Source organism: Amphiprion ocellaris, chromosome 11, assembly GCF_022539595.1.
Source record: "Amphiprion ocellaris isolate individual 3 ecotype Okinawa chromosome 11, ASM2253959v1, whole genome shotgun sequence".
Lineage (NCBI taxonomy): Eukaryota > Metazoa > Chordata > Actinopteri > Pomacentridae > Amphiprion > Amphiprion ocellaris.
In genome coordinates this window covers 34,125,933-34,188,112 of record NC_072776.1, presented here as the reverse complement: position 1 = coordinate 34,188,112, position 62,180 = coordinate 34,125,933, and the positions used below count along the sequence as shown (strand labels likewise).

Genomic DNA, 62,180 nt, shown 5'->3' with positions numbered 1-62,180 from the left:
AATACTTTCATTTACTGCAAATGAATATCTACTCCAAATGTCTCACTAATAATCATTATCAGCCTTAAAAACCCACAAAACACCCCTCTATACTCCACAACACTTAGTACAGTCCGGTTCCCCCTTCTATAAATCTGCTTGGAATCGTCCACTTCCTGTTTGTCAAAGTGGCCTTCTCCCTGGACAGGTTTTGTTGGAGCTCATGCAGCAAACATTTTGGGTAACTGCACTTTAGTATGGATGGATGACACTGAATTAGAGTCTGTTTTAATGAGACTGAGTTAAGATGTGTAGATCTGTCATTAAATAGTAAATTATTTCTCAGAATTCACAGAGAAAAGTCTGAAATGTTTGCTAGGTTAGCGTCCCACATGTTCTTTGGCTCAGCTAAAGCTAACTCTCTCCAACTTCTGGATCTCTTGAGTTGCTTGTTGTTAAAATATCTTGCTAGAGGTGCTGAAGCTCAGAAAGTCTGAGATGTTTGTTCAAAATAAGCTCATTCTCAAGTCTGATCTGAACTGTCCTCTTTTGTTTGAACTTTCCCTAAACTTAGGAGTTAATGACAGAGCAGCACATCCAGACTCAGTCTCATTTATGTAGAGATTAAACTTCAGTGTCATTCACTGATGTTAAAGTGCAGTTTTTCAAATGTTTGTTGCATATGCTCCCGACCAAAGCAGTCCAGGTGGAAGACGATGTGAAGAGAAAGCTCCAGAGGATGAATATCACACATTTCCGTTGGAAATAAATGTCCTTTAATTTGACATTGTCATGCAAAAGTTGGATTTCCCTTTAATGATGTTCAAATCTTTGTTGAGTGTTTTGTTGATGTTGGTTTCTAAATGTTTTCTGACACTCGGCCCCAAAGATTAAAACCTTTTATGGCTCACAAGCTGCAACAATTCACACATTATCAACTATCTTTCTGACTAAACTAAGAGAAAAAGTGAAAAACTGCCTGATTCCTGCATCATGAATGTAAATCTTTTTGGTTTTTATGACAGTAAACTGAATATATTTGGGTTTGACATTTTATAAAGCAAAACAAGAAATGAATTAGTGGAGAAAACAATCAACAGATTAATGGACAAAGAAAATGTGTTTTACAACTTATATGGCTGAATTACTCCAACATTACAAGATACATACAATTTTAATTCAATTTTGTTTATATAACACCAATTACAGGTCAAATTGTCTCAAGACGCTTTATTTTTATATTTTTTTGTTATATTTAAAATATGACAAGGTAAGAAATTTAAACCTCTTGACTAATCCAATTCATTTTTTGGTTCTTAAGAGACTAATGGACAATTAAAATAAGTTTCTCCACTAAAACTAATAAACATGAGGTCAAATAGAAGGAAGAGTTTTAAATACTGCAGTCCCATGATGACAAGAATAAAGTTTGTCAACAAAAACTAAATCTGCTGGTGGATTCCATTAAAGTCCTAATAAATGATAATAAAGTGTGATACTAAAGGTTTGTGGTGCTAAAAATCTCAAAGATATGAAGTTGAACATCTGGATGGAGGTTGATAAAAGTTGACCTCCCTTCATTTCTCTGGAGTGACTCCATGGATTTTATGGATGGTGGTTAAAGACCTGCTCTTCTAGTGGTCTTCCTTCTAGTCGCTGTAAAAAGTCAGTCCATCCTGGCCGACTTCAACACCTCTTCATGACAACTTGTTCTGCCTCTGACCTGGTGGAAACTCCAGAAACTGGGGAAAACCTGTCGAGACTCGAAGAACTCGTGGAGACTCGAAGAACTCGTGAGGCGGGGGAAGGTGTGGTGGGTGGTGGGGGAAGGTGGGGGAGTAGAGGGGGGAGGCCGCCACCCACCTCCCCGCCTAATCTCCGCCCTGACTCCACCCAGACTCCGCCTTGGCTCCACCCATGCGGTGATGTCAGCAACTACGATGTCAAAGGGACGACGAATTTATTTCTTTGTATCTGATCTGTAGCTCAGTGAGTTAAGGATTTGCCTATGGAGCTGCAGGTCGCTGGTTCAAGACCAGACACTTCTTAAGTTTTCTCAAAATTCTGACAAAGACAAACAAAGAAAACTGCCGGTGGCGGGTCTTGAACCTGCGACCTTCCACTCTGTAGTCCTCTTCTTATCCCCCTGAGCTATTCACTCAGATACTAATTCTTCTTTTTTTTGCGCATTTATCATCTATTTTTTGTCGTTTTCGAGTTTTTTTTTAACTCGAGTCTCAACTCGACCGTTTTTCTCAGGAGGTTGGACTTCAGCCTTTGTGCTGGAGGGTTGAACCCTCAGTTCCAAGACTTTCCAAAGCCTCCACACCTCCCGAGTCCTCAGGACCTGAGCTTTCACACAGTCTGAGGGCTGAAATTTTCTAAGTCCCACAGTAGTTCCCTGTTAGTTTGAACCTTCAGACAGTCTGAGGACTGATATCTTCTAAGTTCCTGAGTAGTTCTCTGTTAGTTTGAACCTTCAGACAGTCTGAGGACTGATATCTTCTAAGTTCCCGAGTAGTTCTCTGTTAGTTTGAACCTTCAGACAGTCTGAGGACTGAAAACCTAAAACTTCTTGAGTAGTTCTCTGTTAGTTTGAACCTTCAGACAGTCTGAGGAATGAAATCTTAAAAGTTTCTCAGTACTTCTCTGTTAGTTTGAACTTTCTGGTTAACAGAAGCCTTAAAACTTGTGACCATGAGTCTTGATTTCACATTTAGACCATCCATCTGAGTTCTTCTCAGACCTTAACCTGTGGGTTTTTTAGAAATCCTCAACAAACTTTGATTCTCTTCACTGAACAGTAGAGTTTGTGGAGATCAGAAGGTAACATTAGTTTGAACAACTACTAGTAGACTTTATCTGGAAAGCAGTTTTCTGAAATGAGTTCTTAGTAAATCTGTCCACAATCAAACCAAGAACATAGAAAGAGGAAATGTTTGAAGAAACAACGTGATGTTTTCATTTCAGACTAGAAAACACTTCAAGACCTTTATCTGTTTTTGCTCTTTTTGATCGTTTTATTGTCTCTTCTGTTTAATTTGATCTCCTAAAGTTTAACTGGTGTCTTTTCAAATGTTTTGTCTTTAGTTTGATTCTTCTTAAATGTTTAGTTTTGCTCTTTTCTCAACTTTTATTCTTTTCTAATGTCTGATTTGATTTTTAAATATTTTATAATATATAATTATAATTATATTTTTTTAAGTTTTATGTTTAAAAATTTTCCTTTTCTTTCCCAATGTTTAATTTTTGTATTAAATATTTAAGATTTTACTTTTTAAAGGTTTTATCATCAGGTTTTTAATATTTAATTTTCTTATTAAATGCTTCATTGTATTTTTATTGTTTAATTTCCTATTTAATGTTTTAATCTCTTTTCTAAGATTTAATTTTCAAATTCAATGTTTAATTTTTGAATTAAATGTTTTGTATTTTTTTAATATTCTGTTTGTATTTTTTAAAGGTTCAATTACCTAAAATCTTTTGTCTTTAATGGTTAATATTCTAATTGTTAATTATTTTTAATTTATTTATTTTGTAATTAAATGCTGTGTATTTTTTAATGTTTAATTATCTAATTAAATATTTCATCTTTAATGTTAGTATTCTTAATTAACTGGATTTTTAATGTTTAATTATTTATTTAGTGTTTAATTTAATTAGTTGTATCGTATTAAATGCTTTGTCTTTATTATATTTAATTGCTTTCTTAATGTAGTTTATTTTTTTAATCTTATTTTTTCTGTCAAGATTTTAACCCCAACCTTAAAAATGAAACAAAACCTTAAATCACAATAAAAAAAACTTCTGTTGAGTCACAATCATGAGTTAATCAATTACTCAGTTTATCAATTCAACTTTATTTGTTTAGCACCTTTTACACAGATGACAAAACTAAACAAGCGTGAGAAAAAACTATGATTAAAACTCAAAAACATATATATATATATATATATATATATATATATATATATATATATATATATATATATATATATATACAAACATATATACATATATATAAATATATAAATATATATAAACATATAATTTAACATGGTAATAAAATATGTTGTGTCCAGGGGATGGAGGGAGTTTATTGAAGTCTTCTTGGGCTCACATGGGAAATCATTTAATATATAAACTTGATATTCAGTCTAAGGGAACTGCAGAGCAACAGAAGAACCAACAATATCTCCTGTTTTCTCCTTTAATGAGTTGACTCTTCTTGTGCTTTCAGACCAAAGAACTACAGACTCTTCACAACCTGCTCAAACTCTTGGTACAGGACCTCACCACACGGGTCAAGAAGGTTTCTGTCTCATTTCTACTCTGAAGCTCACCTTCTCCTGCTCAAACTGCTGACAAATGTTTCTGCTGCTCTAAAGTCTGCTCTCCAGAACTTCCTAAAAACTCTCAAAGTCTCTTCTGCTGCAGGTTGCTTTGTAGAACTGTTCCAGAAAACCTCACTAAACCACATGGAGGAGCCTCAAGATAGTCGTCCAAATGAAACCATACAAAAACCAAACTAGTACAACCCAAACACTAAAGTCTCCTGCAGCCTACCAGAGAACCTCTGAGAACAGAGAATCAGGACAGGAACTCTTACCTTCTGGACAACCAACGCTGGTTCACAAACAAGAATACAGAATGTGTCTGACCAAAACCTCTAAAGACTCACTGCAGCCAAGATAAAGACACAACTCAGCTGCACCAAATCCACTAATCACTGCACACATTAGCACCATGTGCTAACTGTGGCTAAAGAACCACATTTACCAAGACAACTATCCAGTACAAAGCCCTAAAACACACCAAGAAACACACTAAAGACGATTTTACTGCTGGAAGCTGCAAGCCAACGTCTAAAGAACAAACTAAAGCAAAGGAGTCAAACCCAGTTCACTGGTGAAGAGAAGCAGAGGAAATGTTTGTCTGCAGCTAAATAAAGCAGGAAGACACTGAGCTGCTCAGGTGTTCCTGATAACACCAAGCAGCCACCTGGACAGCCAATAGGAACACAGCTTCCTGGAAGTCCAGAGGGCTGGCTTAGTGAAGGAAATTTAGTTTAAAGTTGAAGCAGAAAGTTAACAAAGAAAGTTGAAAACCACCTTCTGATCCCTGAAATCTCTGAGTTTTCACACAAAGAACACCTGAACATGTCAAACTGGTTCCATAGAAGAACCATCACTGTAATAATCTGGGTTCCTCATTCCTCATCACAGAACAAACCAACCAGTTAGATTCACTGACGGACCCATGAACACATCATTCCTGAAAGTTTAAAGCAGTAAACTGCATGTTAACCATCAGCAGGAGGAAAATGTGATGTTCTTCCAAAGGTTTCCACAGCAAACAGCTGAACAGGGACGGCAGGTCAAAGATGGTTTTTTCCAGAAAGAATAATAGTCCAAACCTGCTGCATCCAGTTTTCACTTCCTGGAATAATTAGACGACATTCCCAACAAGCAAAAAGACAGAAACACATCTGAAATGTCAAATGCAGTTTGTAACACGATGTGTTCACATCATCTCCATGGACATGTTGACCTTTAGCTGTCATGTTGGCCTCAAATATCTGAATAGAACTGATGCAAACTGACAAAGATTTCTGTCATTTAGTCTGGACTAAACAAATAAACAGCAGCATAAATCTCAAACATCATTATGAGGAGTCTGGATTGAGGTTTCTCACTTGATAATGATCAAAACATGAAATTTTGGTTGGTTTAAAGGAATATTCCACCTTAAATCTTTGAATGTTGACCTAAAAGGTTGGTTTCAGGAAGTATTCCACCTACAAGGTCCTCACACATCCACTTTAAAGGAACATTCCACCAAAAATCCTTAGACATGCACCTAAAATGTTGCTTTAACTGAGTATTCCATCCAAAATCCTCAGAGACCTGAGGGGCTGGTTAAAAGGAGTATTCCACCTAAAACCTCAAATATAGACCCAAAAGGGTGGTTTAGAAAATATCCTTAAATGTAGACCAAAAAAGTTAGTATGGAGGAATATTCCACCTGAAATGTAGACCTGAGAAGTTGGTTTGGAAGAATATACCATCCTAAACATCCTTAAATGTAGACTAAAAGATGGTCTGGAAGAAAATTCCACCTAAAATCCTCCAATGTAGACCTAAAAGGTGAGTTTAATGGTATATTCCACCTAAAATTCACTACTGTAGACCTTGGAGGTTGGTCTGATGGTATATTCCACCCAACATCCTTGAACATAAACTTAAAAAGTTCTTTCAAAGGAATTTTCCACCTAAAATCCTTCAATGTAGACCAAAAAATCTTGGTGTAAAGGAGTATTCCACCTTAAATGTAGACCTAAAGGATGGTTTGGAGTAATATTCTACTCTATAATCTTCCAGTGTAGACCTAACTATCTGCCAAACCAAAGTTAAAATAAAAACATATGTAAATTAAGAATATTTTTGCAGATTTGAATACCTTAAAATTATAATTTCGACCTGCTTTTTTCTTCTTTTTTTGCAATTACCATGTAAGTGAAAATGTTTTTTCATTTTATTTACTAGCTTTGATTGGCAAAAAATATAATAATAATAATAATAATAATAATAATAATAATAATAATAATAATAATAATAATAATAATAATAATAATAATAATAACAACAACAACAATAATAATATATAAAACTGTATTTTTGTATTTTTGACTGACTACAGTTAACTTTGTCTCTTGGATTTTATTGTGCACATTTTTGCTATTTAAATCATTTTTACAGTAAATTTGCAAGTGAAAATGTGTTTTTTTTCTCTGTGATGTTACTGAATATTATCTGTAATTTAACAATTTCTTTTTTTTTTTTTTTAACCGTTTTCCAGTCCTTAATATACATAATTTCTGTTGATGTTTTTGTCATATTTGTAAAATAAGTATATTTCTTGCGGCTTAAATGCAGTTAAAATGTATTATTTTGTCCATTTGTTTCAGTCAATTTACAAATGAAAATATTTTTCCGCTGTGATTCTACTAATTATATGGAATTTGACAAAATGGGTCAAATCTGGAAAAAAAAAAATTTAAAAATTTAAAAAAAATTTTAATTATTGTAAAGATGTGTAGTCCTTAATTTGCATCCATTTTCTGATGAGTTGAAATAAAACTACATGTAAAATTAAGCATATTTTTACTGATGTAAATAGAGCAAAACAAATGTCTGTAAACTCAGAATATTTATTTAAATGCAGCTAAAATGTGTAATTTTAACTGAACAAAGCAGGTCAAATAACAGCTGAAAATAAAATTATTTACCAGTTTTCCATCCTTAATATCTATAATTTCAGTGAAAACTTCTGTAGATTTTTGAGTATTTAAATGCAGTAAAGCTGTTTTTAATGACTTTTCTGTGTGACTGCGTTATTTATTATCTGTTATTTAACTAAAAAAATCAGTATAATATCAGTAAATGGATCCAGAAATGACAGTTAAACATGGCTAAACCTTATTTTTTTTAAACTTCGAGCTTGTTTTTACTCTCGTCTGGTTTCCTGGTGAGATTCTGTCTCCAAACTCTGAGAGGAAAGAGAGAAAAGTCGCCTCCTTGCTGGAGTTGTGGCTTCAGGCCTCGTCCTCCTGGAGAACAGCGACTGTTTTCAGCTTTAAAACAGAAGTTTCTCTCGGCTGCAGCTAATGAGGCGAACAGGAAGCAGCTTCTCTTTCAACCGTCACTCCTCCAGGTAAAGGTGTGTTTAATGACTGCAGGAAACCCAGAAAGCTCCTCCTGCATCTACTGCTCTGCAGGATGTCAGCGGCTCATTCATGTTTCAACTCTTTAGGCCTTTATTTAGCCTTAGTTTCACTTATTTGGGTCATTTTGGGACTCAGATATTAATGAGACGACCTAAATGTGCAGAAATTTAAAATTCTGAGACACAAATGAGCCAATTAAATACAGGAATTTATAAATAAATGAAATAATATGAACAAGATTCTCCATTTAAAGATGTTACTGATCCTAAATAAATACACAAAAAGGTTAGAAGCTTTATGGAGAATAAAATACTGAAATTTATAGAGATAGATGTGAAATATCCGCTCGAAATATTTTATATTTTTATATTCTTAGCTTGAAATATAAAATCTTTTTATGTTCTTCGACATGAAACATTTTGAAATTTTACTTTGAAGTATTAAATATTTCAAAGATTATTTTATTTGCTTTTGTAAAACTATAAAATAAAGGAAAAATAAAATATTACATTAAATAGCGTTTATTCATAAAAATATATCTATATTTACATATGTAAAACAATGAAAAAAGTAAATACTACTGCTAAAAATAATAGTAATAGTAAAAACAGAGATTTCCATAAATTAAGAATTATTTATGATGCTATTTATTATTTATATTGGTTGGTTATAATTATTATAAAAATAATTCCTATTTTAATTTAATCAATAAATGTCGTTATCACAGCATACATATACAATATGTACGGTATAAAGTAAAAATTAAAATATATATATTTTACTTGCACATTATTTTCTGTATTTTTTGAAATGTACAATGAAAACTATCATATTTGAAAAAACAGACAAAATTTTGTATTAAATTTAGAAATTTTGAAATGAATTAAAAACATGCATCAGAAGTGGAACTAAATGAAGCTGGAAGTTTAGAGTTTCTCAGGATAAATAGTATAATAACTGTATTTATGGGGCATCCTGTAGGTAAATAATAAAATAAAGTTCATGTGGGCTGGAAGTGAAGCTGGTCGAGTGTATTTTTGTGTTTTTTCTGTGGAGGTCGAAGAGGAAAACAGAGAAACTGAGCAGCAGCGAGCTGTCAGAGCTGCTTCACTCCATGAATATTTACAAACTGAAGACTGAAAGCAGCAGAAAACTGGAAGAAAAACATGCAAATTACAGCAGTACAGCATTATAGGTTGAAGAAAAACACAAATATTACATAAAAATGTTTCATTTATTTACTTTTATTGGCTTTATTTTGACTGGTTTTGTCAAAACTATTAAATTACAGAAAATTCTCATAAAGAGACAGGAAATTTCCAAAATTAAAATTCATTTTCTCTCTTTAATTTTACCTGAGATCATGTGTGTTAATAAAAAAAATTGCATATATAAAAACTATGAAAAACACATAAAACTAGGACTAAATTACTGCTAAATAATAATAATAATAATAATAATAATAATAATAATAATAATAATAATAATAATAATAATAATAATAATAATAATAATAATAATAATAATAATAATAATAATAATTTTCTTTCTAAGAACTTTTTAACAAAAAGCCTGATTACTGTTTAAGTTTAAGTAATAAAATTAATAGATTTTTTTACAATTCTTTTTTAAATGTACGAAAAAAATGAAATTAAATAAAATGAACAAGGAAAGAAAAATTAAAAGAAGCTGCAAATTACATTCATTCAAACTGCAGTACTAGATTTGACAAAGAAAGAGACAAATAATTAATAAAAAAATACTTGATTTATTTTTTTTAACTGGATTTAATTTAATTGGTTTCCCTAAAGGCACATATATTAATGATTGATGACTTTTTTTATTTGCGTTTGTAAAAAAAAAACAAACTATAAAATAAAGGAAAATTCTCATAAATATGCATTAAATTCCCAAGATTAAAATTAAAATTCTCACCTTAATATTACACAAGATAATGTATATTAATAAAATGAAAATATACATGTATAAAACAATAAAATAAACCTAAATGCAACTACTGCTGCTGAAAATAATAACAAAAACAAAGGTTTTTATAAATTAATAATTATTTATAACATTAATTATTTACATTGGGCATTTATAATTATTATAAAATAATTACTATTTTAATGTAATAAATCCACAGCATACATCTCCAGTATGTACAGTTTAAAATAAATTAATTATTTAAAATGATTTTACTTACAGATTATTTTCTGTATTTTTAAAATGTACAAAAAACTATAATTTTTTTTTTTTTAAATAATGTTGAAAAACTGTTGAAAGTAAAAAAAAAATCTGGAACTTTTTTTTTTTTTTTTTTTAAATTGTTAAATATTAAAAAGCCCCAAAACATGCTTAATCATATGGAACACTAAGGACAGAACATCTGCATAAATTATGGTTATTTTCTGGTATTTTACAGGGTTTTTTTGCGTCCCAGCTGCACTAATATCACTTTTATTTATGGAAATAAATATATATTTATCATGTTTTCATTTATTTCATGAGCAGAAACATTTCCTGAGTTTTAAACAGTGAGTTTATGATTTAAATAAAGCAGAAAACCCTTCGGAATAAAAGATTCAGAGGGAAAACACTCTGGAGTTGAATTAATTTATTCTTTTGTCGTTTAAACAGCGATGATGTCGGACAACAGATCCTCACGATTAAAAACACAAAAGAGTTGCAGGAAGAATGTAATTAGCAGAGAGGAGAGTTTCTAAAGAATAAAACGAGAAGATTAACGAGAATCTGCAGCTTTGGGCTTCAAGATTTTAAATTCAAGTTAATTAAAGGGAAATATGTGGAATAAAAAGCAGCAGATGGTCAGAATTTAACTTTATTTATTCAGTTATTTTAACAAACAGAAGATGAAGAGAAATAAAAAGATCAAATAAAAAATAAATTAGAAGAACAATAAAAACATTAAGAATAAAAAGAGGAAATCAGCTTTAAAGCAAGGAAAAATTTAATTTTAAATAATTACCTTTTTACAGGAATTTCTCTCTGGTTTGCCTCAGAGTTTTCCAGCATAAAATAAAAATATTTATAAAAATATGTGTAAAATTTTAGCTTCAATGATGAAAAACTTTCAGACTTGTAATTTTTAAAAAATAATTTCCAGTTAATTTCATGTTTAAAGGATAAAATCTCAGATTCCAAAAAGGTCTGTTCAGTTCATTAATGAATTTTTTATTTGCTTTTGTAAAATCTATAAAATTAGAAAAAAAATCTCATAAAAATACAATAATTTTTAAAAATTAAAATAAATTTTCTAACTTTAATATTACACAAGATTGTGTTTATAAATGAAGGATGTTTATTTGTGTAAAAACTATTAAACAACCCATAAAAATAAAAAGATTAATGATAATAATATGAAAAAACAAGGTTTCTATTAATTAATACTGTAAAATTATATTTTTCCAGCTATTTTCCTACATTTACACAATTAATATTTCAGTTTAGTTAATAATATTTTTTCCATTTTATTTCACACACTTTTTGAATAGTTTTAAAAATGCTTGATGAAGAAAAGGAAACAGAAATAGAGGCTGTAAATGTTTAATCTGAAGTGAAACAACATTCAAATCGACAATTTCAAATTAGCATAAAGTTACACAAAATGTTAAAGAAACAAAAAGACTCACAAAGACATTAATTAAAATAAACAATAAAGGTTTTAAAAGCAGTTAAATGAATCCAAATAAATGTAGATAATAATTAATGATATATATTATTTTAATATCCACCACTAATAATCATAATAATCTAGAAATAATAACAATAATTATTATTATTCAACAAACATGTCTATAATATTAATAAGAATAAGAATAATTATTATTATTTAATAAAATGAAAAAATAAAAGTTTTAAAAGCAGTTAAGTGAATACAAATAAATGCAAATAATAATAAATAATATATATTTTTAGTAGTAATCATCTAAAAACATAATTAATATTTTTATTATTAGACAAACGTGTCTATAATATTAATAATAATAATTAATATTATTATTGAATAAAAAGAAAAAAGTTTTAAAAGCAGTTAAATGAATCCAAATAAATGTAAATAATAATTAATAAGATATATTATCTGTTATAATATCCACCCTAAGTAAAGAATAATAATAATAATAATAATAACAATAATAATAATAGTCCATTATTAGTAGTAGTAGTAGTATTAGTAGTGTTATTATACAAATGTATCTATAATATAAATGTGTCTAGAATAATACTACTGCTAATTATTATCATTATTATTATTATGATGTTTATGATTTCCTGATCTGAGGGTGGATCTGGAGATAAACGTGTCCAGCAGCATCGTTTCTCTGGATGAGGATGATTTTCTGGTGGATCTGGAGATAAACGTGTCCAGCAGCATCTTTTCTGTTAATGAGGATGATTTTCTGGTGGATCTGGAGATAAACGTGTCCAGCAGCATCTTTTCTGTTAATGAGGATGATTTTCTGGTGGATCTGGAGATAAACGTGTCCAGCAGCATCTTTTCTCTGGATGAGGATGATTTTCTGGTGGATCTGGAGATAAACGTGTCCAGCAGCATCTTTTCTGTCAATGAGGATGATTTTCTGGTGGATCTGGAGATAAACGTGTCCAGCAGCATCGTTTCTCTGGATGAGGATGATTTTCTGGTGGATCTGGAGATAAACGTGTCCAGCAGCATCTTTTCTGTTAATGAGGATGATTTTCTGGTGGATCTGGAGATAAACGTGTCCAGCAGCATCTTTTCTGTTAATGAGGATGATTTTCTGGTGGATCTGGAGATAAACGTGTCCAGCAGCATCTTTTCTGTTAATGAGGATGATTTTCTGGTGGATCTGGAGATAAACGTGTCCAGCAGCATCTTTTCTCTGGATGAGGATGATTTTCTGGTGGATCTGGAGATAAACGTGTCCAGCAGCATCTTTTCTCTGGATGAGGATGATTTTCTGGTGGATCTGGAGATAAACGTGTCCAGCAGCATCTTTTCTGTCAATGAGGATGATTTTCTGGTGGATCTGGAGATAAACGTGTCCAGCAGCATCGTTTCTCTGGATGAGGATGATTTTCTGGTGGATCTGGAGATAAACGTGTCCAGCAGCATCTTTTCTGTTAATGAGGATGATTTTCTGGTGGATCTGGAGATAAACGTGTCCAGCAGCATCTTTTCTGTTAATGAGGATGATTTTCTGGTGGATCTGGAGATAAACGTGTCCAGCAGCATCTTTTCTGTTAATGAGGATGATTTTCTGGTGGATCTGGAGATAAACGTGTCCAGCAGCATCTTTTCTCTGGATGAGGATGATTTTCTGGTGGATCTGGAGATAAATGTGTCCAGCAGCATCTTTTCTGTTAATGAGGATGATTTTCTGGTGGATCTGGAGATAAACGTGTCCAGCAGCATCTTTTCTCTGGATGAGGATGATTTTCTGGTGGATCTGGAGATAAACGTGTCCAGCAGCATCTTTTCTCTGGATGAGGATGATTTTCTGGTGGATCTGGAGATAAATGTGTCCAGCAGCATCTTTTCTCTGGATGAGGATGATTTTCTGGTGGATCTGGAGATAAACGTGTCCTCATATCACTCAGCAGCTAAAACCTGCAGAAACAAACCAGACCAGCTTCAGGCCGACGGGAGGCTGCCACAGGACGGTTGCCACGGCAACAGGAAGCAGCCGAGCTCATTAGTGTCCACTTGTTCTGGAGGAGGAAGATGTTCTTTATGCTCCACTTCTAACGTTGCTGCAGAACAACAGCCAGGACAGCTGGTCTGGAGTCAGTATTTCAGTATTTCACTGCATCCTACAGTCACATTTAGCTCTTCTACTGCACAGCATTCAGTAGAACACTACAGTCATTTTACAGAAGCATTTTTAAAATAAATTATGAAAAATATTTATTTATTTTACAACAAATGGAGTAAACAAATCCATCTGTCTATCATTAGATAGTATAGTGCAGCATAGTATAGCATAGCATAGCATAGCATAGCATAGCATAGCATAGCATAGCATAGCATAGCATAGTATAGTATAGCATAGCATAGCATAGCATAGCATAGCATAGCATAGCATAGCATAGCATAGTATAGCATAGCATAGCATAGCATAGCATAGCATAGCATAGCATAGTATAGTATAGTGCACCATAGTATAGTGTAGTGTAATGTAGTGTCGCATAGCATAGCGTATCATATCGTATCGTAGCATAGCATAGCATAGCATAGCATAGTATAGTTATTTGTTGGGATAAACAGGTTTTATTGTGAATGAACTGGTGCTGGAGACCCCAAATGAATAAAAGCTATATTCCTTCACTGTGACTAAATGTTTTATGAATTCAATTCAATTCAATTTTATTCATATAGCGCCAATTACAGTCAAATTGTCTCGAGACGCTTTACAGAACCCATATGCCTGAACCCCCAGAGCAGCCCTAAGGAGACAATGGCAGGAAAACACCCTTTTAACAGGGAAAAAAACCTCGAGCAGAACCCGGCTCTAATGTGGGGGATCCATCTGCTGCTGGCCGGGTGGGTTGAGAGGGACAGAAGAGGTAGAGAGGTAGAGATAGAGGGGTAGAGGTAGAGATAGAGGGGTAGAGATAGAGGGGTAGAGGTAGAGGGGAAGAGGTAGAGGGATAGAGATGGAGGGGAAGAGGTAGAGGGTTACAGGTAGAGGGTTACAGTTGGTGGGAGAACAACCACACATCTGAAGCATCCAGCTCTGGGACCAGGGACACTCGGAGAAAGGACACAGAAAGAAACAGAGAGAATGTAATGCAATAATGGTATATATAGTAAATACATAGGAAGTTAGAGAAGGGCTCAGTGCATCCAGAGAGGTCCTCCAGCAGCCTAGGCCTATAGCAGCATAACTAGGGGCAAACTAAAGGGACGTCAAGAGGGGAAGTCAGTTGTGCAAATGAAAACACCAGCTCACCCCGTCAGGGTCCCCCAGTCAGCCCTAACTATAAGATTTGTCAAAAAGGAAGGTTTTAAGCCTGGTCTTAAAAGTAGAGAGGGTGTCCGCCTCCAGAACCCAAACTGGGAGCTGGTTCCACAGGAGAGGAGCTGATAACTGAAGGCTCTGCCTCCCATTCTACTTTTAGAGATTCTAGGAACAACAAGTAAGCCTGCAGTCTGAGAGTGAAGAGTTCTGCTAGGATAATATGGTACTATCAGGTCTTTGAGATATGATGGAGATTGGTTGTTGTTAAGAGCTTTATATGTCAGAAGAAGGATTTTGAATTCTATTCTAGATTTCACAGGAAGCCAATGAAGAGAAACCAGCATAGGAGAAATATGATCTCTCTTGCTAACTCCCGTCAGTACTCTGGCTGCAGCATTTTGGATCAGCTGTAGATGTTTCAGAGAGCTTTTGGGACAACCTGATAATAAGGAATTACAGTAGTCAAGCCTAGAAGTAACAAATGCATGGACTAGTTTTTCTGCATCACTCAGAGACAGGATGTTCCTGATTTTCACAATATTTCTCAGGTGGAAAAAGGAAGTCCTACAGATTTGTTTTATGTGTGAGTTAAAGGACATGTCCTGGTCAAAGATAACACCGAGGTTCCTCACAGTAGTACTGGAGGCCAATGTAATGCCATCCAGAGTAACTATATGCTTTGAAAGCAATTCTCTAAGATGTTTGGGGCCAAATACAATGACTTCAGTCTTGTCTGAATTTAGTAGTAAGAAATTATAGGTCATCCAGGTCTTTATGTCCTTAAGACAATCTTGCAGTCTGGCTAGCTGATTAGTTTCATTTGGCTTCATAGATAAATACAATTGAGTGTCGTCAGCATAACAATGGAAATTAATACAGTGCTTCCTAATAATGTTGCCTAAGGGAAGCATGTATAATGTGAACAGTATTGGTCCTAAGACAGAACCCTGAGGAACTCCATGATTAACCCTAGTATGCTCAGAAGAGTCATTGTTGACATGCACAAACTGGAACCTGTCTGATAAGTAGGATTTAAACCAGTCCAGTGCTGTCCCTTTAATGCCAATAGAATGTTCTAGTCGCTGTAATAAAAGTTTGTGGTCGATTGTATCGAATGCTGCACTAAGGTCCAATAAAATAAGTATAGAGACAGTCCATTATCTGACGCTATGAGAAGGTCATTAGTAACTTTCACCAGAGCTGTTTCTGTGCTATGATGCACTCTGAAGCCTGACTGAAACTCTTCAAACAAGCTATTCCTTTGCAAATATTCACATAATTGATTTGCAACTGTTCTTTCCAGAATTTTAGAGAGAAATGGGAGGTTGGAAATTGGTCTATAGTTGGCTAAAACATCTGGATCTAGAGTGGGCTTTTTAAGTAAAGGTTTGATTACAGCAACCTTAAAAGCCTGTGGTACATAACCTGTTACTAGAGAGAGATTAATCAGATCTAACATTGAGGAATTAATTAAAGGTAAAGCCTCCTTGAACAGTCTAGTTGGGATAGGATCTAAAAGACATGTTGATGGTTTGGATGTAGAAACTATTGAAATGAGTTCAGAGAGATGTATGGGGGTGAAAAATTCTAAATATCCATCTGGTCTTACAGCCAATTCTAGAGTATCTGTACTCGATGATACATCTGTGACATTTGTAGGAAGGGCCAGATTAATTTTTTCTCTAATCGTAATAATTTTATTTGTAAAGAAGCTCATGAAGTTGTTACTGCTCAAAGCTAAAGGAATACAAGGTTCAACAGAGCTCTGACTCTTTGTCAGCCTGGCTACAGTGCTGAAGAGAAACCTGGGGTTGTTCTTGTTTTCCTCTATTAAAGATGAATACTAGGTTGTCCTGGCATTACGAAGAGCTTTTTTTTTTTTTTTTTTTAATAAATTACTAGACTATTTTTCCAAGCTACATAAACTTCCTCTAAATTAGTGGAGTACCACTTCCTTTCCAGCTTTCGGGACGCCTGCTTTAAAGTCCACAGCTGGGAATTATACCAAGGAGTAGGTCCTCTCTGAGATAGAACTTTCTTTTTTTACAGGTGCAACACTATCAAGTGTTGTACGCAGTGAGGCTGCAGCATTATTAACAATATAATCCACTTCTGTGGGGGTAAAATTATAATATTTCCCTTCCATTATATCAGTAAGTGGTGCTGGACTAAATAGAGAGGGTATTATTTCCTTAAATTTAGTCACCGAATTGTGAGACAGACATCTACTGTAATGATATTTATTCTTAACTCCTATACAATCTATTGTTGTAAATTGAAATGTTACCATAAAATGGTCAGAAAGAAGAGGGTTCCGGGGAAATACTGTTAACTGTTTGATTTCTATGCCATAAGTCAGAACGAGGTCAAGGGTATGATTAAAACTATGAGTTGGTTTATTTACATGTTGAGAAAACCCAATTGAGTCTAATATTGAATTAAAAGCAGTCGTAAGGCTGTCACTGTCCACGTCAACATGAATGTTGAAGTCACCCACAATAATGACTTTATCTGAGCTGAGCACTAAATCAGATAAAAAGTCTGAGAATTAAGATAAAAACTCAGAGTAAGGAGCAGGAGGACGATATACAACAACAAATAACACTGGTTTCTGAGGTTTTAAATCTGGATTAGAGAGACTGAGAGTAAGATTTTCAAATGAACTGTAACTAGGTTTAGGTCTCTGGTTCATTTTTAAGCTAGAGAGGTAAATTGCTGCCACTCCTCCTCCTCGGCCCGTGATTGGAGGAACATCACAGTTAGTATGACTAGTAGGAGTTGATTCATTTAGACTAACATATTCTTCCTGCTGCAACCAGGTTTCAGTCAAACAGAACAAATCAATCTGGTTATCAGTTATCAAATCATTTACTAACAGAGATTTAGACGAGAGAGATCTAATATTTAACAGACCACATTTAATTGTCCTGTTTCTTCGCTCAGTTGAAATAGTGGTATTAATTTTAATTAGATTTTTATGGTTACTATGTCTTTTGTTTAGTTTTGATTTGCTTAATTTATTGAATTTTGGTGGTCGGGGGACAGACACAGTCTCAATAAAGCTAAGTGAATTACTGGAGGGTGACAGCTGAGAGGAAACTGCAGAGAGGTGTGGAAGACTACAACTCTGCATCCTGGTCTGAACTCTGGGTTGTCATGCTTTAGGAGTTCTAATAAAATCAGCCATATTTCTAGAAATGAGAGCTGCACCAGCCAAAGTGGGATGGATGCCGTCTCTCCTAATCAGACCAGGTTTTCCCCAGAAAGAGCTCCAATTGTCTATAAAGCCAACGTCGTTTGCAGTACACCACGTAGACGACCAGCGGCGAAACGATGCCATACGGCTAAACATATCATCGCTTGTCAGATCAGGCAGGGGTCCAGAGAAAACTACGGAGTCCGACATGGTTTTGGCAAAGTTACACACCGATGCCACACTAACTTTGGTGACCTCCGATTGGCGTAACCGGGTGTCATTACCGCCGACATGAATAACAATCTTACTGTATTTACGATTATCTTTAGCCAGCAGTTTCAAATTTGCTTCTATGTCGCCCGCTCTGGCTCCTGGGAGGCATTTTACTATGGTCGCTGGTGTCGCTAGCTTCACGTTTCTGACTACGGAGCTGCCAATGATCAGAGTTGGTTTCTCAGCGGGTGTGTCATTGAGTGGGGAAAAACGATTAGAAACGTGAAGCGGTTTGTGGTGTGCCGGGACAGCGGGCTTGAGCTTAGGACTACGTTTCCTACGAACTGTCACCCAGCTACCCTGACTTCCCGGCTGCTCGGGAGCTGCTCGGGGACGGCTAGCAGAAGCTACACTAGCAGCTATGCTATTGCGGTCCGCACCGGCTAAGGGAGCCTGGCTAACAGCTAGCGGGGTGTTTTCCATGGTGCGGAGCCGCGCTTCCAATTCAGAGAGCCTCGCCTCCAAAGCTACAAAGAGACTGCATTTATTACAGGTATCATTATCACTAAAGGAGGCAGAGGAGTAACTAAACATGTGACACACTGAGCAGGAAAGAGAAGGAGAGGAAGAGGGAGAAGCCATGCTAACTGCTAAGTGCTAGGCTAGCGGACAGAGATAACAGATTAACTTAGAATTAAGTACTGAGAGGGTGCGTGAAGAAAACGAGTGTATGTTACGATTCAAATATTACCGCTACACACAGATTTAATGAATATCAAATTAGATGGAGTGGATAAGCTACAACAGTCACAGAACACAACACAGCGCTACAACAGGAAGTGACGCAATACGCTCACCGTAACGTCAGACGTCAGCAGTCGGCCTCTGTCACAAGTTTTGTGACAATAATATGCAAAAACCCAGAACTTCTTTTTTTTGTCTTAGAAAACAATAAAATGTGAGAAGAGCAGCAGAGAAACTGTCCTCTGATCCATAAATGCAAATGAGAGAAGTTTTATGAACATTAAAGGGGAAACGGAGGGAGATCATAATAATAAAGTTTATTAAAACAAAGCGCTGCAACAAACAAGAGGAATAAAAGCTAAAAGCATAAAATAAAACCACAATAAAACATTAAAACAATGGGCCGATTTAAAGTTTAATACGAGCAATAAAAGAATGAAAACAGAACAAAAGCAGATAAAAAAACATCATAAAATGAAATACATACATATACATTCAGTAGTTTTTAATTATTGATTATTTTATAGATCGTAGGCACTGAAGACATCAAAATTATAAAAGAATACAGATGGAATTATGTTGGAAACAAAAAAGGTGTTAATCTTCAGTATTAATCTTGAATGTAGTAAATAATGCAAATAAATATCCAAACTTTTGACTGTTTTTTCCAGTTTTTTATTGTAAATTCTGCAATTCTGCAATTTAATAATTACACACAACGTATATATAGAAATGATCACACAAAACTGCAAAATGAACACAAAGAGAAATAAAATAACCAAAAGGAGACACAAATTCAACACCAAGAGATAAAACTGACCACAAAGAGACACAAAAGGATCAGAAACAGCTCCAAAAAGACCACAAAACTGCAAAAATGTTCACAAAAAGACACTAAAAGACCAAGAAAAGACATGAACTGACTGCCAAGAGACAAAAATGACTACAAATAGCACAATATGATGACAAAAAACTGAAAAAATGACCACAAAAAGTTAAAAAATAACCATGTAGAAATACAAAAGGACCACAAATAGATACAAAATGACCATAAAGAGGTAAAAAATCATCACAAAGAGACAAATGACTACAAAATGACCACAAAAAAATTGTAACGTGACCACAAATAGACTCAAATGACCACAAGGAGACACAAAATAATGACAAAGGAGCACAAAATGGCCAAAAAGAGAAAAAAAATACCACAGAGACACACAAAATGATCACAACAATTGTAAAATGACCAGAAATGGACTCAAATGACCACAAAGAGACACAAAAGGACCAAAAACAGCTCCAAAAGTATCACACAACTGCAAAATGTCCACAAAGAGACATAAAATCACCACCATGAGACAAAAACGACCAAAATATGACTAGAAAAAAAAACTGCAAAATGACCAGAAAGACACAAGAAGACCAAGAAAAGACACAACCTGACCTCCAAGAGACAAAAATGACCACAAAAAGTTAAAAAATAACCACGTACAAACACAAATTGACCAAAAAGAGAGCACTGGGAGCACTGGGATCACTGGGAGCACTGGGAACACTGGGAACACTGGGAGCACTGGGAACACTGGGAGCACTGGGAACACTGGGAGCACTGGGAACACTGGGAGCACTGGGAACACTAGGAGCACTGGGAACACTGGGAGCACTGGGAACACTGGGAACACTGGGAACACTGGGAGCACTGGGAGCACTGGGAACACTGGGAACACTGGGAACACTGGGAACACTGGGAACACTTGGGAGCACTGGGAACACTGGGAGCACTGGGAGCACTGGGAACACTGGGAACACTGGGAGCACTGGGAACACTGGGAACACTGGGAGCACTGGGAACACTGGGAGCACTGGGAACACTGGGAGCGCTGGGAACGCTGGGAACGCTGGGAGCGCTGGGAACGCTGGGAGCGCTGGGAACGCTGGGAGCGCTGGGAACACTGGGAACACTGGGAACACTGGGAACACTGGGAGAACTGGGAGCACTGGGAACACTGGGAGCGCTGGGAGCGCTGGGAACGCTGGGAGCGCTGGGAGCACTGGGAACGCTGGGAGCGCTGAGAGCGCTGGGAGCGCTGGGAACACTGGGAACACTGGGAGCGCTGGGAGCGCTGGGAACGCTGGGAGCGCTGGGAACACTGGGAACACTGGGAACACTGGGAGCACTGGGAGCACTGGGAGCACTGGGAACACTGGGAGCACTGGGAGCACTGGGAACACTGGGAACACTGGGAGCACTGGGAGCACTGGGAACACTGGGAGCACTGGGAACACTGGGAACACTGGGAACACTGGGAGCGCTGGGAGCGCTGGGAACGCTGGGAGCGCTGGGAACACTGGGAACACTGGGAGCACTGGGAACACTGGGAGCACTGGGAGCACTGGGAACACTGGGAGCACTAGGAGCACTAGGAGCACTGGGAGCACTAGGAGCACTGGGAACACTGGGAGCACTAGGAGCACTGGGAACACTGGGAACACTGGGAACACTGGGAGCACTAGGAGCACTAGGAGCACTGGGAGCACTAGGAGCACTGGGAACACTGGGAGCACTAGGAACGCTGGGAGCGCTGGGAACACTGGGAACACTGGGAACACTGGGAGCACTGGGAGCACTGGGAACACTGGGAGCACTGGGAACACTGGGAGCACTGGGAGCACTAGGAGCACTGGGAGCAGAGTCGTGCTGCACAGGAAAGAGGAAACTCTTCCAATGGAAGCAGCTCCATCATGTTTTTATAAATGTAACCACTCCTTGTAGCTCTTTCCTGTTTGTTAAAGCAGCAGCAGAACTTCCACCTCTCCATCCCTCTCTACCTGTTTCACCTCCTGCTGCGTCAGATTCACCTTCAGACCGACTGAAGCCACCTGAGCTCCTCCCTTCACCTGAAACTAGACCTGATTCCAGCCTGCCTGCTGCCTCACAGCGAGGCCAGGAGGTCCAGCCGGATAATTCCAGCTCACAGGGAAGATTAACTCGGCTGCAGCTCGTCAGGCAGGAAACTCTTTGTTCTGCAGGCTGATGCAAAGGGCACTTTGATGTCCGTCACTTTGGAATATCCTGAGGAAAAAGCCGACTGTGAGATGAAACAAAGGGATGGTTGTCATTCATCTCAGGATCTCACTGCGGCTCCAGTGTGAAGATAAGCCCAGCGCCTGGAAGCCACGCTTTCCATGCAACCGTTTGTATCGTCCGGCAGATAAACCGGCAGGTTCAGACTCACCAGCGGCCAGCAGCAGATTCAGCTTCAGCTTTTATCAGCAGCATTCATTAGCAGAACAATCCAGGAAGTCTTGGACCATTCCTCAGACCTGCTGCCAAATCACGTTTCCTCGCCTCTGAGAATACAAACACACAAAACAGAGGACGTCTTTGTTTCAGACAAACGCCGATGGTTTATATTTAAAAGTGTCAAAAAGAGGCGTCAAAATGGAAAAAAAGAAGTAACTCAGAGACACACAAAGATGGAGGAAACTAACCGGAATAGAACAAACACAAAATGACAAAACAGAGAAACAAAATGACCACAAAGAGACACAAAATGACCACAAAGGGACACAAAATGACCACAAATAGACACAAAATAACCACAAAAAGACACAAAATGACCACAAAGAGACAAAAATTCACAACAGAAAGATATAAAATGACCACAAAGAGACACAAAATGACCACAAAGAGACACAAAATGACCACAAAGGGACACAAAATGACCACAAATAGACACAAAATAACCACAAAAAGACACAAAATGACCACAAAGAGACAAAAATTCACAACAGAAAGATATAAAATGACCACAAAGAGACACAAAATATCGACAGAGACACAAAATGACCACAAAGAGACACAAAATGACCACAAAGAGACACAAAATGACCACAAAGGGACACAAAATGACCACAAATAGACACAAAATAACCACAAAAAGACACAAAATGACCACAAAGAGACATAAATTCACAACAGAAAGATATAAAATGACCACAAAGAGACACAAAATATCCACAAAGGGACACAAATTGACCACAAAGAGACACAAAATGACCACAAAGGGACACAAAATGACCACAAAGGGACACAAATTGACCACAAAGAGAAATAAAATTCACAACAAAAAGACACAAAATGACCACAAAGAGACACTAAATGACCACAAAGAGAAATAAAATTCACAACAAAAAGACACAAAATGACCATAAAGAGACAAAAAATGACCATAAAATGAACACAGAGATGCTAAAATAACTACAAAATTCACTACAAAGTTGTCATAATTGAGAAATCATATGCAAACTGCAGCATTTCTTTGTTTCTTTGCTATTTTTCGAGCGTCTGCTGCCGTGTGAGGTTTCAGTGACGTGACCTGACCCAGTTTCCACATATCAATACTGAGCCCACACGGCTCTTCAGACACATAAAATGTTAGTTTGGGGTGAAAGTCGGAGGTCAGATCGATGTGGACGGAGCCTTTCACTCAAATATCACAGCTGAACCGGAGCAGCACATGAAAGAGGCGAGGTGACACTTCATCGATAGGCCCATTATATGAGCTGTCAGGATGTGACGGAGAACTCTCATGGCTGGAAACGCCGTCTGTTGTTGTTGTTGTTTGTTTGTCTGTCGGCTGACGAAGGTTTTCAGTTCAGGGTGGAGTCGCAGGTGTTGTTCTCCCGCTTATTTACAGGAAGCGGCAGCAGCGGGGGTCCGTGCTGAAAAGTCAACATTTTGTTGTGGAAAATGTCACATTAAAATGTCACGATGGGATGATGTTGTCTGACGTTGCCGTGGTTACGGAGGGATGGGTCTGATTTACATTCATTTACAAATGAACCGTGATCGGGTCATGTTTGCTGTGTAGTGCTGGATAAATATCACTGAATTAGATTATTATTATTATTGTATGTTTTCTAGAATATTCATACATCAGACAAAGAGGTAAAATGTTAAAAAAAGACACAAAATGACCACAGAGACAAAAAAGACCAGAAATAAACACAGTGAAACTAAAGAGATGCAAGATGACCGCAAAGAGATCAAAACAACCAAAAAAATACCCACAAAATGACCACAAATAGACCAAAACAACCAAAAATAAACACGCAACATGACCACAGAGACAAAAAATGACCAGAACGTACACAAAACAAACACAAAATCATACAAAATGACCACAAAGAAGCACAAAGTGACCAATTTGCATCTTCTATGATGAAATCATTGAAACACATGAATCTTTGTCACTAAAAAAAATCATGAACTTTGGTTCTTTCATAGATTTATGAAAAGTTTTCTAGAAATCTTGGGTCATAAATAAACAAACAGCAACTTGAATTATCATTTTTGTTGATGTAGAAAGTTGTGTTAATCTAGTTTTCTTAGTTTCGTGACCTCTTAACTTCTCCTGAGTGATTCCAGTCGACTACAGCTGCTGACTCCTCTGAATAAACATATAAATATACAAACAAAAATGTTAATATTTGGTTAAATTTGTCCATTTCCTCCTCAGTTGGGTTCTTCTGGTTTCAACCTTCTGGTTTCTCTTTGACTCCTCTGGACAGAATTGGTTCAGTTCAACTAAACTTGTCTTTCCGTCTCAGACTTGTTTCTTCATCAGTCCACAGGTTCTTGATGGGTTTAAGTCAGGACTTTGGGGAGACCAGTCTAGAACCTTCATTCCAGCCTGATGGAACCATTTCTTTACCACGTCTGATGTGTGTTTGGGCTCATTGTCTGGTTGAAACATCCAACTGTGTCCAAGATCAACCTTCTGCTGATGGTTTTAGGTTTTCCTGAAGAATGTGGAGGTGATCCTCCTTCTTCATTATTCCATTTACTTTGTGTAAAGCTCCAGTTCTACAGAGCAAGATACTGCCACCTCCATGCTTGATGGTAGGTTTGGTGTTCTTGGGGTTAAAGGCCTCAGCTTCAGTTTTTGTTCCATCTGAACCCCAAATTATTTCTCATGGGTTCTATTTAAACTGGATCAGAGGAGTCAGCAGCTGTAGTCAACTGGAATCAGTCAGAAGTTTAGAGGTCATGAAACTAAGAAAAATAGATTAATGGAACTTTCTACATCTACACTGATCATTTAAGTTACTGTATGGATATTTATGACCCAACAGATATTGTCAAATTTCTAGAAATCTGTGAAAGAACAAAAATACATGATTGATGATGACAAATTCAGAGTTCTAGGAGTCATTGGAAACTCCAGATCGTCATGATAAACATGGACTTTAAATGTGGATGGAAACTTTAGTTCACGACTGTATATAGACGTAGAATTTGGAGTGAATGCAGGTTATACATCTTTAACGTTGGTGTGGCAGACAAACACGTACCTTAAAACAGCAGCAGGTGTATTTTTTTCAGCACTGAGCCTTTATTTACTCTATAAATCTGAAATATGAGCTGAAGAGAATTCCAGGACATCGGAACAGGTAGGTAGATAGGTCCAGATGGTACAAACAGTGGACAGTCTGAACAAAGACAAACAGGATTACTTGGTGGCACAGGAGAAACAAACAGCTCAAACAGAAGCATGCGTAACACTAACTGTTGACGTTCTTTGGTCCGGCTCCGAGTAGCGTATGGCGTCTGAATATAAGGAGGAATGAGTGGATGATTAACCCCCGAACACCTGCCTCCCCTCTGGCTCTGCTGATTATCATCACCTGCCGTCTGGCCTCTGTGCAAAACGCACACCTGAAGAAAGAACAGAAACCAGGAACGGGGGAGGAGCTGGCACTGCCTCCACTCAGTCACACAGAGGGGCTTAAAATGACCAGAAAGACACAAAATTACCAAGAATGACGGCAAAATGACTACAATAAGATGTAAAATGACAACAAAAAGACACACAATGACCACAAAAAGATGCAAAATTAACAGTGATACCAAATTACCAAAAAAAAGCCATAAAATGACCACAAAGAGACAGAAAATGACCACAAAACGACCAACAAGAGTCACAAAATGACCACAGAGATGCAAAAATAACTTCAAAATGATGCAAAATTACTTGCAAGAGACACAAAATTACTACTACAAGATGCACAATGACTTTAAGGTGACACAAAAACATTAAAAAATGCAGTGACCAAAAAGAGATGCAAAACAACCACAAACAGCCATAAAATGAGCACAAAGAAAGATAAAATGACCACAAAAAATACATAATTACCTTAAAGAACAGTGTTTCCTCTAGGATTTTTGTCAGCAGCCCCCCCCCCTCCGTCAGACGTTACGAACCAAACCTACCACACACACAGAAAGAGTAGATACTGAGCAAGACAGTTATTTGTAGTTTGTCTTAATACTCGCGAGTAACGGACACAGTGCAGGACTGCTGTGAAGGTGGAGACATGGTGGTGGTGGTGGTGGATTTACGACGATTAAAAAAAAAAAAAAGAAATTTGAAGGAGCAGCGGCTGGGATTCTGCAGTGGCAGGCCGCTGCTGCTAAATGAATGTAGAGGAAACCCTGAAGAGACACAAAACAACCACAAACACATAAAATGACCACAAACAGCCACAAAATAACCACAAAGAGACATCAAATGACCAAAAACAGACGCAAAATGAACAGAACGTGACACTAAATTACCCAAAAAAGACACAAAATTACCACAAAGTGACTTACAAGAGGCACAAAATAACCATTAAAAACACAAAATGACCCAAAAAGAGATGTAAAACAACCACAAACAGCCACAAAATGACCACAAACAGCCACAAAATGACCACAAAAATACATAAAATTACCATAAATTTTAACCACATGCTGAACCATCATAATAGCAGTCGACAGTCCGGCAGTAATGTGAATTATTATTAGTTATTTCAACCACTGCTTGACCTCTTGTGTTTATTTAGTGAGTGAAAACATCTAAATTGCTGTTAATCATCTGTTTTCTATCTGGAGACGCTGGAATCTTCTGTGGGTTTACAGCAGAGCGTCTCCTCCGTTAAAAGCTGATTAGACGGAGATGATTCCAGCTAATGGACATGCAGCGGTGTATTTACAGTAGCACTAAACATCCATTCTCTCCTCCGTCTCGGCGTTGATGCACATTGAGGACATCAGCAGCACTAATATTTACAAAGGGAACGTACAGTGGGGACAATATTTCTGTCGCTGGCGGCTGCTCTCAGTTTCCAGCTCTGCAAATAACCGGCAGAGCGCAGAGAGAGAAAGGTGTTCGCACAAATTTCACACAATAACTCAAGTATCTGGGAGCCATATTCTGCCACACAAACAGGAAGCAGTGCTGCAACGCTGCAACGCTGCAACACTGCAACGCTGCAACACTGCCATCTGCTGAGCACAGAAAAACACACGACAAGGACGGGAAAAGAGGGTTGGGATGAGGTGTTTAATGAACTGTAGTCTGCTCTAATTAATTTACACAAAAAAGTTAACATTAAGACACACAAAGAGACCACAAAGAGGCAGAAATTTATCATAAAGACACACAAAATGACCAAGAAAAGATGCAAAATGACAACAAAGACATACAATGTGACTACAAATGGGCATAAAATAACCACAAACACACAAAAATTATCACAAAAAGACACAAGTGACCAGAAAGTGATGCAAAATGACCACAAAGACAAAAAAAATCAACACAAAGAGGCACAAAATGATCACAAAGACACATAAAATGACAACAAAGAGACGCACAATGATCCAAAAATAGACATAAATTCACCAAGAAAAGACACAAAATGAGCACAAAACCCCCAAATGACCAAGAAAATACGTAACAAATGATTGTAAATGGGCACAAAATGACCAGAAAGAGACATAAATTGATCACAGAGACACGAAATGACCAAGAAAATATGTAAAATGACAACAAAGACATACAAAATGACTACAATGTGCACAAAATGACCAAAAAGACAACAAAAATGATCACAAAAAGACAAAAGTGGCTAGAAAATGATGCAAAATGATGGCAAAAACAGACAAAATCCCCACAAAGGGACACAAAATGACAACAAAGAGACGCACAATGATCCAAAAAAAGACATGAATACTAAGAGATTCAAAATGACCAGAAACAGACACAAAGTGAGCACAAAAAAACCCAAAATGACCAAGAAAATATGTAACATGACCAAAAAGACACACAAAATGACCACAGGGACACAAAAGGATCATAAAGAGACACAGAAAGACACAAAATGACCATTAAAAGATGCAAAATGACCAAAAAGGGACATAAATTATGACTAAAAGGTACACAATGATCTTAAAGAGCACAAAGAGACACAAAATGATCCTGAAAAGACAGAAAATTATCACAAAAAGGTACAAAATGAACAGAAAGTGACACAAAATGACACAAAAGAAATGCAAAATAACCACAGACACACAAAATGACCATATAGTCACAGACAATTACCACAAAATGACCAGAGGCAAAAAATTATCAGAAAAAGGCACAAAATGGCCACAAAGATGCAAAATAACAACAAAAAGATGTACAATGACCACAAAGAGACCCAAAAGGACCACAAAGACACGCAAAATGATCAGCAAAACACACATCATGGACAATAATAGATGCTAAATGATCACAAAGAGGCATGAAATTACTGCAAAACAACCACAAAAACGCACAAAATGACCACAAAGAGACACAGCATGACTACAAAAAGATATAAAATAACCACAAAAAAATATGGCTAAATGATGCACAGTGATCTTTAAATGACACAAAATGACCACAAAGACACAAAAAATGATCCAAAAAACACACATCATGGCCAATAATAGATGCAAAATGATCACAAAGTAACAAAATGCACAGAAAAAGATGCAAAATGACCAACAAGAAACACAAAATGACCACAAAAAGTCACAAAATAACCACAAAAGACACAAAATGACCGCAAAGAGACAAAAAATAATCACAAAAAAGACACAACATGACCACAAAAAGATTCAAAATGATCACAAAGACCCAAAATGAACTGAAAAAGATGCAAAATGACCAAAAAGAGACACAAAATTATCAAGAATATACAGTGACCACAAAGAGACACAAAATGACCATAAAAAGACACAAAATGACCACAAAAATCACAAAATAACCACAAAAGGACACAAAATGACCACAACAAAATCACAAAATAACCACAAAAAGACACAAAATGACCAAAAAGAGACACAAAAATGACTACATAAAGATACGAATGATTACAAATAGATACAAAATGACCACAAAGAGACAGAAAAACAGCCATAAAATGATAACAGAGACATAAAATGAACATTAAAAGATGCACAATGACCTTAAAGTGACAGAAAATGATCAGAAAAACATAGATAATGGCCAATAAGAGATGCTAAATGATCAGAAAGAGGCATAAAACGACCACATAAAGCGACACAGCCTCCAGCCTTCAGCTTTCAGGGATTTCTGGCTGTTTCAAACATCCTCTCTGACCACAGTAACGGAGTAAAAGGCGTTTCTGAGCTGTAATTGGCCTTATTAATGGAATGATTCATCACAGCGACCCTCTTCCTCCTCCTCTTCCTCGGAGGCTCAACAGTCGACTGCAGCCCACAAACGAAGCGAAGCCTCCCAGGGCGCCTCCTCACAACAAGCAGCGTGTTCAGTACGAGCCGCCGTTCACCGTTAAATTACTTTTAATCCTGCAGGCTGCAAGTTCCACATGAAAGTTTAAAGTCGGCTTTTAGAGGAGCGTTCTATTCCTCCAAATCCCAAACGCTCGGCCTGCAGGAAGAGAAGCTTCACGCTCCCAGTCCGGGCCACACATTAATGACGGGATTTCTTAAATCTCCTCCACTCGGATCCTCGTTTATTTTTAACGGCGAGCTGCTGCCGAGGCTCAGTAGATGTTCAACATTTACAGGAATAAAGGTGGAAGAGCCGCAAAATCACCGAGGGAAGGGTTCAACTGATGGGTAGAAATTAGTTTAACTTCCAGGAATGAAGTGGAAAAGAGTGAAAAAAGACAACAAAGAGATGCAAGATGACCAGAAAGAGACACAAAAAGACAATAAAAAGACACAAAATGGCACCAAAGAAGCACAGAATGACCAGAAAGAGACACAAAAGGACATTAAAATGACACAAAATGGCACCACAGAAGCATAGAATGACCACAAAAACATACACAAAGACAAAAAAGTAAGAAAAAGACAACAAAGAGACACAAGATGACCAGAAAGAGACACAAAAGACAACAAAAACATAAAATGATCAAAACAGGATGGAAAACAACCACAAAGAGACACAAAATAACTGAAAAGAAGCAGAAAATTATGACAGCAAGACACAAAAGTTTCACAGAGAGACACAAGATGACCAGAAAAAGACAACAACAAGACAGCACCAAAGAAGCACTAATAAGCACAAAGAGACAAAAATGACCACAAAGAGACACAAAATAACAAGAGAAAGTCAAACAATGACCACATCTCCCACAATGCTCTGGTCTCTGCAGTATTTAACCGTAAAAGGCTCCACCTGGTGGAACAACCAGGAAATACAACACATCTATAACACATTTACCGACATGTACGACCTTCTTCTTTTTCATCTTGTGGAGGACTCAGATCAGCAAGCGATGGAACCCAGAAGAATCTAAGAAGCTGCAGAGCTTCAGGAACATCAGAAACATGGAACCAGAAGAATCTAAGATGCTTTAGAGCTTCAGAAACATCAGAAACATGGAACCAGAAGAATCTAAGATGCTTTAGAGCTTCAGAAACATCAGAAACATGGAACCAGAAGAATCTAAGATGCTTTAGAGCTTCAGAAACATCAGAAACATGGAACCAGAAGAATCTAAGATGCTTTAGAGCTTCAGAAACATCAGAAACATGGAACCAGAAGAATCTAAGAAGCTGCAGAGCTTCAGGAACATCAGAAACATGGAACCAGAAGAATCTAAGATGCTTTAGAGCTTCAGAAACATCAGAAACATGGAACCAGAAGAATCTAAGAAGCTGCAGAGCTTCAGGAACATCAGAAACATGGAACCAGAAGAATCTAAGATGCTTTAGGGCTTCAGAAACATCAGAAACATGGAACCAGAAGAATCTAAGAAGCTGCAGAGCTTCAGGAACATCAGAAACATGGAACCAGAAGAATCTAAGATGCTTTAGAGCTTCAGAAACATCAGAAACATGGAACCAGAAGAATCTAAGAAGCTGCAGAGCTTCAGGAACATCAGAAACATGGAACCAGAAGAATCTAAGATGCTTTAGAGCTTCAGAAACATCAGAAACATGGAACCAGAAGAATCTAAGATGCTTTAGAGCTTCAGAAACATCAGAAACATGGAACCAGAAGAATCTTAGAAGCTGTAGAGCTTCAGAAACATGGAACCAGAAGAATCTTAGATGCTTTACAGCTTCAGAAACATCAGAAACATGGAACCAGAAGAATCTAAGATGCTGTAGAGCTTCAGAAACATTTAACCAGAAGAATCTAAGATGCTGTAGAGCTTCAGAAACATTTAACCAGAAGAATCTTAGATGCTTTAGAGCTTCAGAAACATGGAATCAGAAGAATCTTAGATGCTTTAGAGCTTCAGAAACATGGAACCAGAAGAATCTAAGATGCTTTAGAACTTCAGAAACATCAGAAACATGGAACCAGAAGAATCTAAGATGCTTCAGAAACATCAGGACATTTAAACTACAGTGAACACTGTCGGTTCCTCTGGACTCGGTGGTTGTTTGTGGATCTCTTCTACATATCTCCTTGACCTTTACGCTGTTTGACGGCTCAGTAAAAGTGTGTTCTGACTGTCTGAGGCACTTCTACAGGATGTATTTTTATCCAGCTCTGACATTTAAAGTGTTTCTGCTCTCAGTTTTTAGCTTTACCAGAGAAAAGGCTGGAAGGATTCAGATGCTTCTGTTAAGGTGAAAAACATTTAGACTGAAACCAGACATTAGTTCAGTGTTCTGTTAAAATGGATAAATCCTGCTTTAAAGGTTTTTATTGTTTCTACACTTCTAATTCACACGTTTTAATGTGTTTTGACAGTTTTGCTCCATTATTCAAAGTCATTTTCTGTCTTCACAGTCTCTTTGTGGTAATTTTGTGCTTTTTTGTGGACTTGGACAGGTCTTGGACTTATTTTTAGGAGTAGTTTAGGTTTGGTTTTGATCCCAATTTTGTACTAGTTTTGGACTTTTTCAGGACTGGTTTCAGGTTGTATTTGGTCCTGGTTTTAGACCTTCTTAGGACTGGTTTCAGACTGTCTTGGGCGAGTCCTTTTTAACCCCAAGAACACCAAACCTACCATCAAGCATGGTGGTGGCAGTATCATGCTCTGTAGAACTGGAACTTTACACAAAGTAAATGGAATAATGAAGAAGGAGGATCACCTCCATGTTCTTCAGGAAAACCTAAAACCATCAGCAGAAGGTTGATCTTGGACACAGTTGGATGTTTCAACAAGACAATGAGCCCAAACACACATCAGACGTGGTAAAGAAATGGTTCCATCAGGCTGGAATGAAGGTTCTAGACTGGTCTCCCCAAAGTCCTGACTTAAACCCATCAAGGACCTGTGGACTGATGAAGAAACAAGTCTGAGACAGAAAGATGACAAGTTTAGTTGAACTGAACCAATTCTGTCCAGAGGAGTCAAAGATAAACCAGAAGATTGAAACCAGAAGAACCAAACTGAGGAGGAAATGGGCAAATTTAAACAAATATTAACATTTTTGTTTGTATATTTATATGTTTACTCAGAGGAGTCAGCAGCTGTAGACGACTGGAATCACTCAGGAGAAATTAAGAGGTCATGAAACTAAGAAAACTAGATTAACACAATTTTCTGCATCATTAAATCTGATAATTAAGTTACTGTATGGATGTTTTTGACCCAAGAGATGTCACATTTGATGTCACATTTCCAGAAAACCTTTAATAAATCTATGAAAGAACCAAAACCCATGATTGTTTTTGTTTGTGTTTCAATGATTCCATCATAAATTCAGAGTTCTAGGAGTCATTGGAGACTACAGACTAAATGATAAACTTGGGCTTTACATATTTATGGAAACTTTAGTTCATGGCTTTCTGTATTTTTTCTTCTATTAACAGCAAATATCTATAAAATAATGTTTCTGTTGGTCTAAATACAGTAAACATGGTGTAAGTTGTTTTTTCCAAACGACCTGAAGGACCTGAAAGTTTTTCTGCTGAACTTTTCCAGTTCTGCTTCTTTTCGCTGTGAGTTTGACTCTAGTTTGAAGTTGAGATCTTCTTCCTGTTCAGTGTTTCTGCTGCTGATTCCACCTCAGAGCTGCTTTTAAAAACAGGAAACTGTTGTTCTGGTGTTCATGTTGGTTCTGCTGCTGCTTCAGGCTCCGTCACTGAAACACTCTTTTATTCTGCCAGCAGCTTCCAGTCTGCAGGAAAAACTGATTACTGAACTCTTCAGAAGCCGTGAGGAGATAATTATTAAAACTCTCCCACTTATTTCATCCTATAATCAGAACTAGCAGATCCTCAGGCTTCATTTATCAGATATGTTTAATTTACAGTTTATTCTGTGTAATTATCAATTTGCATGTTGGTGAGCAGCTTCTGTTCTGAAATAACAAGTTTCTGTCTTAAATCTCAAACATAAAGGTCACGATATCTCCTGAGAAACGGTCATTTTCTGAACAATTTACTGGAATTTTACCAGTAATTTACAGATAAACAATAAAAATCACTGAAAAAAAGTATCAATTTACATGATAACTTTGAAAAAAAAAATTCACGTTAAAAATTTCATGTTTGACTGTTAAAAGTTTTACTGTATTAAAATTAGTAAAAAATATTTAATATTAAAAAGTATTTTACAGACATTTGATATTATTTGAAAGAAAAAATCTGCATATTCAGGACTGAAAAATAGCTTTAAAAAATAACTACAGATTTACCTAGTTTTGTTAAATAACACTATGTTTAATGAAATAATAGAAAAAATAAAGTCATTTCTAGAAATAGGTTTTAAAATGATGGAACACTGTAACTTTAAAAAAATTGTTTAAAAAAAACTAATTTGAAAATACTAGCAAATATGTGTAAAATAATTATTTTGAGCCGATTTAAAGACAGTAAAAAATATATTAAAAAAGCAACTTTACAGTCAAATGTTGTTGCAAAAGACCATATTAATATTTGTAAATGTGGATTATTAGTTATTATATATTATTATTATTCACAGTGCTGGCCTTGTTTTTCTTTTTTCAACATGTAAATGAAATTTTTTTTTTCAAAATCTGTAAAAAAAAAAATGACCTGTTGAATTCAAATAATTTACAACTTTTCAATCTTATAAAAAAAATATACATTTAAAAAACCTGTAAATTACGTTTATTTTTATAGATATTCTTTCACAGCACTTGATTATAATTCTTTAGTTTCTTTACTGTGTTTTAAATCGGCTAAAAATATTATTTTACACATATCTGAGGTCATTTCAAAGAAAAATTATGATAAATGATTCATAGAAGAAGAGCAAAACTTTTGTGACATCTGAGTGTAAAATTAATTTTTTAACCGTGTTCATATGGGCTTAAAACTGAACTTATTTACAGATATTTGCTGTTATTTTTTTCTTTTGTCCTTTTTAGTTTTTAAATGTCACAATATTCCAGTTTTTAACATATTTTTTCTGACACTCTTGCTGCCAGATTTTTTGTTTTTTTTTTTTTTAAAAAGATTATGATTTTTGCACTACTTCCCTTTGACACCTTGTTTTCCTCTACCTGCTGCTAACAGCTGGTTTGTCCTGAAAACAAAGATCTGCTGCCTCCAGTTTAACGTTTCATCCTCAGGAAATCGGCTTTTGTTCTGCCTGAACTCATAGATCTGAGGTTCATAACCGACTTTACCTGGTTTTAATCGGACCAGACGACCAATCAGAACAAAGAGCTGCAGAAATAAATAATATAAAACAACATAAATATTACAGCTTGTGAAGATGTTTTAGGTGTCAGGAGTTTTATTTGTTGCTGCTCCGACATTCAGCTTCTCAACCAGGTGGATAAAATCTGCTTCAGCTGCAGGAAAACTGACATTAAATCTCCTGATTTCACTGTTTTTAAACCGATTTCTGCTTTTACAGCCGCATTTTCTTTGCAACATTTGAGTTTTTTTTTTATTGTTAATGAAGAAACTAGAAATCTTGTTTTGCTAAAGACTTTGACATAACTCAGGATTCCTCATGTTTCTTCATTTAATTCTGGTTTCTGCTGTTTAATTCATTTAATTCTGATGTTTCCGTTCCTTTTCTCTCCATCTTTAGCTTATTTTTCTTAAACTAACTTATAAATGTGAACCAACTCCTCCACCAGTCAGAACACAGACACAGCCGAGGTCACTTAGATTTAAAATTTATTCTCTAATACAGACATATTATGGGATGTACAACAGCAGAGTTCACTTCAGCCAGATGTGTTTGTCTCCGACGTCGGCGTTGTAGCCCGGAGCGTACTTCTTCCCCGGCAGCTGCAGGAGAAAACACAGTTTATTATTATTATTATTATTATTATTATTATTATTATTATTATTATTATTATTATTAAAGAAACAAAAATCTGTGGAGGACGAGGAGGTTAGAGGTTCAGACCAAAACAGAAATATGAATTTATCTCACATTTTCCATGTAGTAAAATAAAACTTTACCATTTTCTAGGGTCAGATTATGTTCAGAATAAAACTAAATGACACAAAATAAGAAAAACAGTGAATCAAAAGGAGAAAAACAAGAAGATAGAAGTACTATAAATTACTAAAATACAATAAATGAGGCAAGAAAAGAAGAATATAAAGTAAAACTGGTAAATCTACTGAGGCAATAATTAACACAAACATATTACCCCTAAAAAAATAACACTGAAAATGACATATTGAACAGTAAATTAACTGTATTGTACATAAAAGTAAAATATTAGACCTGAGAAATTAAAATACATACTGACATAAATGAAATACCAAAGAAATCCAACTAAATACCACAAAATCCTGCATAATACTGCAAAGAATGCTTCAAAAACTCCACAGAAATGTAATAAAATCCTTAAAATACCGCATAATCTAACAGATATTGAATGAAATACTGCAGGAATCAAACAGAATACTCCAAAAAACAGACAGGATGCTGCAAAATACTACAAAAAATGTGATGGAAATCCAACAAAATACTCAGAAAATCAAACTAAATACAACAGAAATATAATAAAATCCTGAAAATACCACATAATCTAATGGAAATCAACTTAATTACTGCAAAAATACTGCAAAAAAATAAACAGAATACAGCAAAATACCACAAAAATCTAATGGAAATCCAACAAAATACTAGTGCTGGCCCGAATAACAGTTTCTGGGCTCTGGATAATTGGCCCCGATTAATGACGAATATTCAAATATTGGGTTCGCTTCATGACGTCCGACGGCGGGGAAGGGATCCAAATATTCAGATCTCATCAAAATAAATAGGATACCACCGTCATGACCGAATATTCAGATATTCGTGTCCAGCCCTACAAAATACTTCAAAAATCAAATGTCTAAAAATACTCCTGCGACTCCTCTAGTCGGTATTCCGAGTAGTTGGATCTCAAAATTAATATCCGGAAACTACAACGACCAAATATTCGGGTCCAGCCCTACTGCAAACCCAACAAAATACTGCAAAATACCACAAAATCTACTGCAAACCCAACAAAATACTGCAAAATACCACAAAATCTACTGCAAACTCAACAAAATACTGCAAAATACCATAAAAATCTACTGCAAACTCAACACAATACTGCAAAATACCACAAAATCTACTGCAAACCCAACAAAATGCTAAAAAAATACCACAAAATCTACTGCAAACTCAACAAAATACCACAACATACCACAAAATCTACTGCAAACTCAATAAGATACTGTAAAATACCACAAAATCTACTGCAAACCCAACAAAATACTGCACAATACCACAAAATCTACTGTAAACTCAACAAAATACTGTAAAATACCACAAAATCTACTGCAAACCCAATAAAATATGGCAAAATACCACAAAATCTACTGCAAACCCAACAAAATACTGTAAAATACCACAAAATCTACTGCAAACCCAAAAAAAATACTGTAAAATACCACAAAATCTACTGCAAACTCAACAAAATACTGTAAAATATCACAAAATCTACTGCAAACCCAACAAAATACAGCAAAACATACCTGAGATGAAACATATTTGGTGAAAACTGACTAGAGTAAATATTTGATTGAATATTTCAGAAAAACTTAAGAGTTTTTTGTTTTGATGATTCCAGTCTTCCAGATTACGTTTTTAATAAATATCTAGCTGTTATTTACATATGTATTTATAACTTCATGCATTTATTTTGCACATGAAACACTAATTATGGATTTTATTTCCTAAATAACGAGAAACGACGAGCTGATGAGCAGAAATGTGAAGTAAAAGCAGAATTGAACGGTTTTCTGGTCAGAAATCAGGTTTTTATTGAGTCCGTCCTCTGTTGACCCAGTTTGGTGTCTAAATGTCAGGTTGGAGACAAAAACCCGAATCAGTCAATAAAAGCAGAGAAGGTCACAATGTTTCCCTCCAGACTGATGAACACAATATTCCACATCTGGCATTTTCCCTCCGTCAGGAGCTCCACAGTTCAGCAGCACAAAACGACGGAGCAGCAGTTTGACTAAAGAACACAACCGTCCTGAGATCACAACTAATGAGGGGATTAAAGTTCAGCTCATCCTCCGCAAACAACAACAACAGTTTCCTTAACGGACAGAAACAAACTGGCAGATAAAAAAACAAGACAAGGACGCATAAATTTAAGCACCTGAACTTTAGAACCTGCTGAAGGTTTAAAAAAAACTGCCCTTTATCAGCCAAAAAGTGTAAAAACAAAGTTACAGATGGTCCTTGAACGCATCACGGTAGATAAACAGTTCCATCACAAAGTAGAATCAAATCTAATGTTAAAATCCAGTTAAAAACTCTTCTTCCCTCCACAACCGACTCAGTTGAGACCAGATGTGAAAAATTTAAACTTTTCAGGTGTTTTTTTTTTCTCCAAAGTTGGTCACATCACCCAAACTAAAACTCGTTCAAAGATATTGAAAGTCTCCAAGTTTGTCAAAAGTTACTCAAAACTTGGTCTTGTTTTGAGTCTTTACTCTGAATTCATCCCAAACAACTCATAATTTATCCAAAAATGCTCAAAATGTGTTCAAACTTACTTAGCATTTGTGCAAATTGGCTGTAAAAGTGAACACAGAAGTCTTCATGCGCTCAAAATTGTCCAAAAATGACTCAAAATGTGTTGGAATTACTCAAAGTCAGTGAACAGAGGAGGAAGCTGTTGGAGATCCGTTCAGCATGGTGAAACATCTTTCAACAGAAGATGAGCAGAGTAGAGGAAACGTCTGGAGAGGCTAAAAAAATGGAATTATTTATGTCTGAAATGACTTAAACTTGTACAAAACCATCAAAAAGATCATTCAAGGTCACTGAAAATTAGTCTAAAATGACAGAAATTTATCAAACAGTACTCTAAAATCATCAAAAGCCGGATACGCTGGTCCAATATCCGTTTTAATCAGTTCCAGACAGGACTTCTACAGGAAGTAAACGTGGGTGTTTACGCACCGATTTGTAGGCGTAGTATTTCTGGTCGTAGTCGTGAGCTCCGATGGTGATTTCTGGCAGGAATCTGGGGATGTGGGTCAACGTCGCCACCCTCTGTTTGTCCTCCACGCTGGAAAACAGAAAAAGATGCTGAAAAACCTCAACAGTCCAAAATACAGTCAGTTTGTCTGCAAAAAACAATCTTTGTGTGATTTAAACACCACTTTGAGTGTGACTTTCTCCACTTTATCTGCATTTTAATGTAAAAATTAGCATAAAATAATGTTTTATACAATACTTGAGGCGTTTCATCTGGTTCCCAATGGCTTTAGACAACATTATAACATTTTAACCAATTTATGGAATCATTTTGGACAAATTTTGTCATGCTGGGAAAATTTTTTGTAATTTTAGAAAAAATTGATTAATTTTTGGCAATGTGAGCAATTTTGTACAACATTTGAGTCATTTTGGAAAAGTTTTGGCCAATTTATGAGTAATTCTGAAATGTTTTCAAGTCATTTTGCGCAAGTTCTCAACTGTTTATGACAAAGTTTTGTATTTTTGAGTTATTTTCTGTAATATTTGAGTCATTTTGAACATGTTCTGAATGATTTTGGACAAATTTTTGACATTTTAAACAATTTGACTATTGTCATTCTAGGAGCATTTTAAGTCATTTTAGACAAAATTTTGTATAATTTTAGACAACTTTTTGAGTTATTTGATTGATTTTGAGAAATTTGAGTAATTTTGCAAAAGTTCTGAATAGCTATAGAAGAAATGTCATTTTGGGCAATATATGACTAAATTTGGAGAAGTTTCAAGTCATTTTATCAAGGATCTTAATGGTTTGGAACAAAATTTTGTCATTTTGGGCAATTTTTGAGTCATTTTGTACAATATTTGAGGCATTTCAGCCAGGTTCCAAATAGTTTTGGACAAAATGTTGACATTTTAAGCAATTTCTTGAATATTTTGTCATTCTGGGAAAATTTTTTTTGCCATTTTGGGGAATTTTCAAGCAATTTTGCAGAAGTTCCGAATTGTTTAGAACAAAATTTTCTCGTTTTAGGCAATTTTCGAGCTGCTTTATACAACATTTGAATCATTTTGGAGAAGTTTCAATTAATTATGAGCTGGCTCGGAATAGTTTTGGACAAAATTATTACTTTTTAAGCAATTTTTGAATAGTTTTGGACAAATGTTGTTATTCTGGGGAAATTGGGGGCAATTTTTTAAAAAATGTGAGTAATTTGAGGCAGCTTATGAGCTATTTTGCAGAAGTTCTGAATAGTTTTATGCAAAAAAAATTTTCATTTTGAAGAAGTTTCAAGTAATTTTACAGAAGTTCTTAAATGTTTAGAACAAAGTTTTATCATTTGGGGCAATTTTTGAGTCATTTTGGACACATTTCAATTAACTTTGGCCATGTTCCGAATAGTATGGGACAAAATTTTGACATTTTTAGCAATTTTTGACAAATTTTTGGACGAATTTTGTCATTCTGTGAAAAATATTTTGTCATTTTAGATAAAATTTGAGTAATTTTGATCAATTTATGAGTAATTTTGAAAAGCTTTCAAGTCATTTTTCAGAAGTTCCAAATAGTTTAGAACAAAATTTGGTAATTTTGTACTATTTTTGAGTTATTTTGGACGGGTTTCGATTAACTTTGGCCAAGTTCCGAATCGTATTGGACAAAATTTGGACATTTTAGGCAGTTTTTGAGGGATTCTAAATGAGTGTAATGTATCTGTAAAAACTCACAGCATCCTGAGGTGATGGTAGCTGACATCATCCTGCTCCAACCACGGCCCTTTATCAAACTTCAGGTAATCGATGTCCTCGGCCACCTGTGGACAAACTCAGTCAGTAATCTTCATTCTTATTACATCCTGAAATAAGCAATCCAGCTGCCAGAACAGTGAATATAACATCTGGCTCTTCAATAAATTCTCACCTTTTCCACATCCCGAGTCTGAGTCGCGTCATAGGCGAGCACTTCTGATGTTTCTCTGGAAAAAATAAAGTAAAAAAGGTCTAACGTCGCATAAAAGTATATAAACACAGAGCTTAGATGTTGTGTATTTTCACCGTAAACTGTTTATTAGCTAAAAACTGACTATTGAGGCACGTTTACATCTTTGGTGTCGTTATTTTTATTGGCAGATTATTGGAAAATGAAATAAATGAGCTCCTTTGGCTCTGTGTTCTGAAGGAATATCCCGCCCACAGCACAATCTGATTGGACGACAGCCGTCAGGCGTAACAGCCAATCAATGAAAGCGATTGTTTACACAGAGAGACCGATGAGAGTGTTGGCAGATTTTATTTTAGATAAATGACGTCATTTTTGACAAGTTTTAAGTCTTTTTAGGTCATTTTTGAGCCACTTTTTGTCATTTGGACAAATTTTGAAGAAATTTGAATGTAATTTTCTGGAAGCATGTAATCATTTTGGACAGTTTTAAATCAAGTTTTTGTTATTTTCTTTAAATTCTGAATCATTCTAAACAAGCTGAATTCATTTTGGGCAAATGTCATTAATTTGGAGGAAGGTTTAAGTCATTTTAGGCCAATTTTGGGCAAATTTTGAAATCATTCATAACAATTGAAACCTATTTCTGACCAAGTTGTTGTCATGTTTGACCGCTTATGATTAATCCTGGATATGTTTTTGTCATTTTGGACAAGGGTTAAGTCATTTTGGACAATTTCTTTGCCTTTTTGGTCAATTTCCTGTTTAGTTTTTGCTATTTTTGACAAGTTGCAGGTCATTTCGGATGACTTTTAAATAGTTTTGGGCAAGTTTTTCTCATTTTGGACAAATTTTGGGTTGTTGTGAACCATTCTAATTTTGAACACATTTCTGTAATTTTTTGAAAATATTGAGCCATTTTGGACAAGAGTTCAGTCATTTTAGAACCTTTTTGTCAGCATTTTGGACAATTTTGAGTCAAGTATTTTCTATTTTCAAGAAATTCTGAATCGTTCTAAACAAACTGAACTCATTTTGGACTAATGTTGAGTCATTCCTAACAATTTAAACGTGTTTTTGTCATGTTTGACCATTTATGATTAATCTTGGACATGTTTTTGTCATTTTGGATGATTTCTTTGCCTTTTTGGACAATTTTTGTTAAGTTTTTGCCATTTTTGGCAAGTTGCAGGTCATTTTAGAAAATTTTCAAATAGTTTTGGGCAATTTTCAGTTTAGCTTGTGCTATTTTTGACAAATTGGAAGTAATTTTAGACAACTTTGGAATCATTTTGGACAGTTTTCTGTTACGTTTTTGCTGTTTTTGACAAGTTACAGGTCATTTCAGATGACTTTCAAATAGTTCTGGACATATTTGAAGTCCCTCTCCAGCATTAAGTTGTAAAAAGGCGTGTGTCTGGTGCAGTCGGCTACCTGAGAGTCATGCTAATGATGCAAAGCTAAAATGTTCAAACACTCAAACGCTCAGACTGCCAACATTCAGCAGCAGCAGGGCTGATTTTAGGCTTTCAGCGGTAATAAAACCAAAGTGACAAAGTGTTTCAGCTCCAATTTAAATCTATTTTAGCGGCTTCAGAGGAAATAGTTTAAATTTGCATCGCTAGTCGAAGGAAGTGGCGACGCTCCATCCATCTTTTTAGGCAGCATTGGTTTGACAGTGGTCAGAAATCTAATTTAGACTCTCCATTCACAGCTTTTTACCTGATCTGAGGCAGGAAAGTCTTCTTGTAGCTGTCCTCGATGCCCTTCAGATAAGCCAGAGGCACATTCTGCAGGAAGGACTGAGAGGAAACAACACATTCATGCATCCATCAGCCTCTAAAACAGCTTCTCATTACTCCACTAACCCCCTGACGGTCTTCAGGCTGCTGTTCCAGGTGAAAAATTAACTCTACACCGCCACCGAGGCTGAAATACACTGCATAATTTGCAGTAGATAACGGAGATAACTGGTTTTGGTGAGCGTGGGTCGCTACCTTTCCACTCTGCTTCAGCTTCTTGTGGACCTCCTCGGCCGGCTGGTCCACGAAGATGACCAGATGTGGAGGCATGAACTCACAGATGCTGATGTTCTTGATCTCGTTGTAGTGCTGCACGCCTGCAACAAACACAAGAACCAGATCTTTGTTTTTAGCTCTTAATCACATTTTTTATTAACTAAAACCAGATTAGATCAAGCAGAATCAAACCAGGGAGACTGAAAATAACAATGAATCAATTAGATATCAACCATTAAATTACTCAACAGCTGTTTTGAGCAAGAAAAAAGTCTAACTTCTCTGATTTTGGCTTCTTAAATGTGAATATTTTCTGGTTTCTTGCCTCTTCTGTGACAGTAAACTGAATATTTTCACATTTATGGACAAAAACAAGACATTTTAGGTGGCAATTTTGCGATTTTTAATCATTTCAGCCTGGTTTCAAATGGAGTTGGACAAAATTTTGACATTTTAAGTAATTTCTTGAATAATTTTGGAGACATTTTGTCATTCTGGGAAAATTTTCAGTAATTTTAGACAAAATTTTATGAAATTTGGGCAGTTTATCAGTAATTTTGGAGAAGTCTCGAGTAATTTTGGCCAGGTTCTGAACAGTTTTGGACAAAATTTTGACATTTTAATCAATTTCTTGAATAATTTTGAAGAAATTTTGTCATTCTGGGAAAATGATTAGTAATTTTAGACAAAATTTGAGTAATTTTGGGCAGTTCAGGAGTAATTTTGTAAAGTCTTAAAATCCTTTCGCAGAAGTTCCAAATACTTCAAAGCAATTTTTTGGAATTTTGGGCAATTTCTGAGTTATTTTGTACAAAATTTGAGTAATTTCAGACTGGTTCCGAATGGTTTTAGACAAAATTTTGACATTTCAAGCAATTTCTCAAATCATTGTGGACAAATTTTGTCATTCTGGGGGAAATTTTGAGTAATTTTAGACAGAATCTGAGTAATTTTGGGCAGTTTATGGGCAATTTCTGAGCAATTTTGTCATTTTGAGTTAATTTGTGGAATATTTGAGTCATTTTGAACAGGTCTCGATTAACTTTGGCCAAGTTGTAAATAGTTTTGGGTAAAATTTGGACATTCTAAGCAGAATACTTCTGAACAAATTTTGTCATTCTGGGAAAATTTTGAGTCATTTTAGACAAAATTTTATTAATTTTGGGCAGTTTACAGGCAATCTATGAGTAATTTTGGAGAAGTTTCAAGTCATTTTGCAGAAGTTCTTAATAGTTTATAGCAAAGTTTTGTCATTTTGGGCAATTTCTGAATTATTTTGGAGAAGTTTCAATTAATTTCACTCAGGTTCCCAATAGTTTTGGACAAAATTTGCACATTTCAAGCAATTTTTGAATAATTTTGGACAATTTTTTTCATTCTGTTAAAATTTGGCGTAATTTTAGACAAAATTTGATTTGGGCAGTTTAGGAGCAATTCTGAACAATTTTAAGAAAAAATTTATCATTTTGGGCAATTTATGAGCACTTTTGGAGAAGTTCTTAATTTTTTATAACAAAGTTTTGTAATTTTAGCCAATTTTTGAGTTAATTTGTACAACATTTAAATAATTTTGGAGAAGTTTCAATTAATTTCGGCCAGGTTATGAATGGTTTTGGATATTTTAAGCAATTCTTTTTATAATTTTTGACCAATTCTGTCATCCTGGGAACATTTTGAGTTGGGCTTTGGGAAACCATTTTCTTACATTTTTTAGACCAAACAATTAATTCATGTAACCAAAAAACAGTCGACAATGAAAGTAACAGTCAGTTGCAGCCATATTTTACAATAAATGATGTTAATACTTAACTGTGGGGTTAAATAATGTAATTTCATGACATCATCGTTCATTTTACAGAGACAATTTGAGGTCCACATTTCCTCTGTGGTAGATTTAAGACTCTTACTTTCAGTTTCCAGTTCAGAATCTACTGCAGAGAATCCAATTTAAATTAAGAATAAATATCTTGCATGACAATTTACGGTGCTAATGCTGTATTTTCCTGTAGTTCTGTAGTTTTTTCTCTTAAATGAAGAGAATTTGAAGATTCATAGCTGAGGTTTGTACCAGTCGACTAGTGTTTGTTTATGTATCACTGGTTGTTAGTGACTCTGCTGAACTTACACTCCTTCCTGATGTATCCCTGTTTGAACATGGCCTCCAGGAAAACAAAGTCACTGAAGGGGGAACGTTCCAGGATCACTCCTTGGCCTTAAAGACAGAAAATGTTCCGTTAATAATCCAGAAATCCTGATGAAAATAATCCATCTAACGGCATCATAAAGACTGAAAACTGCGTGTAAGTAAATATAAATGTACAAAAAGTTTCCATCCACTTAAAAAGTCTATGTTTATCTCTACAGCATTCAGTTTCCAGTGACTCCTAGAACTCTGAATTTATGATGGAATCATCGAAACACAAAAAACAATAATGGATTTTTGTTCTTTCATAGATTTATTAAATATCTTCTGGAAATATAATAAAATATGTTGGGTAATAAATATCAATACAGCAACTTTGATAATCAGTTTTGTTGATGTAAAAAGTTGTGTTAATCTAATTTTCTTAGTTTCATGGCCTCTTAACTTCTCCTGAGTGATTCCAGTCGACTACAGCTGCTGACTCCTCTGATCCAGTTTAAATAGAACCCATCAGATCCACTCATTAGACTCAAACTCCTCAGACTTTGGTGGAAAAGTCTGAGGAGCTCAGCAAAGATCTGAAAAAGAAACTCACTGACTTGAACCAGTCAGAAAGTCACTTGGAGACATTTGAAAGCAGCTTCAGGAGTCCCATGGAGAAATAAAAGACCTTCTGGAGGAAATTTCTGGTCAGAGGGAACAAAAACTGAAGGTGAGACCTTTAACCCCAAGAACCCCAAACCTACCATCAAGCATGGAGGTGGCAGTATCATGCTCTGTGGAACTGGAGCTTTCCACAAAGTAAATGGAATAATTAAGAAGGAGGATCACCTCCACATTCTTCAGGAAAACCTAAAACCACCAGCAGAAGGTTGATCTTGGACACAGTTGGATGTTTCAACAAGACAATGAGTCCAAACACACATCAGACGTGGTAAAGAAATGGTTCCATCAGGCTGGAATGAAGGTTCTAGACTGGTCTCCCCAAAGTCCTGACTGAAACCCATCAAGAACCTGTGGACTGATGAAGAAACAAGTCTGAGTCAGAAAGACGATAAGTTTAGTTGAACTGAACTAATTCTGTCCAGAGGAGTCAAAGAGAAACCAGAAGATTGAAACCAGAAGAACCCAACTGAGGAGGAAATGGAGAAATTTAACCAAATATTAACATTTCTGTTTGTATATTTATATGTTTACTCAGAGGAGTCAGCAGCTGTAGTCGACTGGAATCCCTCAGGAGAAGTTAAGAGGTCATGAAACTGAGAAAATTAATTAACACAACTTTCTATATTTTTGACCCAAAAGATTCAGAAACCTTTAATGAATCTACGAAAGAACCTCATAGGAGTCATTGGAAACTACAGACTGATAGGTGGATGTAAACTCTATTTCCTGGCTGTATTTCTGAGTACTGGTGGGCCATACCTGTGGTGAGCAGGTGTTCGATGGCGTCCGAGTACTGAAGCAGCCTCATGGTGTACATCCACAGCTGCAGTCTGTAGCTGTTTCCATCTGCAGCTTTGGGATCAGAGTAGAACTTCTCCAGGCTGCACATCCCGTTGTAGTCGACCGGGAGAGGCGTCTTCTCTCCGGTCATCTTGTCCAGGTAGAAGGTGTCGGGTTCAGGCATGTAGAGCATCCCTGTACCGACAGAAATACACATTTATTAGGACTCATGTAGGAAAAAACTGTTGGGATTCCCAAAGTTCAAGAAATCACTTAAAACAAAAAGACATCAATTAAATATATCAATCTGGACCATTTCGAGTCATTCTGGTCAATTTAAAGTTATTTAGGACACATTTTAAGATACTTTACACATTTTTCAAGTAGTTTTGTACACACTTTTGAAGTAAAAAAATTTAATAACTTCAAGCATTTTTTGATCATTTGAGCCATTTCTGAGTCATATTTAACAAGTTTTGAGTCATTGTGAAGAAAATCTTAAGTCACTTTGGACATTTGTTATTCTTTTAGATGATTTCTGAGTCATTCTGAACTACTTTTATGTCATCTTGAATGTTTTTTTTTTTTTTTAAATAAATCATGGACCATTTTGAGTCATTCTGGACAATTTAAAAGTTGTTTAGGACACATTTTAAGCTACTTTAGACATTTTTCTAGTAATTCTAGACATATTTCAAGTCATTTTGGATAAAACTGAATCATCCTCCATGTTTTCCTCCCTCTGCTGCTTTTCCTGTCTGCTGACTGCTGTAAAATCCTCCACGTAGGTCCGATAATTACCCAGTTTGTCGGCCAGCTTCTGGGCCAGAGCTCCTTTCCCCGAGGCCAGGTTTCCGTCCACGGAAATGATCTTGCTGTTCTGCTTTAGCCGAGGAGTCGTCCTCTCGCCCAGAGCGTAGGCCCACCAGCCATACCGAAGGCTTCTCACCTGACTCGTATGAACACCTGCCTGACGACAGGAAACAGGAAAACATGATGTAAAAACCAGATTACAGCAAGAATAATGGGTCCCCGAGGAATACTGAACATGAATACAGGTCTACTGGAGGTGTCTGTGCAGATATGAGCCTGGAAAACGTTACATTATCCCATTTTTCTTCATTGTTTGTATTGTCTCAAAGGAAAAAAACAACTAAACGTGTGAGTTGTTAGCATCCTGACACCATTACCGTAAGCTACAGTTTCTATTTTTACCTTGTGAACACCTGAATGCACGGCAGAAAAATGTGGAAAAATCGAATTTCAGCAAGATTAATGGGTCCCAGAGGAATACAGAAGATAAACAGAACCTTGTTGCAGGTTTACAGTAGGAGTTTAAAGATTTAAAGCTGTGGATGTGCACCGAGTAACATCTGTATTTATGGGCTGTAATTAAGGACACAAATTATGCAGTTTAACTAGTTTTATTTTATACTTTAGACATTTTTCGAGTAGTTTTGGACACATTTCAGGTCATTGTGGGCCATTTTCAAGTCATACTTAACACACTTTGAGTTACTATGACCAAATCTTAAGTTACTTTGGACATCTGTTGTCATTTTAGGTGATTTCTGAGTCATTTTGTACAAGTCATCTTGGACGTTTGCCATTATAAAAATAATTCTGGACCATTTTAAAGTTGTTTAGGACACATTTTAAGCCACTTTAGACATTTTTCGAGTAATTCTGGACATATTTCAAGTCATGTTGGAAAAAATGCTTACAATTATTTTAAGCATTTTTTGGTCATTTTGAGTCATTCTGGACAATTTTACAGTTATTTAGAATACATTTTAAGATACTTTACACATTTTTCAAGTAGTTTTGGACAATTTGAGTCACACTTAACATGTTTTGAGTCATTATGAACAAAATCTTGAGTTACTTTGGACATTTGCTGTCATTTTAGCAATTTTTTGAGGCATTTTGTATGAATTTTATGTCATGTTTGACATTTGCCATTTTATTTTGGACCATTTTGAGTCATTCTGGACAATTTGAAAGTTATTTAGGACACATTTTAAGCTACTTTAGATATTTGTGAGTAATTTTGGACACATTTCAAGTCAGTTTTGGAAAAAATGTTATTATTTCAAGCATTTTGGGCCATTTCTGAGTTGTACTTCACAAGTTTTGGTCACCTTGAACCAAATCTTAAGTCATTTTGGACATTTGACGTCAGTTAAGATTTTATTGAGTCATTTTATGTAAATCTTATGTCATGTTGGACATTTGTCAATTTGTAAATCACTCTGGACAATTTTAAAGTTATTTAGGACACATTTTGAGGTAATTTACATTCTTCAAGTAATTTTGAACACATTTCAAGTCAATTTTGGGAGAAAAAAATAATTATTTCAATCATTTTTGGACATTTTTTGTCATTTTAGAAGATTTTTGAGCCATTTTGTACAAATTTTATTTCATCTTGGACATTCTTTAAAAAAATTTAACTTCTTCTCCCCAAGCTGTTGTGATTTTTGATCATGTACAATTAATTTCAGAAGAGTTTTTGGCCCTTAGGTGAAGCTTTTTGCTATTGTTGGAAAATTGTATGTAATTTTAGACAACTTTCAAGTCGTTCTGGGAGAATTTTTCTCATTTTGGACAAATTTTGAGTCGTTGTGAAGGAATTTAACAAATTTTGAAGAAGTTTCTGTAATTTTTGGAAAAATGTCAGACAATTTTGAGTCACGTTTTTGCTATTTTTGACAAGTTGCAGGTCATTTTAGACAACATTCAAACAATTCTGGTCGAGTTTTTCTCGTTTTGGACACATTTCAAGTCAAAGAGTTGGATATTTATATATTTAAAGTCAGAGTGGCAAACAAAAAGTGGGACAGTTGTGGGACAGTCATTATTTTTCATCTTTGTTGGCCCAGTTCTGATGTTGTGTATTTTCTTCACTTTTAAACCACCAACCTTTTTGTTCTTGACCCACAGCAGTGCTTCAAACAAATGCAAACCTTAGTGGTGATTAAACCAACCTTGGCTCTGACATTCAAATTATAATTAAACCACTGATTTATTCATCTTTGTTCGACCGGTTTTCCTTTGAAAACTGTTGTGTGGCCGTGACAAACGGAGTTCAGATTTTACTAAAAGTTAAATAGAGACTAAACTTCAAGGTCATGTGGGAATATTGAGCTGCTTTTATCTTCCACTGAAAATATTCAGTTATCGCCATCAAAGCTCGTTAAGAACCAAGTTCCAGTTTTGCTGAAGATGGTTTACGTTCTAGTTCCTCTAACAGCAGATCTACCCGTGTGAAAATTGAATTTTTTTAAGCATTTATGGCCATTTTATGACATCTTTGAGTCAATCTTTTTTTCAAGAAATTTTGGACACATTTCCAATTATTTTGGAAAAAAATGAATTCTTTCAAGCATTTTTTTGGTCATTTTGGGCTATTTTTCAGTCACTCGAGACAATTTTCATGTTATTTAGCTCACATTTCCATTTCTATTTCTGTCAGGTGAGGATGATTTATGTTTTACTTCGTCTAATAGCAGATCTACCTGTGTGAGGAGATAAAGAGATCACAGAAAAACTTATCTAAAATGAAACGATGTAAAATGAAGTGGAAAAATTGCTAACATCTACAGACAGCAATATACATAAAGAAAAGATATATTTCTGAAGCTCCGCTGTGGAGTTAAAATGATGCATCTCAGCCTGTTTTACCTCCAAACATCTCATTTAACACCTGAGGTTGATTCATTGTCGACAGTCGCGCCAATTTTACACATTTTTTAAACAGCAAACTTAAAAAACAAATGATTTCTAATGGGGCCCGACCAATTTATCGGCTGATTATTATTCACAATAATCATCATCAGCCATAGTATTGCTGATTAAATGCCGATATATTCTTAATTTCTCATAAAACAGTAAATGCTGTTGAATGATGTCCAAAACATGGAGCTCTGGCTCCATTCAATCATCAGTCCTCACCGCTGTCTTCTCAGTAATGTACAGGAATTATCTACAGCCAGGCAGCATTACAGGAGTGGGCGGAGCCGACAGGTGAGTTTATATCGATGTTGTGAAATGAACAATGATTCATCGTGTCTCCCGTTTCAGTTTAACTGTCTTTGCCATGTGTAACGATGAGTTACGTCTGCTTCGTTGCTTTTCATTTACGTTACATTGCTAATGTTGTGCTAACCTAGCTTAAGTTACTCTCTGTCTGTTTATGTTAGCAATAACATGGCTGTAGTTATGCTAACCTAGCATAGCGTTATAGCATTACTGTCTGTATTCAGCAACCGTCATGATGTCACTCTTTAGTTTTACTGTCAGAAAATATGAGAACACAGTGACCCAGACTGGAACAGCAACTCACTGTGTTGTTATGAAGGAACATTAGTGTCAGACTATTTGTGACTGTTATAGATTTAAAATGCAACTCTGTCAAAGATCACATGTTTTACACCTGAGAAAGGCGACTCTGGTTTTTATTTTGGTTCATATGAGTCCTGACTTCATGGCAAAGAAAATAATGAAGTAGAGAAAATGTGATTTAACGTTGAAGGGCATCAGAGGGCTGCAGAAATAATGTTTTACAGTAACTTCACCTGTACTATAACCTGCCTCTAATCTGCAGCAACAAATAGTACAAGACCAGATTTATTTCATAACTCATTAATCGATTGACTCTTTTTAAGGTTATATAATTTCCCAGAGGTTTAATGCTTTGTTGCATGTTTTTGTACTTGAAAATTCCTCTCTGTTGTAAAGTTAAACAAATAATAAAGGACAAAGTGTTGTAGAACAGTAAAATGTTCTTCCTGTAATTCATATCTTTGTTGTTGTAACGTTAATGGAGCAAAAAATAAGCTATTTTATTCATCACATATTTTTTAAATTCACTCAATTAATCGGTTATCAGAATTTTCTTCTGCTAAATATTGGAATCGGCATCGGCCTCAAAAAAATCCCTATTGGTCGGGCCCTAACAAGAAGAACTAAACGTGTGTGTTATTAACAAACTTCCTGACATTACTACTGTCAGTTCTGGCCACATGCTAATATTTTTATGACCAATCTACAACTATAAACATCTGAAACACATGTAAAGGTCAGATTCACCAGAAAACACTGATTAAACGTGACCACCTGTTTATCAGATTTACAAACCAGTCCAGTTAAACCCTGTGCACTTCGACGTTAGTGTGATTTTAATACAATACGTGATTTAAACATTTAAAAATTAAAATAAACAGCAAATCTGAGCACAAAAATTAGTCTGAAAATGCAGCTAACAACCCACCAGGATCAGATAATTAGCAGCTAGCTTCACAGTGACAGCTTAATATTTAGTTTATTTATTATAAATTAATATTTAATTTATAATAAATAAACTAACATTTAACTCTCTGAGTGAACTGACAGCTTCTTAATGACCTCCTCTGCTGTCAACCCAATAAACAAACCACCGGAGGACGCCGCTAGCCTGTTAGCCGCTAGCCTGTTAGCCGCTAGTCTGTTAGCCGCTAGTCTGTTAGCTGCTGCTCGCAGACCGACTGTAATGCTAGCGGCTAACAGGCTAGCCTGTGATGCTAGCAGCTAGCAGGCTAGCGGAGTTAGCTTGTCCTTGCGGACAGAAACGTCTTTTTGGACCGAACAAAGACCAGAACCGGAACTTTCTGAGCGCTTACCTTCTGAACCACGTTAACCGATCTGAGCGCTGCAGCCCCGGACGGGATGACCCACCGGATCACCGCCACAGACATGATTCTAGTCCTCTAAAACCCCGAGCTGACCCCTAGTGATGGTCCTCTGATACCCGAGGCTTCGACACATGCGCTGTAGCTCATGAAGCAAACGTATCGAGCCACTGTGCCGAGGCGTGGTTTGGTCACGTGACTCGTGACGTTTGAATCACTTCAGTGACGTTTGAAGCGCTCAACTGCTTCGAATCACCTGATTGGTTCGGTTTGTTATGTGAATCACTCAGCGGGATCGAGTGTTCCGGGATAGGAGATCCCTATTTAGTGTTGTTCATTTGAATTGTTTTTCGGAGAATAGATTGTTTTTTTTGCTGTTGTTTTTGCTTTGAGAGTTAGTAGTATGTCAGATTTCGTATTTCGTAGAGAATAGATAGATAGATAGATAGATAGATAGATAGATAGATAGATAGATAGATAGATTTTATATATATATATATATATATATATATATATATATATATATATATATATATATATATATATATATATATATATATATATATATATATATATATATATATTCCCAACTCACCACCCCCATGCCACAACACCTGGCACAGAACCTTGTCAGGTGCTTAGCTGACAGACTACAAACCAAAGAAAAGAACAGTTCACTGGCTGTTGCTACACTTGTGGCTCTGCAGTTCAAAACTTTTGGATTCACCAATCAGAGTGGCAGCCAGTGTGAAAGAACATTTAATAACAGAATGCACAACAATTAACATAAAGAATACCAAGCAGCAGTCATCTACGTCACAAGCACCACCACAGCCTCGTCCTCCACCACCAGCAGCACCTTCCACAGGTATTCTTTTTCTCTTCTGAATAGGGAATGACTGACATTTCTGGTGATGATGATGATGATCTTCAATATTTTTCAGTTCAACTGTGGACCCTATTAGACGAAGATGCAAGTAGAGCCTGGCAAATGCAAAGCGCCGCAGCGAATGCAATTGTAGAAAGAACGGCAGACCCACTGGCTTACTGGGCAACCCACAAAACCATTTACCCAAACTTGTACAATGGAGCCAAACATTTCCTGTGTACCTCAGCCTCATCTGTGCCGTGTGAACAGGTTTTTTTTTTCTAAGGCTGGGGAGATAGTGAGTAAAAGAAGGAACTGCTTGAGTCCCAAACAATGTTCCCTGTAATTTTTCCTGAGTGTGAGCAAACACACAAACTCCCTGAGCGTTCCTTGGACCACTGTGAGCAACATCAGACGTGTGCACTGTGGTCACACCAGCATCACATCCATTCATGTTACATGGTTCATTAAAAGAATCAAATTACAGCATTTACATTTCTGTTAAAACACTTTGTCAACAGGAGCCAGTTGAAGGCTGCAGTGATTTTAGTGACACTACAATGTATAAGAGTGAAGTTATTGAATATTTGTCTCTCTTTACTGTTGCAGCGGTTTTGCAAATTGCAGACGGACCCTGTTCACTCCATAGACACCAATGTTATTCCTGTAGCTTGAAAGACAGCTACTTTTGATAAAACTGGGCTTGTAGCACATTGTCTGCCTTGCAACAATGGGAAAGAGGCACCGTTTATGTTTTGACAACCTATATCTAATGAGTTATTGATGCTGGAAGTCTGAATCTGTGAATATCTTTCCAACTTTACTGAACTTGGGGCCACTACCACCTAAGGAGTGATATATTTAATTTTGAAAAAAGCATTTAGCCATACTTAAAGCTTTAAGTGCTTTATTAACACGGAACTAAAAATTTTGTATTGTTTTATTATCACAGGTTCTGTCTGAAAAGAAGTGGCCTCATTTTAAACAGTGAAATCAAACTAACAGAATGTAATGACCAACCAGTGAGCAATACTGGATTCTGCAAAAACATAAACAACTTTTTAAAAATCTAAATCTTATCTTAACACAGTTAATGTATTAACTTATTTATGTGTGTATGCATATATTTATTGATTTATTTAATACTGTTAACATATCAGAGTTCTGAGTGAATTTTTCTTAAGATAGGCAAAGGCCATTTATTGATTACATATAGGCTGTTAAATGTTTATTAAAAACTAAAAAGCATTTTAAAAAAAAACAACTTAGGCATTTATTGAGTCACTAAAATACTGTAGAGTACAGACCACATCAGCATGATTATAAGCATCCTCTGGTAAATGAACAACCAGATACTGATGTCTCTCACCATATGGACTTCAGGAGATGATTAGATGATGATAAACTGTGACCTACTGGTTGGATTCTCTCTGTTCTCATGTTTCTTACATGTTTGTCCCCTGACAGCCGGGTCCTAATGTTTTTTGAGCAACACACCATACTATGACATTTTTACAATGATGGTTCTACTATGGAACCAGTTTGACATGTTCAGGTGTTCTTTGTGTGAAAACTCAGAGATTTCAGGGATCAGAAGGTGGTTTTCAACTTTCTTTGTTAACTTTCTGCTTCAACTTTAAACTAAATTTCCTTGACTAACCCAGCCCTCTGGACTTCCAGGAAGCTGTGTTCCTATTGGCTGTCCAGGTGGCTGCTTGGTGTTATCAGGAACACCTGAGCAGCTTGGTGTTATCAGGAACACCTGAGCAGCTCAGTGTCTTCCTGCTTTATTTAGCTGCAGACAAACATTTCCTCTGTTTCTCTTCACCAACTGAACTGGGTTTGGCTCCATTGCTTTAGGTTGTTCTTTAGGCGTTGGCTTGCAGCTTCCAGCAGTAAAATCATCTTTAATGTGTTTCTTGGTGTGTTTTAGGGCTTTGTACTGGATAGTTGTCTTGGTAAATGTGGTTCTTTAGCCACAGTTAGCACATGGTGCTAATGTGTGCAGTGATTAGTGGATTTGGTGCAGCTGAGTTGTGTCTTTATCTTGGCTGTAGTGAGTCTTCAGAGGTTTTTGGTCAGACACATTCTGTATTCTTGTTTGTGAACCAACGTTGGTTGTCCAGAAGGTAAGAGTTCCTGTCCTGATTCTCTGTTCTCAGAGGTTCTCTGGTAGGCTGCAGGAGACTTTAGTGTTTGGGTTGTGCTAGTTTGGTTTTTGTATGGTTTCATTTGGACGACTATCTTGAGGCCCCTCCATGTGGTTTAGTGAGGTTTTCTGGAACAGTTCTACAAAGCAACCTGCAGCAGAAGAGACTTTGAGAGTTTTTAGGAAGTTCTGGAGAGCAGACTTTAGAGCAGCAGAAACATTTGTCAGCAGTTTGAGCAGGAGAAGGTGAGCTTCAGAGTAGAAATGAGACAGAAACCTTCTTGACCCGTGTGGTGAGGTCCTGTACCAAGAGTTTGAGCAGGTTGTGAAGAGTCTGTAGTTCTTTGGTCTGAAAGCACAAGAAGAGTCGACTCATTAAAGGAGAAAACAGGAGATATTGTTGATTCTTCTGTTGCTCTGCAGTTTCCTTAGACTGAATATCAAGTTTATATTTTAAATGATTTCCCATGTGAGCCCAAGAAGACTTCAATAAACTCCCTCCATCCCCTGAACACAACACATTTTATTACCATGTTAAATCTTTTTTTTTTTAATGTTTTTGAGTTTTAATCATAGTTTTTTTCTCTTTGCTTGTTTAGTTTTGTCATCTGTGTAAACGGTGCTAAACAAATAAAGTTGAATTGATAAACTGAATAACTGACTAACTCATGATTGTGACAACAGAAGTATTTTCACTGTGATTTAAGGGTTTATTTCATTTTTAAGGTTGGGGTTAAAATCTTGACAGAAAAAGAAGATTAAAGAAATAAACTACATAACAAAAAGCAATTAAATCAAACAAAAAAAATAATACAATAAAACTTTTAAAAAGTTTTATTATTAAAAAGATTTAAGAAATTTAAGATGTAATTTTCTAATTAAACATTAAATTTTTTTATTAAATGTTTTGTCTTTTTAAAGGTTTAATAATCTAATTAAATGTTTTGCATTTTTTAAAATGTTTAATATTCTTGTTTAATTGTATTTTTTAAATGTTTAATTATGGAAAATATTTTATCTGTAATTTTTAATATTTGTATTTTTAAAATTTTGTTTAATTTCATAATGACATCTATTGTATGTTGTTGAATTATCTAATTCAATATTTTGTCTGTTTAATAGAGTTAAACATTAAATACAATTAAATTATATATACATATACCACCCTTTAATGTTTAATTTTCTTTTTAAATGCTTCATTGTATTTTCTGTTTAATTCCTATTTGAAGTTTTATTGTCTTTAAGATGTAATTTTCTAATTAAACATTTAATTTTTTTAATTAAATGTTTTGTCTTTTTAAGGGTTTAATGATCTGATTAAATGTTTTGCATTTTTAAAAATGTTCAACATTCTTCTTGTTTAATTGTATTTTTTAAATGTTTAATGATGGAAAATACTTCATCTGTAATTTCTGATATTTGTATTTTAAAAATTTTGTTTAATTTCATAATGACATGTATTGTATGGTGTTGAATGATCTCATTCCATATTTTGTCTGTTTAATATAATTTAATGTAATTTAATGTTTAACTCTATTAAACAGACAAAATATGGAATGAGATCATTCAACACCATACAATACATGTCATTATGAAATTAAACAAAATTTTTAAAATACAAATATCAGAAATTACAGATGAAGTATTTTCCATCATTAAACATTTAAAAAATACAATTAAACAAGAAGAATGTTGAACATTTTTAAAAATGCAAAACATTTAATCAGATCATTAAACCCTTAAAAAGACAAAACACGAGTCCCCGTATAGCTCAACGGGTTAAGCAGGTGACTCATGTACAGGAGCTGGTCTCTGACGCAGCGTCCCGGGTTCGAGTCCCGCTGGTGGCCTTTTGCTGCAAGTCTTCCCCCGACTCTTCTCCCCTGTTTCCTGTCTCTCACTACACCTATTCAATAAAAGACAAAACATTTAATTAAAATATTAAATGTTTAATTAGAAAATTATATCTTAAAGACAATAAAAGTTCAAATAGGAATTACACTGAAAATACAATGAAGTATTTAAAAAGAAAATTAAACATTAAAAGGTGGTAAAACATTTAAAAAGAAAAACCTTAAAGATTTAATCGAAACATTAACAGACTGTGTGAAGGTTCAAACTAACAGAGAACTACTCAGGAACTTAGAAGATATCAGTCCTTGGACTGTCTGGAAGTTCAATCTAACAGAGAACTACTGTGGGACTTAGAAAATTTCAGCCCTCAGACTGTGTGAAAGCTCAGGTCCTGAGGACTCGGGAGGTGTGGAGGCTTTGGAAAGTCTTGGAACTGAGGGTTCAACCCTCCAGCACAAAGGCTGAAGTCCCACCTCCTGAGAAAAACGATCGAGTCGAGACTCAAGTTAAAAAAAAACTTGAAAATGGCAAAAAAAAAAAAAAATAGATGATAAATGCGCAAAAAAAAAAAAAAGTATCGCGCGCAGCTTCGAGGGAACAGTGGTCCCAAAACTGTTGATAAATTATTTCTCAATAAAACCTCATAACCAGTTACATAAGCACACCCTCTTTACTGACCTCTTTACCAATAAACCCCAAGACATACTTTGCCAAAATCCATAATAATCCATAAAATCTTTATTTGCACCAGCCCCATGTGAAAATGACATCAGTCTGTATTTGTAGAGCATCTCATGAATGTAGCAGCACCGTTTAAATGTTTCATAACACAGAATATAAGCAAAGAGTATATAGGGATACAGACAAACATGGGAAATAAGAAACGTGCTCTTCAATAGTTATTGTCATTATTATTACTAGTAATATTATTTTTGTGTCCACTACAACCCATACAATCATCTAGTGTAGTCAAACAGGAATGTGTGCATGGCGAATCAAATCCAAAACAATCCATGAACCAACGACCACGTCTTGATTGCACTTCATATTATTGACCACTAGATGTCCTACTCGAGCTGTGTGTGTCATTGAGGCCTCGAGTAATGAACCATGTTTTGAATGAAGTGTCGAAGCTTCAACAAAGCCTCGATCAGCCATCACTACTGACCCCCAGTATCACCACAGCTCGGCCACACGATTATACGTCACACGCAGGAGGTCTGAGCAGCGCCGTCGCAGAATTTATACGTATAGCTGTTTAGTCCACAGACTGTATATACAGTCTATGGTTTAGTAGCTGCATGAGTTCATTTCTTCTTTAATAAACCCCCCCAAAAAAGTTTTAAACAGCAAAAAAATAAAGAAATAAATGAAGTAAAAAAACACATTTCAAACAGCATAAATAAACAAATAAATAAATGAATCCAAAATGACCTGTAAACATATTTTAAAGGGCAACAATAAGTAAATTAAGTAAAAATTATTAATGAACCAAAAACACTTTTTAAGCAACACAAATAAATCAATAAATGAAGAAAAAACGATCAGTAAACATATTTTAAACAGCAGATAAATAAATTAAGTGAAAATATGAATGAACCAAAACATGTTTTAAACAGAAAAAAATAATTAAATAAAATATTAATTGGCCAAAAACACGTTCCAAGCAGCAAATAAAAGTAAACATTATTTGTGAATCGAAAACATGTTTTCAAAACAAAAAACTGCATAAATCAAGTTTTAAAAAATTCATAACCGAAAAACATGTTTTAAATAGCAAAAACAAATAGTTTTTAAAAATGAATTTAAAAACAGTTTTGAAACTAAATAAATAAATGAAGCAAAAATGATCAGTGAACTATTAACATGTTTTAAACAGCAGAAATAAATAAAGGAAGTTTTCAAAAATTATTAAAAAAAACATGTTTTAAATAACAAAAACAAATAGAAAGGAAGAATATTGAAGAAATATAAACATGCAAAAGTAAATTTTAAAATATTATCAGAAAAACATGTTTTTAATGGCAAAAATAAATAAATTTGATTAAAAAATCAATGAAAAATAACAATGAACGAAAGCATCTTTTAAACAGTAAAAATACATGAATCAGATAAAAATGATTAACAAATCAAAAACTGATTTTAACAGTAAAATAATTAAATGAAATAAAAAAATCTTTATGAACCAAAAACATGTTTTAAAAAAGATTAAGTAAAAAAATATATATTCATCGACAAAGAAACTGTTTAAACAAGTCAAGTCAAAATTATCAATGAACTATATTGTATAATGTTATAAACAGCAAAATAAATATATTAAGTATTTTTTAAATTAATAACATATTTAAACAGCAAAATTAAAATAAAAATCTAGAGATTTTATTGAATCAAAACGTGTTTAAAACAGCAAAAATAAATAAATGAAATAAAAAATCCCAATGAACCAAAAACCTGTTTTAAACAGCAAAATCCATAAGTGAAGTAAAACAAATTATGAATTAAAAACATGTTTGAAACTGTAAAAATAAAGTAAAAATAATATTATTGAATCAAAACATTTTTAAGTGCAGAAATAGAGAACACATTTTTTAAAAATAAAATAGAAACAAAAACATGTTTTAAACTGCAAAAATAAATGAATCGAGTTATTTAAAAATATTAATCACATAGTAATATTTTTTCTTCTGATATTAATTTCATGCTTATAAAATATGAGGTTACTGATTTAAAGAGCAAAATGTGTTTGGTGATGTGTTCAAGTTGTTTGTTTTATCTGACCAGTGAAATAAATCTCAACTATATTCATTTTATTATAAGGTTCAACTAGCAGTTTATACATTAAAACATTATAGATATTATTAAACTAGTAAATATAGTCAATAAATAATAAAACTGCAGAATGTTTACCTCCATATGAATCCATGTCTGCTGTGTTTCTACCTCCTGAGCAGCAGGTGGCAGCATTAATGTCTTTTACATTAATCTGCTTGATCACTGATCAAAGTTACATCACATTTATTTATACAGAAAACATTTAAAACCACAGAGAAACCACAAAAAACAGAGAAACAAGACTAAAATTCATCTGACAAGTTTAAAATATTAAGATTAAGGCCCTGGAACATTATATATTTTACTCATTTACTTCATTATTCTAGAAAAATGTGTCCTACTGCAATAAGAAAGGAGGCAGGAAAATAGATGATGTCATTTATTAACAGAAGCCGAAGTTTTCCCATCATGCACCTGGATGAAAAATATCTAAAGTGATTACATCTATCTAAGTAAAACTTCTAATATTTTCTTTAAGAACGTGAATGTTCTTCAGAAACATTTTTAACATTTCTTTTTTTTCCACCAAAAAATATTGAAAGATTTCCCAAAAATGTTGAAAATGTGGACATCAGAAGTTTCACTGGGAAAATGTTTTTTTTTCTCCACATTTTCAAACTTTCAAACAGGTCAGTTTTGACCCGCAGGACGACTGGAGGGTTAAACAGAGACTCACCTGTGGGGCAGGTGTGGAGGAGAAACTGTTGGTTTATTAGTGTTGTTGTTGTTGTTGTTGTTGTTGTTATAAATGTGATTCCACAGCAGCAGCAGTGATTCTCCTTCTCTTTCCCTCCAGCTACAGTCGTTCCTCCTGAAACTGGAGGTTTTATTTTTGTTTTATTAACGTTCTGTCATCGTTTTCGACTGACTCATCGCCTGTTTACTCCGTCGCCATGGAAACCAGCAGTCGACTGTAGACCTACAGAACACTTCAGTCCAGTTTGTTCACACAAACACACTGATAGAAATCATTCAGTGGCTCCGTTTAGAGGATGAACAGGATTATTATCATCTGTGAATTAACTCCTGTACCTCCCTGCAAATAAATAAATAAATCTGTAAAAATCTGGCAGGAGGGCGCCAGAAAAAACTAATAAAAAATCAACAAACAAACAAAACACCAGAGGAGCACTGTCACACTAAAAATCTGTAAAAAAAAAAAAAAAAAAAAAGAAAAAAGAAAAAAAAACCTCATCTAAGTGTAGCAAAATTACAATTCTATGGTCAAATGTTGTGAAAGAAAATAATTGAGAACATACAGATCTGGTCATTGTTATTATTATGAGACTAATTTTTAGCTTTTTTTTTAACAAAACAGGGGAAATCTTTAAAATAACACTTTAAATAGACATAAAATGACTGTAATACGACTAAATAAGACACAGATGACCCAAATATGAAACTAAATAGATGTAAAATGACCACAAATTGAAAAAAGCAGATAAATGAGACATAAATCTACTGTATAAGAATGCAAAATGACCACAACAAGACACAAATGGCCCAAATTTAATATTCTATTAATCAAAATGACCAAAATGTGACACAAACGAGCCATAAATTGTTAAAAATGACCACCAATAGGCATCAAAGTGGCTGCAAATACATGCAACGGGACTAAAATAAGACGCAAATGACCTAAATATGAAACAAAAATTGATGCAAAATGACCACACAGATGCAAAACAATCTAAATGAGATACAAAATGTCCAAAATGGGACAATAATTATCATATAAGGATGAAAAATTACCACAAAGAGACATAAAATGGCTACAAAGAGATGCAAAATGACCACAACGATAACCCACAACCCAAATACAACACTGAAGTGATGCAAAACAATAAATGTGATGTAAAATGATCCAACTGAGACACAAAAAAGTGACACAAAAGAGCCATGAAGAATCACAAAATGTTACAAAAATGACTAAAAATGTAATGCAAAACCAGCTAAACAAGAATAAATGAAGAAAGGTGGAAAAATGGCAACAAAGACAAACAAAATGACTAAAATGTGAGTCAAAGTTAGCATAAAAAATTACAAAACAATCAAAATGTGACACAAAAGAACAACAAACAGTTAAAAAATGATCACAAATTAAATGGCTGCAAACATATGCATCATGATTAATTATGACACAAATGACCAAAATATAAAACTAAAATGACACAAAATCAGTTAAATGAGACATAAAATGCCCAAAATGAGACAGAAATGAACATGTAAGGATGCAAAATGACCACAACAAAATGCAAATGACCCAAATTTAACATGAAATTAATGAAAAACGACCAAAATGTTGCACAAGTTACCACAAATAGACTAAAAATGTGGTGCAAAATGTGCATAAAAGTCTATAAAACAACCAAAATGTGAGACTAAACAACCATAAACTGTCACAAGATGATGATGGACATAAAATGGATACAAAGAAGTGTAAAATGACCAAAAATATGATACAAAATGATCTAAATGCGACATGAAATGCTCAAAATAACAAAAACAGCCATATAAGAATGAAAAATGACCACAAAGACACACAAATGATACAAGTTTAACACAAGATTAATGAAAACAACCAAAATGTGACACAAATGAGGCATAAACTGTTAAAAATGACCACAAATTGATATAAAATGGCTAAAATTATATGTAAAATTACCACAACGATGAGCCACAACAAAAATATAGCACAAAATTAATGCAAAACAATCAAAATATGACAC

The 62,180-nt window shown here is 35.3% G+C and overlaps 3 protein-coding genes across 3 annotated transcripts; all 3 read right to left on the bottom strand.

Annotated features, from left to right (window-relative positions):
- Positions 1-19,479: 19,479 nt before the first annotated feature.
- Positions 19,480-21,557, bottom strand: LOC129349955 (uncharacterized; the record flags this gene model as incomplete). Its single annotated transcript, XM_055014934.1, has 1 exon — positions 19,480-21,557. A coding segment is annotated over one exon (1,104 nt), but the record flags the coding sequence as incomplete, so codon positions are not given.
- Positions 21,510-31,672, bottom strand: LOC118471042 (uncharacterized). Its single transcript, XM_055014933.1, has 5 exons — positions 31,627-31,672; positions 25,390-31,363; positions 25,175-25,312; positions 22,054-22,168; positions 21,510-21,890 (listed from the first exon to the last, which is right to left on the bottom strand). Exons 1-2 carry the CDS (start codon positions 31,670-31,672, stop codon positions 30,381-30,383), a joined length of 1,029 nt encoding a protein of 342 aa, XP_054870908.1. The 3' UTR covers positions 21,510-21,890; positions 22,054-22,168; positions 25,175-25,312; positions 25,390-30,380.
- Positions 31,673-35,206: 3,534 nt separating this feature from the next.
- Positions 35,207-51,895, bottom strand: ndufa10 (NADH:ubiquinone oxidoreductase subunit A10). Its single transcript, XM_023287872.3, has 10 exons — positions 51,740-51,895; positions 46,881-47,049; positions 46,059-46,274; positions 44,616-44,702; positions 42,470-42,591; positions 42,195-42,274; positions 40,455-40,509; positions 40,262-40,347; positions 38,513-38,621; positions 35,207-35,337 (listed from the first exon to the last, which is right to left on the bottom strand). The coding sequence occupies exons 1-10, from the start codon at positions 51,812-51,814 to the stop codon at positions 35,269-35,271; spliced, it is 1,068 nt and encodes a 355-aa protein (XP_023143640.1). The 5' UTR covers positions 51,815-51,895; the 3' UTR covers positions 35,207-35,268.
- Positions 51,896-62,180: the final 10,285 nt, after the last annotated feature.

Bases quoted from the DNA above. Each gene is read 5' to 3' on its own strand.
- ndufa10 (XM_023287872.3), bottom strand. From the start codon at position 51,814: ATGTCTGTGGCGGTGATCCGGTGGGTCATCCCGTCCGGGGCTGCAGCG. The intron at 46,275-46,880 runs GTAATTATCGGA...CTGTCGGTACAG, and splicing joins GAAGCTGGCCGACAAACTGG to GGATGCTCTACATGCCTGAA. The intron at 42,592-44,615 runs GTAAGTTCAGCA...TGTTTGTTGCAG, and splicing joins GGGATACATCAGGAAGGAGT to GCGTGCAGCACTACAACGAG.
- LOC118471042 (XM_055014933.1), bottom strand. From the start codon at position 31,672: ATGTCAGAGCTGGATAAAAATACATCCTGTAGAAGTGCCTCAGACA. The intron at 31,364-31,626 runs GTCAGAACACAC...ATGTTTCTGAAG, and splicing joins CTGTAGAAGTGCCTCAGACA to CTCTAAAGCATCTAAGATTC.